The 68,835-nt window shown below is 48.2% G+C and overlaps 4 protein-coding genes and 1 long non-coding RNA gene across 40 annotated transcripts; 2 read left to right on the top strand and 3 right to left on the bottom strand.

Moving 5' to 3' along the window:
* Positions 1-5,990: 5,990 nt before the first annotated feature.
* Positions 5,991-27,810, top strand: Arhgef40 (Rho guanine nucleotide exchange factor (GEF) 40). 18 transcript variants are annotated; one of them, XM_006519041.4, is made up of 25 exons: positions 5,998-6,554; positions 8,966-9,163; positions 10,265-11,501; positions 11,611-11,778; positions 12,467-12,593; positions 13,164-13,260; positions 13,375-13,455; positions 13,577-13,693; positions 15,657-15,752; positions 15,846-15,961; positions 16,443-16,569; positions 17,629-17,751; positions 17,827-17,970; positions 18,439-19,049; positions 19,176-19,410; positions 19,707-19,793; positions 21,386-21,601; positions 22,412-22,582; positions 23,848-24,025; positions 25,217-25,321; positions 25,536-25,679; positions 26,175-26,305; positions 26,442-26,462; positions 26,552-26,598; positions 26,722-27,192. In XM_006519041.4, exons 1-24 carry the CDS (start codon positions 6,552-6,554, stop codon positions 26,591-26,593), a joined length of 4,575 nt encoding a protein of 1,524 aa, XP_006519104.1. In that variant the 5' UTR covers positions 5,998-6,551; the 3' UTR covers positions 26,594-26,598; positions 26,722-27,192. The 18 variants fall into 18 exon arrangements, 14 of the variants coding, with proteins under 14 accessions (XP_011243378.1, XP_030103689.1, XP_006519109.1 ...); XM_006519042.4 differs by having other exon boundaries at positions 26,904-27,192; XM_017316026.2 differs by adding an exon at positions 6,868-8,785 and having other exon boundaries at positions 6,438-6,554; positions 26,552-27,192.
* On the bottom strand, positions 7,952-10,392 carry Gm16617 (predicted gene, 16617). Its single transcript, NR_045728.1, has 3 exons — positions 10,253-10,392; positions 9,083-9,204; positions 7,952-8,402 (listed from the first exon to the last, which is right to left on the bottom strand). It is a non-coding gene; the product is annotated as a predicted gene, 16617 (long non-coding RNA).
* Positions 27,638-42,703, bottom strand: Zfp219 (zinc finger protein 219). 15 transcript variants are annotated; one of them, XM_017316180.1, is made up of 6 exons: positions 42,086-42,703; positions 41,754-41,937; positions 31,533-31,621; positions 29,791-31,225; positions 28,927-29,058; positions 27,643-28,710 (listed from the first exon to the last, which is right to left on the bottom strand). In XM_017316180.1, the coding sequence occupies exons 3-6, from the start codon at positions 31,536-31,538 to the stop codon at positions 28,103-28,105; spliced, it is 2,181 nt and encodes a 726-aa protein (XP_017171669.1). In that variant the 5' UTR covers positions 31,539-31,621; positions 41,754-41,937; positions 42,086-42,703; the 3' UTR covers positions 27,643-28,102. The 15 variants fall into 15 exon arrangements, with proteins under 15 accessions (NP_001240624.1, NP_081524.2, XP_017171669.1 ...); XM_006519499.4 differs by lacking the exons at positions 41,754-41,937; positions 42,086-42,703 and adding exons at positions 36,511-36,615; positions 41,311-41,625; NM_001253694.1 differs by lacking the exons at positions 41,754-41,937; positions 42,086-42,703 and adding exons at positions 36,511-36,615; positions 41,058-41,276 and having other exon boundaries at positions 27,649-28,710.
* Positions 36,415-41,350, top strand: Tmem253 (transmembrane protein 253). Of its 5 annotated transcripts, XM_017316105.2 has the most exons (9): positions 36,611-37,549; positions 38,140-38,235; positions 38,396-38,504; positions 38,619-38,760; positions 39,314-39,424; positions 39,517-39,573; positions 40,105-40,215; positions 40,295-40,441; positions 40,769-41,338. In XM_017316105.2, exons 4-9 carry the CDS (start codon positions 38,653-38,655, stop codon positions 40,847-40,849), a joined length of 615 nt encoding a protein of 204 aa, XP_017171594.1. In that variant the 5' UTR covers positions 36,611-37,549; positions 38,140-38,235; positions 38,396-38,504; positions 38,619-38,652; the 3' UTR covers positions 40,850-41,338. The 5 variants fall into 5 exon arrangements, with proteins under 5 accessions (XP_011243430.1, XP_017171594.1, XP_030103765.1 ...); XM_011245128.3 differs by lacking the exon at positions 38,140-38,235 and having other exon boundaries at positions 36,415-37,549; XM_030247905.1 differs by lacking the exons at positions 36,611-37,549; positions 40,105-40,215 and having other exon boundaries at positions 38,119-38,235; positions 40,216-40,441; positions 40,769-41,336.
* A 14,033-nt stretch (positions 42,704-56,736) lies between the features above and the next one.
* Positions 56,737-57,672, bottom strand: Olfr221 (olfactory receptor 221). The gene has a single exon (NM_001001808.2). It carries the CDS (start codon positions 57,670-57,672, stop codon positions 56,737-56,739), a length of 936 nt encoding a protein of 311 aa, NP_001001808.2.
* Positions 57,673-68,835: the final 11,163 nt, after the last annotated feature.

The following is a 68,835-nucleotide window of genomic DNA, read 5'->3' on the forward strand; positions in this document are numbered from 1 at the left end:
TGAAGGCTCAGGGATGCTGCTACCACCAGTGGTCTATTTACCTGGCCTCAAATTATGTAGATCAGGCTGGCCTTGAACTCACAGAGATTTGCCTGCCTCTGCCTCTGCCTCCCTAGTGCTGGGATTAAAGTTATTTGTCCCCATGCCTAGCCACATTTTCTACTTTAATATGTATTCCTTTAACAAAAACGTATTCTTGGGGCTGGAGAGATGGCTCAGCGGTTAAGAGCACTGACTGCTCTACCAGAGGTCCTGAGTTCAATTCCCAGCAACCACATGGTGGCTCACAACAATCTGTAATGGGATCAGATGCCCTCTTCTGGTGTGTCTGAAGATAGCGTCAGTGTACTTATAAAAAAATAAGTACACAGTGTACATTAAAATAAACAAACAGATAGACAAACAAATAAAACAGAATTTATTTTTGGAACAGAAGACTCAGACAAGAAAAATACACAGATCACAAACCTGGAAAGCTTATGATACAGTTTCTCTAAAAATTCTTTCACTGTGCTTAAAAGTGTTCATTCAGGGGAAAATACCACTTAAGGAGATACTGTGCCGTTTCTGGCATTTCTAAATGTTAATAGCTCCCTTAAATGGAACAATTCACGGATGCACTACCACTTTGGGCCACTCAGAATAAGTCTTGTACCTCGCAGCCAACTTTTTAATATTTGAAGAGTTCTCATGACTCCTGACCTCTAAATGTTGCCTTATCTGGCAGTAAGGCAGGGTTCTCTAGAAGAAGAGGCTCACTAGAATGAGTACACATATTCCAAAGGGACTTACAGGACACCATCCTCGTAGTCCAGCAATGGCTGTCCCACACTGGAGAAGATGAGAATCCCAGAGCTGCTCAGTCACAGAGGCATCAAAGTCTCAGCTTTTCCAGTCTGGCACTGAGGACCCCAGAGATTCCTGTAGAGCCACTGGTCTTTAGTCTATGTTGGAAGCTTGAAGATGGTTCTAACATGACCAAAGGGGTACCACAGCAACAGGGTGGAAGTGAAAGCAATCCATCCAGAAGTGAAAGCAAACATGCAAAAAGCAGTCTCCCTCTTCTACATCGTTTTACCTGGGCTGGCACTATGAGGTGCCACCACATCTAGAGCAGGTCTCTCTGTTTAAATAATCTGACGAAGAATAGTCCTGGCAGGAGTGTGTCTTAGTTGAACCCACATTGGGTCAAGGTGACAACCATGATGAACCGTCACCATGACCTATTAAATGATTCCTACTATTTGATCCAGTAATTCCAGTTTGTAAAATACACCACATAGGAATAGATCAAAATAAAGAGTAAATTTTTATGATTCGTGTTATACCTTCCTTTGAACAAATAAAAATTAAAATAATTCAAATTCCCTAAATTTGAAACCTTCTAAGTGCCTAAATGACAGGCATCTACTTGATGCTTTTATTGAAGACAGCATGTGTAAAAATGCTCTCTAGTTTTCTCTGAGACAGGTCTTCCTATATAGCACAGGTTGACCTTTATCTGCCATGTAGCCTAGGCTGGTCTCAGACTTAAGAGTTTTCTACCACCTGAGTGCTAAGATTCTTAGGTTTTTTTCTATCATAGCTGACTTGAAAGTTTCCCTAGTGCATGGAAATATGTATGAGCAATACTATATGAAGAAAGAGAACATAGGTCTGGAGAGATGGCTCACCACTTAAAGCATACTGGCTGTCCTTCCAGAGGGCCTAGATTCTATTCCCAGCGTACCCATGGTGGCTCACAAGCGTGCATAGCTACAGTCAACGGGATCTACCTTCTGAACTCCACAGGCACCAAGCATGCATGTAATTCACAGACTCACATGCAGGCGAGACACCTAAATACATAAAAATAAATAAATTTAAAAACTTATATTTCTAAACGGAGTACAACTATATAAAAGAGTCCATGTGCTCATATATCAATCAAGTCCATAACTAAATCTTTAGTCTTTTCAGAAGCCTTTCTTCAGCTAGGCGGTAGTGGCACATGCCTTTAATCCCAGCACTCAGGAGGCAGAGGCAAGCGGATCTCTGAGTTCAAGGCCAGCCTTCAAGCCATGCCTTCCCCAGCCCTTATAAAACAATGAACTTACATCTTGCCCGCAGGTTTACCCTTTCATTTTTAATTCTGTCCTGTTCTGTTTGAAAATAACCTCAACAGGATGACATAGTGAGGGTCAAATTCAGGAAAGTGGGAAAGACCTGCAAGGGACCCCAGCCTCCGACTCCCATTCCCAACCAGTTTCTACCTCTCCCATGTTCCTGCCTCCACTCCTGTTCCATGGGGACCTCCCCTCCTTACAGTCTGCACCTGTGTCTTTGAAGGGCTGATCCGACACTAGTTAGGAAGGATCAGTGAAAAGTCAAATAGGATTCCTAACTTCATGAAATTTATTTAGATAATACAGATGATAGGGGTGGGTCTACAGCAAGAGGTGGAGAATAAGCAGAAAAATAAATATATACTAAGTTAGATACAAATAGTGTGAATAACAAATTCAGAGTAAGAGACCACGTCAGACTGCTAGCGAGGGAAGAACTTCAAGATGGTGGCACTTTAACACAGCCCCAAAAGATGAGAGCCAACCACCAGAATTATGAAAACAAGACTAAAGGACAGGAGAGGCAAGTCATGCTTAAAGACCTGGGAAGTGACTGAGGCTGGAGGGTCACTAGTGGCTGACCACGTGGGGTTGGGGGAAGAGAAGAGGGTGTCGAGGTTTGTAAACAAGTTACCAACTACACTTGGAACCATTGGAGGGGGTTGCCAAGACCAGACTTAGATTTTTACTTAATTATTCTCTATCAAACTGGGGATAAAATTCAGGGCTTTGTGCATGCTAGGCAAGTGTTCTACCACTGAGTTACATTCTTACCCTCCTGATTAGTAGTATTATTTTTTCTTAGCTTTATTTGTGTGTGTGTGTGTGTGTGTGTGTGTGTGTGTGTACTATGCCTATGTCTGGTGCCTGCTGAAGTCAGAAGAGGGTAACATCCCCTAGAACTACAGTTACAGACAGTTGTGAGCCACTGTGTGAATTCTGGGACCATTGAGTCCAGGTCTGAGTGCCCTTAATCCTTGAGCCATCTCTCCAGCCCCACAAGTTATAAGCTTTCGTTTAACTTTATTTACTTGTAGATGAATACATTTAGCCATCTTCAAACACACCAGAATATTGCATTACAGATGGTTGTGAGCCACCATGTGGGAATTGAACTCAGGACCTTCTTCAGACGAGCAATCAATGTACTTAACTGCTGGACCATCTCTCCAGCCCCCGAGTTATAAACTTTTAAAGAAATGTTATCAATCAAAAAGTAACGTAAAACAGAAAAATCACACCAAATAGAGCCAATGCAATATTTATTTATTCTTATCCTAAAACAACTAACTTTTGATACCCAGTTTCCTTGGAAAGTGCTGCTAACAAGAACACATCCCTTCATATCTGATCCTAAAACTCCCCTTTATGGTCCTCCAATTTTCTCTTGACTGAGGTACAGAACTGAAGCAGGACCCTTACCACAGCTCCTCCTCAGGTGGCTAAGGATTGGTGGGCAGCCCAAAGCATCAACCCTCTATGCATGGCTGGTATGTTGCAGCTCATTACCTAGGCAGTACACGTTACACACACAGCTGTTTCTTCTGCCTTCCCCCCACGTTAGGGTAACTCCATGCACAGCTTCTCCATTGCAACCATACAGAACACTTCTTAGGAATTGATTTAACTATTATTCTATACCAAGTCTAGATAGAAGTGGACTTTCTTTCTCCTTTGGTCCACAGAGACACATTTACCACTTTTAGACACTCAGCACTATTACAAAAGCAACATTATATTAATGGGACAGTGAGGTGGTAGAAAAGGTGGTATAATAAAGTTCTTGTATGTACTTTGACAGCTAAACTACTATAACTTACAACTTGGTTAAGAGTGAAAATGTGGAGTCAGACAGCTGGACACAAGCCCTGGCTTTCCCAAGTACTGTACAGTATATATTCAAAGTTACATCATTTCAATAAAATGAAATGTCTTCTTCTATGAAATATGTAGGAATTTTCTAGGTTCGAAAGAACTCGAAATATATAAACCACAGAAGTAGATGCTCACAGTCATCTATAAGATGGAACACAGGGCCCCCAATGGAGGAGCTAGAGAAAGTACCCAAGGAGATGAAGGGGTCTGCAACCCTATAGGTGGAACAACAATATGAACTAACCAGTACCCCCAGAACTCGTGTCTCTAGCTGCATTTGTATCAGAAGATGGCCTAGTCGGCCATCACTGGGAAGAGAGGCCCTTGTTCTTGCAAACTTTATTTGCCCCAGTACAGGGGAACACCCGGGCCAAGAAGCAGGAGTCGGTGGGTAGGGAAGCAGGGCGGAGGGAGGGTATAGGGAACTTTCAGAATAGCATTTGAAATGTAAATAAAGAAAAAATCTAATAAAAATAAATAATAAATAAAAATATATAAACCACATTGAAAAGTATCTGTGATGCAGGAGAGGACCTGTTAGCTTGGTATCTTCTCTATCTCTGCTTTATGCTATCCCTTCACATCACCTACCAAAGAGCACACACCAACTCAGACTGCATTGTATGCACACTGGTAGGTAAGAGTTCCCTACGGAGAAAGGGCTGTTAACCACTGTAAGCACACACCATGTACTGAAACTCATGGTAAGAAGGGATAACTTATATCTCAGAACCTAAATCCAAACTCCTTCACGCCACCAGTTCAAAGCTTTTGAATGGATCTTTTTTCCCATGATATATGTTTATATCTCACTGCCTAGCTATGGGTGTCCCTGGATTCTACCAAATGATTTGAGCATAAGGAATCTTAAGTTCCAATAAGGGAAGGTTCAATCGTTCCAGACCGAGAATGGGTGAACTAGATTTGATGAGTAAGGTTTACAGAAAATCCTCTGAAAAAAAACTTCCCTAGAAGGCCTCTACAACCTGCTGCTGGGCAGTATTTACCAGGCAGACACCAGGGGGTAGTAAAATCTCACTCTCTTGGTCATTAATAACAAGGAGACTGAAGAGTCTACCTTAACTGGAAGGTTGGAGATAGCTCCACAGTTCTTGCCGGTTAATCACAGGGTTTTCCCTGCTTGAGATTCTTTTTTAACCCTATGAACCAGAGGGCTCGTGTCATCCCCATGAATTAAGTTTCTCCCTTCTCCAGACCCACAGGAAAAGGGGCAGAATGTAGCATCCTAAGATGAAAAGAGCCTGTCATGGAGGCCCTTTCTTCTCCTCCTGCTCCAAGCCTCATCGACTGTATCCACTACCACACGTCTTCTAAATAAACTTTACCCTCTAACTGCAATGCCAACACCTTCACGATCTCTCTGGGAAATGAGTACCTTTCAGATCGCCTCCCAAATGTCCACCTTTTGGACCAGTCTGTGACTCAGAGACAGGCAGGGCAACCCCTTGATGTGCTGCGGTTCCTCAAGCCTTTTTGAGAGACCCCACTCGGCCTTCACTTCCATGTAGAAGTGATACTCGAGTTTGTAGGTGAGGCAAAAAAAAAAAAAAATTAAAGGAGCCTAGCCCCTTTTGTCTGAAGTGTAAGATAATAGTCACTGCCAAAAGCCCTAGCATATGGGCCACTATCGCCCTGCAACAAGAAGGAAAGATCTGACATCAGTACTAAAGCGTGGGGTCTAATCCGGGAACTGTTGCTTCCCCTTCTCTAACCGCAGAGCAACAGGGGTCTAAGGTAGAGAAAAAGGCAAAGGCAGCGTGGAGCAACTCCGCAAACGCCCCCAGACCCTACAGAGGGATCCTGATCCCGGGGCCCTGGCCTCTCAGCCGTGACACATATCCCCCCACCCCACATGCCAAGCCTTTACTTCGTAATTCCCCTCATCCCCCGCCCTCCCCAGGCTGCACACAGGAGCCCATTGTAGTCTCATGGAGCCTTGAGACCCAAGAAGGTGGAAGGGGAAGAAGGGCGGGCAAACGCCCAAGGCTTGGGGGAATACCCTAATTTCCCGGCCTTCAGCTCTACCTAAAGGGAACTAAAGGCTGTGGATCGACCTGGGCCCCAGGACCTTGCCAAGCCTTGCCACGGACCGGAGATGTGTCATGGACCCTAGAGATGGAAGAAGGCTTTTGGCCGCCGGGCAACCTGGGACCTAGGCGGGTCCCCTGCAGGGTCCCGAGCTGAGGCTGAACTGATCCCGCAGAGCGAAGAAGACGCGGGAAACCCGGGGCGTCCTCAGCTGGGCGGTTCTCGGAGGGGGCGGGGCGGGCTGGCAGCAGACAGCCAGGGGAGCGGAGGCGAGGCTTGTGGCCAGGGTTGGGGGGGCTTCTCGGCTGGGGTCCCGGGCTGGGCGGGGCGGTGCAGGCGGCCGTCTCGGCCCTCCCTGGCGGGGCCCCCGCGGCCTGGGCTGCCGAACGAGCGGGGAGAGCCGCGGTCGCCGCGCGAGTTGTCCTGCAGCTAGACCCGGCGAGACTGAGCGCCCGGAGGGAGGCGGTGGCTCACCCGCCCCGCCCGCCCGCCGGAGAGTGGGACACCTCCCGACGCCGAGCCATGGTGAGTCCCGCGAAGCACCCCGGTGTCCCCTCGGCCTTCGCGCAGCCCGCTCCGGGCCCCCAGCCCCGTGCCTCTTGTGCCCGCTTAGCGCTCCTTGGCGCTTCGGAGACTCTCCACCCTCCCATCCCCCCTTCTTTTCTTCGATCTGCGGTCCTGCTGCCTGCTCAGTCCCTACCGAGTATTGCCATGACCCTTTCTTTCTTCTGTGCCACCTCCCCATCCTTCGATGGTCTTTGCACACATCCCACCCCCGGTCTTTTTGGTCCTACCCAGTCTTCTTTTGCTGAGTTTTCCCTCCCCCTCCCTATCTCAGTTTTTCACTCCTGGAGACCCTCTGCGAGTTGGTCTGGCGGCAGCCCTTGAAAGGGCACTGTCCTGGGTCATGAGAACTGACCTGCCTGGAACCACCATTTTCCATCCCAGTCCCCAAACCCGGTGAGATGGGCCCACCCATCCGGCCCTGAGGGACTAGCCACAGCTGTGGCTGGGCCAGGGCCAAAGGGCATGTCCAAAGGGAAATTCCCTCACAGAAAGGGGGCTGTTTGGGGGTGGGTAGGGGGTGTTCCGCAGTACCAATGGGCGTGACGTTGCCAGAGCCAAAACCATAGTTTTTGGGACAAAGTTCCCCGAGGTTCATGCAGCTGCAGGGAACTGAGCTGTTCCTGACAGTGCCTGCCTCAGAGCACTGTCGCTGCAGGGAGGGATCTGGATGGAATCCTGTAGAGCAGAGGCTCGGAGAGCAGCAGCTCAGGGTACCAGAAGCCCATGTCAACCAGAGTGAACACTAAGCCCGGAACTTTCCGGCCAGAAGTACTATGAAGTACTACGGGGAGAGCGCCCACTGCCCAGGCGGGTGCAGCCTATAATGCTCATTGCAGAGTGGAGGAGGGGGAGAGGCCCTGCCAGGGCAATGTCTACGGAGAGTCTGGGAAGCATCACCCTGCTCAGAGGGTTGGAGCAAGACAGGAACTAGGCCAGTGAGCGCTGACTCAGTCTCGCCCGTCGTTTGGTCCCAGCCGACCAGAGGCCTGGTGTCTTGGGCTCCTGCCCACCTCCGCCTGCTCCAGACCCCTCCTCCCCTCCTGCCGAGGCCGTTTCCTGTGGCTGCGACTCTTGTTCAGCCATGAGCTCACCGCCCCTAATGGGTTGCAGCTGCTTCGCTGCTCAAGCAGTAGCTCCCCGGATCCTAACTTCGGAGCTCGGGCCCACCCAACCTCACCCCTACCCTTCTTCCCACCCACGTACACAGTCCTGAGAACACTGAGGGTCTGTCTGCTCGCCCACACCTTGGAGCCAAGTTTGGGCTCTGATAACACAGAATGCTGGTCTCTGGGGTGTCTGAATACCCTAATCTTCCCAAACAGCCGGGATTAAGCAACTCTGGCTGGAGAGATTTCAGAGTAAAATAAGTAATTTTTGTCTTGGGGTGGAAGCAGAACCGTCTGCAATGGGTAGAGAGCTAGTAAATGCAAAGAGAGGTAGAGAAATAAATACTGCAAAATACTTTCCTCATTTACAGCAAAGACATCTGATAAACGGAACTTAAAAAGCCATCTTGAGAGAGATATGGACATGCAAAGAAGTAGACCCCAGAGTTGTTGTTTAGGAAGTGAGTGAAGAAACGTAGCCCAATGAATGATTCACTTAGGGAGTTGGTCAGTACGGGACACGACTTAGTCTTTGAGACAGGTTATCAGACAGAACCCTCTGGAACTAGAAAAAGAAAGAAAAAAAACTGGAATACATAGCATCAGACCACCTCCTCTCTTCTCCAAGAATTTTGGGTATGTCTTTATCTTCTTTCAAATGGCTCCACCATTTGATTCATTGTGGCCAATCCCACAGGTTCTGGGAATGAAAGAAAGGGATGCTATAAAGGCCTGAGATAGCCACAGTCTTCTCATCTTCTTTCTTCCCACCTATCAACCAACTATCTCTAGGATGCAGTAGTTTGTGAGTGGGCATACCTCCACTTACAATAAAGGTATCTGGATGGTGAGCTCGGGAGAATCCATTGGCAAAATGGCTGTGTAGAAACCCCATACCCCCCACCCATCCACCGAGAATTCTTAAGCATCAGATGGGTTCAGTGGCCCAGCCTGTCTCTTTCCTCCCGGGATGCAGTCACCTCAATTCACAAGTGCCTGGAACAATCCTGACCAGAGTCATCTATAACAAGTTCTCCCTGGATCACTAAAGCCAAAGTCTCAGAGCTTAAATGTGAAGCCATGGTAAGCCTGTGTGTGCTGACTGGCCAGGCCCCTCCTATTCCTGGGCTCATTCAGCCAGCATTTTCTGATTACTCACTGTGCACATATGATATGAGACATATCTATCTGCAAACTGGCCAACTCCCAAGGAGCCATGCTTAGAAAGTCTAGATGTCTATAGCTCGGTATTGTCTCTACCAGGAGCCTGAACCAGTGGAGGACTGTGTGCAGAGCACGCTTGCTGCCTTGTACCCGCCCTTTGAAGCCACAGCCCCAACCCTGTTGGGCCAGGTGTTCCAGGTGGTGGAGAGGACGTACCAGGAGGATGCGCTGAGGTACACGCTGGACTTCCTGGTACCTGCTAAACACCTGCTTGCCAAGGTCCAGCAGGAAGCCTGTGTGAGTGGCCATCAACCCTTTTCTGCCAGGCTAATTTCCTCCTGCTTAGAGACACAGTCTTACCAATAACCGTTCTCCCCAGGAGCCTTTAGGTCTCATTTGCCTGACCTCCCATGATTGTGACTACTCAGATACTAACAATCTGCAAGGGCATTCATTTTCCTTTAAGTTGACTCTTAACACATATTGACAACCCCTAAGAGACCCTGACTTATCCAGGACACGTTTCAAATGATGCCTCCTCGTGAGTATCTTAAAACACTCCCTCAGACCCAGACGCCACTGAGAAAAGATTCTCCATTTCTGTAGATATAAAGACTAGCGTAACTGCCTTTGATTCCTCCAAGACAGTGGCCTATGTTGTGCAGATCTCTGTGATGGCTGGGTCCTTCCCTTCCCACATAGGAAAGCTTCTTCCACCAAAGCAGCAACAGTTTGGGGAGTCTCTCTTCTGCCACATGGCCCTTTTCCCTGTCCCCTAGGGTTTGTTTTGTTCTGTTTTGTTTTAAGATTTTATTTACTGGGGCTGGTGAGATGCACAGCAGTTAAGAGTACAGACTGCTCTTCCTAAGGTCCTGAGTTCATTTCCTAGCAAACACACATGGTGGCTCAAAACCATCTATAATGAGATCTGACACCCTCTTCTGGGGTGTCTGAAGACAGCTACAGTGTACTTACGTATAATAAATAAATATGTATATGAGTACACTGTATCTGTACATGGTTGTGAGCCATCATGTGGTTGCTGGGAATTGAATCAGCCCCAGTGCTCTGGCCGCCTGGCCCAAAGATTTATTTATTATTATATCTAAGTACACTGTAGCTGTCTTCAGACACCCCAGAAGAGGGCTCCAGATCTCATTACAGATGGTTGTGAGCCACCATGTAGTTGCTGGGATTTGAACTCAGAAGAGCAGTCAGTGCTCTTAACCGCTGAGCCATCTCTACACACACACACACACACACACACACACACACACACACCGCCCAGGGATTTTAACCCATCCAACATAAGGCCAGCCCTGCCTAGTGTGGAATCGTCCCCTCCTGTTGGTTTCTTCAGCAGAGCCCTTGAGTATAGCCTCTTACTTCTCTCTCCAGGCCCAGTATAGTGGATTCCTCTTCTTCCACGAGGGCTGGCCACTCTGCTTGCATGAGCAGGTGGTAGTGCAGCTAGCGGCCCTTCCCTGGCAGCTGCTGCGCCCTGGAGACTTCTACCTGCAGGTAGTGCCTTCAGCAGCCCAGGCACCCCGGCTGGCACTGAAATGCCTGGCCCCAGGAGGTGGGCGGGTACAGGAGCTCCCAGTGCCCAGTGAAGCCTGTGCCTACCTCTTCACACCTGAGTGGCTACAAGGCATTAACAAGGACCGGCCAACAGGGCGCCTCAGCACCTGCCTTCTGTCCGCCCCCTCCGGGATCCAGCGGCTGCCCTGGGCTGAGCTCGTCTGCCCACGATTTGTGCACAAAGAGGGCCTCATGGTGGGACATCAACCAAGTACATTGCCTCCAGAACTGCCCTCTGGACCTCCAGGTCTTCCCAGCTCTCCACTCCCTGAGGAGGTACTTGGTACCCGGAGTCCTGGGGATGGACACAACGCTCCCGCAGAAGGTCCCGAGGGTGAATATGTGGAGCTGTTGGAGGTGACACTGCCTGTGAGGGGAAGCCCTGTAGATGCTGAGGCCTCGGGCCTCTCCCGGACCCGCACAGTACCCGCCCGTAAGAGCACTGGAGGGAAGGGCCGGCACCGGAGACACAGGGCGTGGATGAATCAGAAAGGCCTGGGATCTCGGGATCAGGATGGGACGCGGCCGCCTGGTGAGGGAAGTAGCACCGGGGCCTCTTCCGACTCACCTTCAGGGGCTGAGGCAGACCCAGATGCCACCGCCCTCCAGGCATCTGAGCCCCCGGCAGAGGCTCTCGGGGAAGCCCCTGAATCCTGCCTCCTGTCAGGGGAGGCTGTGGGAGGAGTGGGCCAGGGGGCTGAAGGACCACCTGGTACCCCTCGAAGAACCGGCAAAGGAAACAGAAGAAAGAAGCGAGCTGCGGGCAGAGGCGCTGGAAGCCGGGGAGGGGAGGGTACCTCACTCAGCCCCAGGGACAAAGAAGAGACCAGACAGCAGGAAGTCCTTGTCAGTCTGCCCTCACCCAGTGAACAGGAACCTGCAGAATGCAGCCTGGTTAAGGAGAAAGAGGATTCTGGGAAGCAAGAGTCTGAATCAAAAGAGGAACTCAAGCCAGCAGATGAAAAAGAGCCTGCACGCCCAGAAGACTATGAGCCTCCAGAAGAGGAGATCAGAGAGAGTGAGAAAGAGGAGTTGACCCCGCAGTGTACGGCAGGTGAGATGGCAATGGGGTCCAGGGGCAAGGGCTAAGGCAGGCTGGGCCAAGGGAGGGGACTAGAGAAGACTGGGAACACAATAGAGTAATTCTGCATCTGTCTGCACAGGATCCACAGGTCCAGAGTGGTTCCCATCTGAGCCCTCAACACAGCCCCTGGAGACTGTGCAGAATGTTAAAGGAGACAGCCTCCCAGAGGAAACTCCCCCAGTTTCTGTTTTGGATGACCCAGTTGTAGCTTGGGACTTGATGGCATCTGGATTCTTCGTTCTGACTGGTCAGTGAGCATCTCGTGAATAAAAGGGGCTGGGGAGATGGCTCAGTCGGCAAAGTGCCCGCTTCGAAAGCGTGAGGACTGAGCTTGGATCCCTAGCATCCATGTAAGAGCTGGCCTAGTATGGATGTGTAACCCCATCCATGGAAAGAAAGGGAAAGTTGAGACAGGTGGATGTCTTGGACTCTTTGGTCGGCCAGTCTAGCTGAACCAGAGCTTCTCCAGGTCCAGTGAGAGACCATGTCTACAAATAAATAAATAAATAAGTTGGTAGCCCAGCAGTAGGGGGCTGGGGGCGGGGAGTAAGCAAGCATCTTTAATCCCAACACTCAGGAAGTAGAGGCAGGCAGATCTCTGAGTTTGAGACCAGCATAGTCTACAGAGTGAGTTCCAGGACAGCCAAAGCTACACAGTAGAATCCTGTCTCAAACAAACAAACAAACAAAACAAAAAACAAAAAAGGGGGCGGGGTGATTGAGAAAAACACCTCAGACTGACCTCTGACCTCTATATATGTGCATACATGTGCACGCACGCACAAACAAGGACATGTTAGACACACACAGGGTAGGTGGGAAGGGGCTTTGGGAAAGTGAGGCAGTTGAAGTGGACTTGAGAGGGAGGGAAGGTGGCAGGGGGTTAGTCAAAGATTGACCCCAGCCAGGACAGCCTGGCCACTTTCTGTCTTCAGGAGGGGTAGATCAGACTGGGCGAGCTCTGCTGACAATCACGCCTCCACCTCCGTGCCTTCCTGAGGAGTCCTCACCCTCCCAAGAGACACTGAGCACTGCTCTCCGTTACCTCCACTCACTGCTTAGGTAAGCCTCGTAGACCTCACTACCCTGGGCATTAATGGACAGAGTCAGGGAGGACCTGCCTCCTGTCACAGGATACTACTGGCCTGCTATTTCAGCCCTCAGGTTTTCAAGCTGTTGACCTTGAACTTTCACTTCTGACATTTAGGGTGTCCTTCATGATCTTCAAAGTCAACCCTGCTGACTCTCTCTGTACTTTACGACAGCACCCAGGTTACCAGTGCACAGATCTGTTCACCCAACAAACGCTTTGTGTACACTGAGTACCTATTGACAAATGCTATAGCCTTGAATTTATACCATTATAGCACATAGGGTTCTAAGCCCTCTGACCCGATAGCCATGTCAACGTAGGCTCTTGATGGTTAGGTTGCATATGGGAGACGTGACCCAGACATTGACCGTTTGCGCATTGCTCCCCAAATAATACTAACTTGCGAAGACTGTTAGCACTAAGCCAGAAGATCTGTATTCTTCTTTGGTCTCTCTTTGTTGTCTCCCCACTATGCACAGACACTCACACACACACACACACACACACACACACACCTTTGGCTATCCTTGCCTCCACAGGCCTGATCTGCAGTTACTGGGGCTGACCATCCTCCTTGACCTTCGCAAGGCACCTCCACTGCCTCCAGCACTTCTTCCTGCCTTGAGTCAGCTTCAGGTAATCAATTACTTGAGACAGGCTTGTCCCCTTAGAGCCTCGCTTTTCCCCAGTGGCAGCCATTCCAGGTCATTCAACTGTCCAAAGTGTAGGGATATTCTTCTTTGCCCTCAGGACTCAGGCGAGCCTCCGCTCATTCAGCGGCTGGTGATCCTCATTCATGAAGACCCTCCAGCTGAACTCTGTGGATTTCAGGTTGGTTGTCTTCCACGTAGTTCCCCATTAGTAATGGAGAGGGGAGGGAAGGCTGATCTCCCAGATTGGTCTGAATCACCAGGGGCCTGTGCAGAAAACTCCCGTTTTTGTATGTCTACAGGGAGCTGAGTTGCTGTCAGAGAAGGATCTGAAAAGAGTGGCCAAGCCAGAGGAGCTACAGTGGGACTTAGGAGGTCACAGGGACCTCTCCCCCAACCACTGGGCAGAGATACATCAGGTAAACTCCTTCAGCCCCTAGGATCCAGGGAGCTGGAAAAGACCCAGCTAAGGGCAGTGAAGGAGAAAAGATAGAGACAAACATAACTGTGGGGTTGGGAAAGAAGCAATGCATTCAGTTCGGACAAAGAGTTCTGACTCGTGAACTGTGAACCACTGAGAACGTGGGAGGGAGTTGTTAAATTCTTCTTTTTTCCATTTATTTATGTGTATGCATGTTTTTCTGCGTGTATGTATGTATTTTTGTCTGTTGCTCTGGAAGTCAGAAGAGGGCAACAGATCCCCTGGAACTACAGAAGATTATAAGCCAACAACATGTGGGGCTGGGAACTGAACCCCAGTCCTCTTCAAGAGCAACAGTGCTCTTACCACCACCACCCCCCTTCTTCTTTTCAGACAGGTTTCTCTGTGTAGACCTGGCTGTCCTGGAACTCACTTTGTAGACCAGGCTGGCCTCGAACTCAGAAATCCGCCAGTCTCTGCCTCCCAAGTGCTGGGTTTAAAGGCATGCGCCCCACCACCACCCGGCACAACAAGGACTCTTAACCTGTGAAACATCTTTCCAGCTATCACCCAAATTTTTAAAATCTTTTAAAACATTTTTAAAGATTTATTTTATTTTTAAGCATGAATATACATACATACATACATGTGTCTGTGTATCTATGTGAGTAAATGTCATGTGTGTGGGTGTCCTTAGAAGCCAGAGGCATCAGAACCCCTGAATCTGGAGTTACAGTTGTGAGTGCTGGGAGTCAAATGTGGATACTCTGGTGGAGCAATACATGCTCTTAAGCACTGAGCCATCTCTCCAGCTCCCTGCCCCCCAAGTATGTCAAATTCTTAACTTGACATTAAGTAATGTATGCTTGCTAGTGGGAGATGCTAAACAAGTAGAGGTGTGTTTGTGATAGTTACATGGGTTTCTAGAAAGTTCTGAGAGTAGAAAAATTGATTCCATGTGGCCTGGCAAGTCACTTTCCCTCACTTCTGGAGATGGTGCCCCTTTCTGTACCTGCTTCCTACACCAGTATGCACAAAGTGCAGGATCTTTTACCACCAACTGATGTACCAGTTGTGCATGGTCTCTATGTAGATTCCATCGGTTACCTTCATGCTCCTATGAATCTAAGTGTTGTGAGTTTCTCAGAGAGAAGAATCAACACAATCACAGATGAATGCAAACAGGGTTTCTTGGCATGGTTGTGTATCAGAGGGAAAGCAGATGAAGGGGAGATGGGACTTAAAGACCAGAGAGAGGCAAAGGAAACTCACCCACTAAGCTGTACCGCTACAGCCATGCTTGGTGCCAGGCCAATATCATTTCCTTAAATTTTATAAAATCTACTTTTATTCTAACTTTACTATTGAGTAAAATGAGTTTGGGGATTTGTAAGGTTACTCAATATTATATAACTTGAAAGCAACAAAATCAGTAACTAAACCCAGCATTATATCCATAAAACTCTCCAGGACTCCCATCTCCATCCTGTGGCTAACTGGCTGGCTTGCTTGCTTGCTTGCTTCCATTTTCTTTCTTCTTTATTTCTTTGTTTTTAAAACAGGGTCTTGGGGCTGGTGAGATGGCTCAGTGGGTAAGAGCACCCGACTGCTCTTCCGAAGGTCCGAAGTTCAAATCCCAGCAACCACATGGTGGCTCACAACCATCCGTAACAAAATCTGACTCCCTCTTCTGGAGTGTCTGAAGACAGCGACAGTGTACCTATATATAATAAATAAAATATTTTTTTAAAAAAAGTTCTTTAAAAAAAAAAAAAACAGGGTCTTTTTTTATAGCCCTGGCTGTTCTGGACCTCACTTTGTAGACCAGGCTAGCATCAAATTCAGAGATCCACCTGCCTCTGCCTTCTGACTTCTGGGATTAAAGACCTGTGCCACCACATCCATCTTATTTCTTATCCTACACCCCATCCCTTAACTCTATCTCTGTATGTGGGTTTCAGGAAGTGGCAAGGCTATGCACCTTGTGCCAAGGCGTGTTGACCTCCGTACGGCAGGCCATTGAGGAGCTAGAGGGAACAGCAGAACCCAAAGAAGAGGTATGGAGTGACATGGAATAATGGCAGATGTGAAAAGGATAGGACTGGGGTAGGCACTCTCTAGTGGAACTCAAAATGTTTCATTGTCCCAAGGAGGCCGTGGGAATGCCTGAGCCTCTGCAAAAGGTGCTGGCAGATCCTCGGCTGACAGCACTACAGAGGAACGGAGGAGCCATCCTGATGCGCCTGCGCTCCGCCCACAGCAGCAAGTAAGAGAGGCAAGTGGGAGGGAGACAGCAGAGAGGCGTCTGAAACCTTAAGCGACAGATAATCCTTTTTCAAAAATATTATTTATTTAATATATACAAATACACTGCAGCTGTCTTCAGACACACCAGAAGAGAGCATCGGATCCTATTGTAGATGGTTGTGTTTGCTGGGATTTGAACTCAGGACCTCTGGAAGATCAGTCAGTGCTCTTAACCACTGAGCCATCTCTCCAGCCCCGCAACAGATAATTCTTACTCTATGTTTATCCACCTCCACAATATCCCCCGTGTGCTAGTTATGATTAGAAATGAGGACGTGGAGGATGAGAGATGCTAAATATCTCAGCCAGGCTAACTCAGCAAGAGAAGTTACAGTACAAGTCTGATTCCAGTGCCACAACACCTCTGATGTTTGCATCTCTGAGGGTACAAAGGTAAAACTGACCAGGGCAGAGACTCAATGTCACCTCTCTTTCCCCAGGCTAGAGGGCCCAGGCCCAGCTGAGCTATACCAGGAGGTAGATGAGGCCATTCACCAACTTGTGCGTCTGTCCAACCTACGAGTGCAGCAGCAGGAAGAACGGCAGCGCCTGCGCCAAGTCCAGCAGGTAAAGAGACCCCCATTACCCTTGCTCAGCCTGGGAGCCTAGCCTCCGCTTATTAGCATCTCTGTTAATACTAAACGGTATCCTTCCAGCTTCCCTCCTCCCGCTCCTACAGTGAGAAGAGTCATCCAAAAGTCCGTGCTAAAGGGGAGCCAGGGCTTTGTGTTCTGGAGAAACTGCCTCTCAGCTTCTGCTATTCTATGGGGCGGGGGAGGGGGGGAGAGAGAGGGTGTGGCTGTCTCTATTGATTACCTGTCTCCACCCGTTTAAAAAAAATATTTTAAGGACAGAATTTGGAGTTTAAAGTGCTTACTTAGCTTTGAGATCTCTCTGCCAGGCATGAGACGCTGCTGCTGAGTAAGTAGCCTATTGGTACACAGTTAGGACAGCACACGGGTGGACAGGAGGAGAAGTGATTTCAGCATAGACCTCGGAAGTGGCTGTCGTTGGCACCGGCCTCGAGGAACGTACTGAGGCTTCTCATTCTCCAACTGCTCCACCCCGGCTTCCAGACCTGCTTCAGAGGGAAAAAAAATTAGTCAAATGTTTCAGAGCAAGTAGGAGGTTCCATCTAGCTCTCCGTATGAAAGAAGAACTGGACACCCCACACACACACACACACACACACACACACACACACACACACACATTCAGACCACTTCCTGAGCCATCCTGCAGGCTGGGTGCCTAGGTCTCCTGCCTGCTACTCAGCAGGGCTCAGAGGCTGTGCAGTTCCTCTTGGTCCTCTGTCTGAGTAACTTGTACCCTCCTGTCTCTCATTCATATCAGTTTATCTGCCTCCTCGTCCTGGCCTTGCCCTGGCACACTAACCTGTGTCTCCTGCCAGCTCTGCTTCATACGACACTTTACCAAAGATGACGTACCCACTCTCTCGTTTAATCCTGTCGGAGCACTTATCATTCACTGTATCAATCCCACAGCACCAGTGAGACAAAAATGACGGAGGGTCTGTGCATTGGGGTGATGGCGGCTGAGTGGACCTTAGTCTGGCCACCCCACAGACCCCACACACACCTCACAGACTTCTTCTACCCTCCTCAGGTGTTGCAGTGGCTGTCTGGCCCAGGAGAAGAGCAGCTGGCAAGCTTCTCCATGCCGGGGAACTCACTGTCAGTCTTGCAAGAGACAGAACTTCGATTCAGGGCTTTTAGCACAGAAGTGCAGGTAAGGACAGAGAGGAGATGGGGTGGAGGTGTCACTGGGGAAAACTCAAGTCTGAACACACACCCCTATCTCCAGGAGCGCCTAGTCCAAGCCCGGGAAGCTTTGGCTCTGGAGGAGGACCTTACCTCCCAGAAAGTTCTAGACATCTTTGAACAACGGTTGGAGCAGGCTGAGAGCGGCCTCCACCGGGCCCTCAGGCTACAGCGCTTCTTCCAGCAGGTGAGGACAGCATCCTTCTGAGCTGATTTTTCTCTCAGCCTGGAGCGGCTGGTCAGGCCGTTGTTACAGTGGTACCTTGGGGCTGGAGAGATGGTTAAGACCACTGGCTGCTCTTCCAGAGGTCCCGAGTTCAATTCCCAACAACTACATGGTGACTCACCAACCATCTTTAATAAGATCTAGTGCCCTCTTCTGGGCTGCGGGCATACGTGCAGGCAGAACACTGTATTCATAAAAATAAATCTTTAAAAAAAAAATTAGCATGCCCAGGCAGAATGACCTGAGCCCTGAGAAAGGTCCTCTGTAGACATTACACATCTGCACACATCTGCTGTGAAAGCTAGTGAAGCGCTATGTGAAAAAGGCTTAGTTTTGCTCCCCGGGAATCCATTGGGAATGGAATTTGTGATTGGGAGTGGGTGTGTCCTCACCTTTTTTCTCTAGCTCCAACCTGTTCGGCTTTTGTAGGCACACGAATGGGTAGATGAGGGCTCTGCTCGGCTGGCAGGAGCTGGGTCTGGTCGTGAAGCTCTGCTGGCAGCCCTAGCCCTGCGGAGGGCCCCAGAACCCAGTGCAGGCACCTTCCAAGAGATGCGAGCCCTGGCCCTGGACTTGGGCAGCCCCGCAGCCCTTCGAGAGTGGGGCCGATGTCGGGCACGCTGCCAGGAGCTGGAAAGAAGGATTCAGCAGCAGCTGGGAGAGGAGGCCAGTCCTAGAAGCCACCGACGACGTCGGGCAGACAGTGCCAGCAGCGCAGGGGCCCAGCACGGAGCCCATAGCCCTTCACCCAGCCTCAGTTCCCTGCTGCTTCCCAGCAGCCCTGGGCCACGGGCAGCCCCATCACATTGCTCTCTGACCCCATGTGGGGAGGATTATGAGGAAGAAGGCCTTGAGCTAGCTCCAGAAACAGATGGAAGACCCCCAAGGGCTGTGCTAATCCGAGGACTGGAGGTCACCAGTACTGAAGTGGTAGACAGGACATGTTCGCCCCGAGAACACGTACTATTGGGCCGGGCTGGAGGGCCAGATGGACCCTGGGGAATAGGTACCCCTCGAATGGAACGCAAACGAAGCATCAGGTGAGAGTTCAGACCAATTGTGTCTAATAAGCAAGCAGAAAGGACAATATACTTTTGGGGGAGGGGACGGTAGTGACTCCTTCCCATACCAGAGTGACACCTCTGCTACTCTGGTTGTACCCACAGCGCCCAGCAGCGTCTAGTGTCTGAACTGATTGCCTGTGAGCAGGAGTACGTAACCACCCTGAATGAGCCAGTGCCGCTGCCTGGGCCTGAGCTAACGCCTGAGCTTCGATGCACCTGGGCTGCAGCCCTGAGTGTCCGAGAGAGGCTTCGCAGCTTCCACGGGACACACTTTCTACAAGAGCTTCAGGGCTGCGCCGCCCACCCCCTGCGCATTGGGGCCTGCTTCCTTCGCCATGTGAGCAGTCCACCACTTCCAAGTCTTCTTCCTTCTCGTGTTCTGCCCTATCCACCATCCCGCAACTGCTGCTGCCCCCTACCCTCTCGCACTTGAGAAGTCCCGGGGGCCCTGTACCTCACCTTGGTACTTGTTCTCAAGTGTTGTGTGGATGTCACTGTCTCTTCAAAGAGCCTTTCTAATCCTTGGCAGGTGGAGTGCCTTCTGCTTATCCTCCTGGGTTAGTGGGGATGGGCGAAGGCATTTAGAGCTCTCACCAGCCAGAGTCACTCCCTATCTCTTCCTTACCGGCACAGGGGGATCAGTTCAACCTCTATGCACAGTTCGTGAAGCACAGGCATAAACTGGAGAGTGGTCTGGCTGCGCTCACCCCCTCGGTCAAGGTAAACTTTCCTTCAACTCCTAGGAAAGTGGGTTGATGGGATAGTTTAGTAGGTAAGGACACAGCGGCCACGACCAATAAACCAGACCCATCCCAGAAGCAACCTGCTAAAATGATAGAACTGATTGTTGCCAGTGAGTCTTCTGACTCACTGCACGCGCGCGCGCACGCGCACACACACACGTGCACACATATGCATGCAAAGACATGTGCACGCATACACTCAAGCACACACACACACACACACACACACAAAATAAGTTAGAATGAGAAAATGTTTTTAGGAGAAAGGACCAGAATGACCTAAGAACTCACCCCACCGTGAACTCTCAGGGAAAACAATCTTTCATGGATGTACCCAGGAACATTCTCCAGGAATCTCCAATAACCTCCAGACTGCTGTCTGAGAACCAGGAGGGTCTCCTAGTATTGCACTGAGAGGCAGAAGAGGCTGAGCTCTTACCCAGATTCCCCCACTGGAAGGAATCTGGGCAAAACTGTTGATTCCTTGGGTCTCTTGGTTTTTGTTTTCTTGCGTTGTGGTTTTGGTTGGTTGGTTGGTTGGTTGGTTGGTTGGTTGGTTGGTTGGTTCGTTGCTTTGTTTTAAGATTTATTTGTTTTTAATTTTATGTGTGTGACTGTTCGCCTGCAGGTATGTATGTGTGTTATGACTGAGCCTAGTGCACAAGGAGGCCAGAAGAGGATATCAGATCACCTGAAACTGGAATTACAGATACTTGTGAGCCATTGTGTGGGTGCTGGGAACTGAACCAGGTCCTCTGCAAGAGCAGTAAGTGCTCTTAACTGCTGAGCTCTCTCTTCAGCCTCTAGGCCTGTTTGTGTCTACAGGTGATAAGCAAGGACAGTATGCACTGTGTCCAGCTGGGAACATAAGGAGCAGAGGATTCCGTATGAAAGGATGTGAAAATGACTGCAAAAGCCAGGGGGCTTGCACTGCTATGAGCTGGGTTCTCCTCCAGCACAGTCATGTGTGGGAACTCACAGGACAATTCACAGGAGTTGGTTCTCTTTCCATTATCTGGGTCCTAGGGATGGAACTTGATTCCCATGCTTGGTGGCAAGTTCCTTTAGGTTCTGAGCTGTCTCACTTACCTCTACTTTTCTTTCTCTTTACTCAAAAAAGAAAAGAAAAAAAAACTTTTTTTAAACAAATTTTTATTATTGGAGCATGTGCACACACCCACACACATGTACATACATACATATATGCATATGCACACACATATACACATATATACATATATGTATTCATATGTGTGATATATATGTATAGATATATATATACATAGATATACATAGATATATATATGCATATGCACTATGGTGCCCATGTGGAGATCAATTCTTTCCGAAATGTGGATCTTGGGAATGAAACTCAGGTTGTCAGGCTTACTAGAAAGCACCTTTACCCACTGAGTCTTGCAGGGCCCTTTCTTCACCTTTAAAAGTATTTGGTCCTCTGTTTCTTGAAGCCTGTACCCAGCCACCCAGCCTCTCACATTCCTGTCCCTAGACGTTGGCTCCTACCAGCCCCCACCCCTATTCTCATCCCCTGCTATGGTTTCACCCTAGGGTTCCATGGAGAGCAGCCCTTGCTTGCCCCGGGCCCTGCAGCAGCCACTGGAGCAGCTGGCTCGGTATGGACAGCTCCTGGAGGAGCTCCTGAGGGAAGCCGGGCCTGAGCTAAGCTCTGAACGCCAGGCCCTCAGGGCCGCTGTACAGTTGCTCCAGGAACAAGAGGCCCGAGGCAGAGATCTGCTTGCTGTGGAAGCTGTTCGAGGCTGTGAGGTAAGGTTCTGGGCTCCACTTCTACTTGCACAAACTGTGTAACTCTGTAGCCATAGAAAGTGTGGGCTGGTGACCATAGCACCAGAGCCGAGGTCCGTGGCCCTAGGCTCTGTCTAGCCCTTTGTTGCCTCATCTATAAATAACAAGTTCTGTCCAACATCCTCTGCTCTCCCTCCATCTGCAAGCGCTCTTCTGTTCCATCCAATTCTTCTCATTCCCTCTCTGCTCTCCTTCTCTAGCCTACCGTGGTTTTTCCTCGGCCTCATCTCTTTCCAGATTCCAAATCCAGAGCTCCCTCTAGATCAGCAGTTCTCAACCTGTAGGTCTCGACCCTTTGGGTGGTCAGAAAGGGGTTACATAAGACCATCAGAAAACACAGATATTTACATTATGATGTATATAACCATAGCAAAATTACAGATAGGAAGAAACAAAAATAATTTTAATGTTGGGGAAGGGGGAGGGGTGGTCACCACTACATGAGGAACTGTGTTAAAGGGTAGGAGCATTAGAAGGTTGAGAACCACTGCTCTAGATGGACCTCCCCATGTTCTTGGCTGGTTCTCTTCTTGCATCTGCAGTGTGCAAAGACTCCCCCATGGCCGGCTGGGTACCAACTCTGCAGTGCATCTCTTTATCTTTGTGCTGCTAGACATGTGTGTGTGAGAGACAATGGATGGGGTCCAGAGGCCCTTCCTGACTTCCTGACCATGCCAACAGCCAGGCCATTAGACCCCTTTCCCTCTAAATCCCTTCTGTCCCATAACGTCACACAAAGACCTCCTAACTGGCCTTTCCTTCTCTCTCCAGATAGATCTAAAGGAACAGGGACAGCTCTTGCATCGGGACCCTTTCACTGTCATCTGTGGCCGGAAAAAGTGCCTCCGCCACGTCTTCCTGTTTGAGGACCTGCTCTTATTCAGCAAGCTCAAGGGATCTGAAGGAGGATCCGAGACCTTCGTTTACAAGCAGGCTTTCAAGGTGTGCCACGTGGAGTGGGGGTACTGAGCTATGTTCTTCCTGAGAACTAGGAGTGCTCTAGAAGTTCAACCTCAAACCAAATTCAGAATCTTCATCACCTAAAATAGGTTTCACCTTTTAGTCATCGCTTCTAGGGTGCTAGCAGGTGAAAGAAATCCCCTGTCGTTGGTGAACCCCTTTGGGTTCTTCATGCAGAAGACTAAGGAGGCATTTTAAAACTGAATGGAGGCCGGGGGCGGTGGTGGCGCATGCCTTTAATCCCAGCACTCAGGAGGCAGAGGCAGGAGGATTTCTGAGTTCAAGGCCAGCCTGGTCTACAAAGTGAGTTCCAGGACAGCCAGGGCTATACAGAGAAACCCTGTCTCGAAAAACCAAAAAAAAAAAAAAAAAAAAACTGAATGGAAAAAGACCTTTGGTGGCTGGGTGGCAGTGGTGCATACCTTTAATCCCAGATTAAAGGCAGATCTGAGTCTGAGGCCAGCCTAGTCTACAGAGTGAGTTCCAGGACAGCCAGGGCTACACAGAGAAACTCTGTGGGGGAGGGGGGGGAGGAATATATATATATATGCACATCTTTTGAGTTGGTCCCTGCTATATGAAGAAAAAGGATAACACACCTCTTTTTTTTTTTAAATATTTATTTATTTATTATACATAAGTACACTGTAGCTGTCCTCAGACACTCCAGAAGAGGGAGTCAGATCTCGTTACGGATGGTTGTGAGCCACCATGTGGTTGCTGGGATTTGAACTCCGGACCTTTGGAAGAGCAGTCGGGTGCTCTTACCCACTGAGCCATCTCACCAGCCCGATAACACACCTCTTAATTTCACTGAACTAAATAGAACTCAAGAGGCAGGTGCTGCTTCAGGCATCTAGCCAAATATAAATATCCATAGCAACCCAAGGTCCTGGATCAGGCCAGATGGAATGATAAAAGGAGATGGAATGATAAAAGGTTCCCAAAGATCCTTGTATTAGTTCCACCTCTTAAGCAGTAGGCCAGAGACAAAGGTCTGTGTTTGGAACAGCACAGACATGCTAATACTACACTCTGGAAAATGTTGCTTCCCGTCTCTGAGTGAGCCTTACTTTCCCTTCTGTATATTACGCCTGCTAAGCAATGTAGCATGCCTGGTACCCGACAACTGTTGAGCAAACGTGTACTGAATATCGACCAAGCTAAACATAGCACTTGCCAGTGTGGTGCCACCTAATGAGGGACACCTCCATCCTCACAACCCAGTCTCTTCTGCCCTTCCTCAGACCGCTGACATGGGGCTGACAGAAAACATCGGGGACAGTGGACTCTGTTTCGAACTATGGTTTCGACGACGGCGTGCAAGAGAAGCATACACGTTGCAGGCTACTTCGCCAGAGACCAAACTCAAGTGGACAAGTTCTATTGCCCAGCTGCTGTGGAGACAGGCAGCCCACAACAAGGGTAACGGGCAGGCCACAGGGATGTTCTGCTTGGAATCAGTTACAGAAGTTTTCCTGGAGAGTGTGGAGACGGCTTGGGAAACTGTATAGGAGGTAGAAAAGATGCCTTAAGAAAAGATTGAGCCAGGTGGTGGTAATCCCAACACCCGGGAGGCAGAGGCAGGAGGATTTCTGAGTTAGAGGCCAGCCTGCTCTACAGAATGAGTTCCAGGACAGCCTGAGCTACACAAAGAAACTCTGTCTTTAAAACCCAAAGAGAGAGGGAGCAGATTCAAAGCTTGGTTTAAAAGATATTACTAAGACAGAAATTAGCTATGAGGAAAGAGAAAGCTAGAAATTTCCAAGGAACAAGAGGTGCAGAACTGCACAGTAGACTGAGGCCTAAGAACTGCTGTTCCTTGCTTGCTGTGTGACCTGGACTAATTATCGTTTCTTTGTTGTTGGTTAGTACTGGGTTTCAATTTGGGTTTGTTGTTGTTGTTGTTGTTGTTGTTGTTGTTGTTGTTGTGATTCTCTGAATCATTCTATTCATCTGAAAAATGCATAGCACTTTCATCAGCTTAAAGTGATAAGAAGGACCGAGCAGGTTGATACACATGGAAGCACTTTATAAACCACAAAGGTGTGCAAGACCACAACTGCTCTTACTGTCCGTGATAAAGGGAAGCCGAGGGTTACTTACAAAGTCGGGGGCCAGGAAGAGGGCTCACTGGGTAAAAGTACTTGTCATGCAAGTGTGAAGACCTGTGTTCAAATCCCCAGAGCTCACATAAAAGTCAGTGCTGTAAATGTAGTAAGTAACAGGGACATCTGAAATCTCATCCTTCCTGCAGAGACGGGTGGCTACGGCAGGGATTACCTCCAGAAGCTTGCTAGACAGCCAGCCTGGCACGCACTACCAAAATGACTGAGAGGGTCAGCCATGAAACACACACACACACACACACACATCAGGTGGCTAGGAGGCCAAATGAGCAGGATGAAACATACGGGAGAGAGCAGATGTATATCTAAAAGAGGTGAAAGGTTACTATCACAGTCCATGCCTTGATAGCCGGGAAAGGGGAGACAGCAAAAGAAAGAAGCGAGGTGTGGTGAGAGTTGGGAAAGAGACCGGAGGGTGAAGAGGGTTGTGCTAACAGTGAGGCAGGAGAGGCAAGAGAAAGTAACAAACAGGGTCTCTGTTCCCTAGAACTCCGAGTGCAGCAGATGGTTTCCATGGGCATTGGGAATAAACCTTTCCTGGACATTAAAGCCCTTGGGGAACGGACACTGAGTGCCCTGCTCACTGGAAGAGGTGAGGTCCAGGGAGCTGGGGACGGGGTGTTCCCAGAGTCAGACCTTGATACAAAAACAATGGGGAGCTGTCAGGAAGGATACTGAGGTGCTGAATCGGCATCTCTTCCCAAAACGTGGGGTTCCCTGGGAAGCCCTCTGTGAGCTGTTCCATGGAGCCAGGAGGACTTTTCCACACCAGCACCCCACCACCCCAACTCCCCCACTCTCTGCAGCCGCCCGCACCCGGGCCTCCGTAGCGGTGTCATCCTTTGAACATGCTGGCCCGTCCCTTCCCGGCCTCTCACCGGGAGCCTGCTCCCTGCCTGCCCGCGTCGAGGAGGAGGCCTGGGATCTGGACGTCAAGCAGATTTCCCTGGGTGAGGCACCTCTCAAGGGGTGGCCCCCAACCGCTGGGTCATGGTGATGTTCAGGCTGCCTATTGCTGAGCAATTCCTTTTTCTAGCCAAGTAGCCCGGTTGCCATGACAACTACATACAGCTTCCCCATTGCTAAAAGAGCCTTCCATCTGGTTGCTAGGGAGATGCTTACAGCAGCCTTTTGCTAAGAAGCACTTCTTCTGTACCTTTCTCTCTAGCGCTCCTTGAGTTTCTATGGAAACTGCCTCAGCTTCCTGTTGTAGCCTCCTGGTTCACCGCGGCAATTCTTAGTTTCCTGTCGCTTCTTCCCTGGTTGCTCTAATGATGCTGCTGACAATTTCCTGCCTCTTGTTAGGGGGGTTCTCTTGCAACTGGATTGCTATGGTGACTCACAGCTTCCTGTTGCTATGGAGCTTTTTCTTCCTTGCCAGAAGAGCTTGGTTAAGGTAATACGGAAGGGTTTTATACCTATTCTCACCCTAGCTTCCCCTCCAGCCTCAGAAACACTTGATTCTTCTGGAGATGTGTCCCCAGGACCACGAAACAGCCCCAGCCTGCAGCCCCCCAGCCCTGGGAGCAGTACTCCCGCTCTGACCAGTGGAGGGATCTTAGGGCTCTCTCGGCAGGTGAGTCCCTGGGAACAGGCGGTCTCTGTTTGGATGGGCGTTTTCTCATCACTTGAGTAGAGGAAGCAGATATTAAACTCACAGCTGATGCTCAGATTGGATTTGTTATCCGGTCTGCCTTTCTCCTCTCCCCTAGGCCTGGCTGAGAGGCATCAAGGTCAGAGATCAAAAACAATCTTGAGGAGCGGGGAGAGACACATACAATAGAGACCATATCTAAACACACTGCAATTTCTGTGTCCTCAGAGTCATTCCCGAGCCCTGAGTGACCCCACCACGCCTCTGTGAGCTAGGTGAGTCAACACCCTTTTCTCCCACATCCCCTATTCTAAGGACCTTCCTTCCTGACCTCGGGTGCTTGGAAGCCAGCTTCTTGCTTCTCCCAACCCATCTCCCTCTTCTCTCCTGGCTTCCAGAGAAGATCCAGATCTGCAGCCCCTTCTCAGCACATTTTTGGCTGGGATGCCAATGGGACATAATGGAGGACCTAAGCTCTCGATTCCCTCCCTCTGCTTCCTGGACAGAGAGGTGGGCGGGGACCAGAGCTTCCCCTGCCACCACTGTCTAGCTCTCCCCTGCTTGGTGCCTTTTGCTGCAGGAACCGGAGTGGCCCTGTTCAATTGCCTTTATGCTCCGAGGGCAGGGAAATGTCCCCTTGCTGTGCTACTGCACACCCCCGGGACACTGCTCTGCGGACACCCACTACTCTTCTCATCCCAACTCTCCCAGAAGATTCATCTCTGCCAGGTCGAATGGAATTCCATTCTGGGAGATCATGAGAAATATGTTGTAAGCCACTGAAGGAGACGGGGTGGGCACTGCAGACTTTATATGTAATTACTGTTATTATACTATTGTTACATTAAATATATTTACTCTCACTGTGACTCTGAGGAGCTCGCGCAGGCCTCTGGATTAAGGTGGTTGAACTGACTTCATTACTTCCCTATAACCACTAAGTAGGACTCAGAAGATAAAACCAAGGTCAGAAAGTAGCTGTTCCTTCCTCCCCTTGCTGGCCCCAACACTGCAGGTCTGGGTCTGAGTGTGGGAGAATGCCTCCCCCTCAGGCTCTGGGAAGCTCAATGAACTCTGAAGTCCCTCCTCCATTCTGCACCCACTTCTTGAGGCCTGAGATGGTCGGATGGGTCCAGCACAATGCAGCACTTATCTATGATGTCCTCGGGCCTCAGTGCAAGAGAGGCCACGGCTATTTATTACAAACGCTAGCTTTAGGGCCTCATCCAGAGTTACTGAATCAAAGATTTGCATCCTTATCGACCTCGTTGATAACGAAGTGCCCAGGAGGAGTGAAACACAGGCAGACACACACAGGGCCTTGTGCCTCAAGACACCTGTTTATTGGGGACATGACTCTTCAACAGGGATGACAGGAATCGTACCAAAAATAGCAACGTCTACAAGGGCCCCTGATAGGGCTAGAAGGGTACAGTGCCCCCCACCCCCACCCCTTATACAAAAATAAACTCTCATGCCTATGGACCAGCAGGAACTGGCAGAGCGGCTCCTTAACAGGAACACATCCTCTACCAGCCCGAGGACCCCGTTCTTTGACCCTCACCTCTGCCACTTCTAAGGCACTGTGACTCCTCTGGGCTGGGTGGGTGCTGCTAGCCCACTCTCCTCCACCCACTGCCCACTTTACCTCTTGGTCCACCTTGGGCTGGGATACGGGTCCCACACTGCTCCCTGCTGGCTGCTCTACCCAACTACCTCTAGCACTTCCCCGCTCCTGCGGGGTAAGCTTACTAAGCTAATCACTCCTAAGAGGGCTCCCTACCGTTCTTGCCCCCCAAGACCTGCCTCTCCGGATCTAGACAGCCCTGGGCTGCCCTCCTCTTCTAGTGGAGGACTGGGAGGGGTCTCTCCTGATGGTGCCCGGACATAGGTTGGAGACGTGTCGGCTCGGGGCTGCCGGCGGCCCCGAGCACGACGGCTATGGTGTACTTGCAGATGCAAGGCCATGAGCTCAGGAGCTCCAGTGGCAAAGGGGCAGAAGAGGCAGCGGTGAAGGGCACCCCCTGCCCCGGCCTCACCTCCCGGGCCCGCCCGTAGGGACAGGTCCAGGGGTTCGGCTTCACCACCTCGCCCGTTTCGCAGGGTCCTCCCAGGGCTAGCAGGCTTCCTACGGGACCCTGGTCCGGTGCTGCTCGAAGGAGGCCGGGTACTTGCAGTGCCCTCTACCCAGGTGGCTGAGGCCTGAGTTGGCTTGGCTCCTGACTGCGGCTGCAGTGAGCCCCGCTGGGAAGGTGGCGGGGGTTCTGGGGGAGGCCCAGGACCCGCACTGCTCCTCTGCTCTCGGTGGTGACGCTGAAGGTGATACTTGAGCGAGCCCGACTGGGTACCTGCATAGTCGCAGTGTGGACACTTGTAGGGACGCTCACCTGGGAAGAGTAGGTCACGGGATCACTACCACTCGCACACCCACATGTATTTTGCTCAATTTACAAACTTCATCCCAAGGAGCAAACGCTGACTCCCCGCGAGGTGATTTAGATGATCTTTCCAACCTGAAGGGTGGCCAGCAGAACCTCCAGCCTTCTGGCTGCTCTTACCTTTCTTCCTCCTAGACCCTCCCCTATGCAGAAAGCCTCCCTCACCTGTGTGCACACGGAGATGCACTTTTAAGTGATGCGCCGAGCGGAAAGATTTTCCACAGAAGGGGCAGTCCTTGCCAGTGGCCCCACGGCCCGCTTCAGATCGTGTCCCTCCAACCAGCAGCCCGTTTTCTTCTGCAACACGTTAAAAGGAAGATATAGGGTCTCGCTGCCTTGTCCCAATCAGGTACCCATTATACCCACCATCCCTTTGGGCTCAAAAGGAAAGAGGTTTGGGGGAACATAGATTTGTTAAAGAGTTAATACCCTTAGGAAACCACAAAACTTCCAGTAAGAAAAAGGGAGCCGGGCGTGGTGGCGCACACCTTTAATCACAGCACTTGGGAGGCAGAGGCAGGTGAATTTCTGAGTTCAAGGCCAGCCTGGTCTACAGAGTGAGTTCCAGGACAGCCAGGGCTACACAGAGAAACCCTGTCTCAAAAAAAAAAAAAAAAAAGAAAGAAAGAAAGAAAGAAAGAAAGAAAGAAAGAAAGAAAGAAAGAAAGAAAGAAAGAAAGAAAGAAAGAAAGAAAGAAAAAGGGAGTACGGGGACAGAAGCCCAGGAGAAAGAAAGAAAGAAAGAAAGAAAGAAAGAAAGAAAGAAAGAAAGAAAGAAAGAAAGAAAGAAAGAAAGAAAGGAAGGAAGGAAGGAAGGAAGGAAGGAAGGAAGGAAGAAAGAAAGAAAGAAAGAAAGAAAGAAAGAAAGAAAGAAAGAAAGAAAGAAAGAAAGAAAGAAAGAAAGAAAGAAAGAGGGAGTACGGGGACAGAAGCCCAGGAGAAATCGAAGCAAGTCTTCTGAAAAGGCGTGTGGGACAAAGTTTCGAGGACCAAATGCCACAACCCCCCAAGAAAATAGTGTGTACATACCTTGGGTGGCCGTGGATCTCGCCTGGGTCCCCGCGGCAGGTGCAGGCTGTCCTGACCCCTCACCTGGGTTGGGGTGCAGGGAAGTCAGAGAGCCCAGCGACCTGCCTCGGGCCCAGCTCTCCTCTTCAGCCTCCACCACTTCTTCTTCCTCTTCTGGTTCCTCTGTACGGTGTCGCCGAGCCCGGTTGGGAAGAGCTGAAGGCAGTGGGCGGAACCCTCCATAGCTTCGGCCACCTCCAGGGTCAGCACCCTCACCATTGGGTCGTACTTCCCCAGCTCGTACACTCAGGTAGCCTAAGAGGCTTGGGGGCTCTCGGCGCTCAGCCGGAGCGGGTGCTGGGGCCAGGAGGAGTGCAGGGCCCAGTGGCTCATATGCCAGTAGGCTCAGGTCGGGAGGCTGAGGGGCCCTGGCAGGTGCAGAGCCAGGGCCTGGAGCACGCAAAGGACCCAGCTTGCTGGTGTGCACCTTCATGTGGTTCTTAAGGAACCAGGGCTCCTTGAAGCAGCGACCACATACGGGGCACGCATGATCAAAGGAGGCCTTGTGCTTGCGCATGTGACCCTTGAGAAACCAGGACTGTGTAAAGCTCTGGCCGCACACCTGGCAACGGAATTCAGGTGGCGCAGGGGGCTCCTCCGGAGGTGCAGGAGTTGGGGCAGGGTTTGCCTCCCGGTCAGGCTCTGGCCTAGGTTCAGGCTCAGGCTCAGGCTCAAGGGCAGATCTGGGTTCTTGCTGGGGTGGAGGCGGGGGTTCAGGCGTAGATGTAGCCGCCAGGGGGCGCTCGGAAGCCCCGTGGGCCGTCAGACTGTGGTGCAGCAACTCCTCCTCCTGGCTGGAGCCAAAACTGCACAAGCTGCACTTCCAGGGCCTGTGCAGGATATGCAGGTGGCGTTCCCGCTCCGCTGAGGTGCGAAACTTGCCTTTGCAGAAAGGGCAACGGAAGGCAGATGAGGAAGGGACCTGAGGGCGAGCCAGGCCCTCTGCGGCAGGGCTGGACTGCATGCCGCCTGAGCTTCTGGCTCTCCCGAGTCGGGCTTCGCGAAGCAGGGCGCGTTCCTCCAACTCCAGCAACAGCCGTGCAGCAGGGCTGCGTGGACGCTCCGGCTGGTGCGTTCGGAGGTGTGAGCGCAGCAGAGCCCGCTGCGCTGCGCGGTGGCCGCAATGTGGGCACTGGAAGGCTTGGGCGCCCGGGTGGGCTCTCAGGTGCAAAGCCAAGATGGAATTGAATCGGAAGCGCTTTCCGCACACAGGACAAGGGAAGCGCCGTTCGCCTGCACGAGTCTCAGACCAACCCACTGCTCCCATCCCAGGCGAGCCGGGTCCTGGAGTCCCACTGACACCTGGTCCGTTGGAGTAGCGCTGCAGATCCAGCTCGCCGTCGAAGGCTGGTGGGGAAGGCTCTAGGTGGCCGACCAGGATGCGGGGACGTGAGCCCTGTGGGGAAAGATGCACGTAGAGGACAGGGTGGAAAAGACCACCCTGTAGAATGTAGAAAAATGCAAAGGCACGAAGAACAGTAAGAAGAGTGTGTATGGAGGTTGGGAGATTGGGACCTAACCTAGGTACCTTGATACCTCTCACCTCCAGAAACTGTGGGATGAGTGGAAGTTGGACACCGGGGCCAAGTTAATAACGTATGCTACTATAATACGAAGTTTAAAAAACAAAGAAACAAAAAAGGAGGCAGGAGAGGGTGTCCCGCTGAAGGCACTTTGCAGGTCAAGGACAGAACTTCACTCACCTCCATGGACCCCCTTCACATTCTTTGGTTCTGAGGATTGGAAGGAGGAAGAAGAAAAGCTGCTAATGAAGGCAACAGGTGCGGAGGTGCTAAAACAAGACAGAGCGATTGGAGGAAAGATGAGCCCTGGCTTTTGGCAGTAGAGTCACCCCACTTAGCAGCCTGTATCCTTGAAACCCATCCCTTCTTCCTATTGTGATCTTGGGGTATTCCAGCCTTCTTATTTGCTGTCCTCAAAACTTGCATCCCTTCATCTGCCAACTTGTATGATAAATACAGACTTCCTCCCCCAAATGATGTTTTAAACACCTAGTCCAGAACCGCCGCCGCCACCACACACACACACACACACACACACACACACACACAATGTGGGAGGCCATCATAGTATACCCCTCTTCCACTCGCGTTGGGCTGTGCCCCTGGATAAACAAATGTGGAGGGCTAGCCATACTCCTGTTATCCAAATGGTACTAGCTCCTCTCAGACCAGGGCCAGCCAGCCAGAAGCCCTCCAGGTTCCTCCTCCTAGCTTCTGCCGGCACCCAGTCTTCTGGTCTTCCTCCTCCCCCTCCCCCTTCCTGGATTCCTGATCCATTCATTTCCATTCATTACAGAGACTCATTCATGCATGGGAGAGAAACACCTCCCAGCAGCAGAGTCTGGAGACAGAGGGGGAGGGGCGTGAAGGGAGAGCCAGCTACAGAGGGAATGAAGAGAGTTGGGGGGAGGCCTGGAAGTTAAGGGGCACTACCAGTCTAGGGAAGGGGTTAAAAACTGCAAATCCCATTTAGGTTTCACCCCGTTTCAAACCTTGGAGCCTGTGGTTTGACGGGGCATCTCAGCCCCTTTGTCCAGAGCTGCTCCGAAGCGGGCTTTCCTCCTCTCTGCAGGGGAGAGGCTTCCTCACACAAGAGGAGGATTACACTGGCTCTGAGCTCAAGAGGCTGGAGTGAGGGATGGGGGGCGGGGCCTTGCCATCTGCACAGATAGGGGATCCACACAAGCTCGGAGCAGGAAGGGGTTAAAATTCTCCATCTAAAATTCCCTACCCGTGACAAGTGTAGCACAGGGCTGGGAAGGACAGAGTTGAGGAAGAGGAAGGCAATGGGAGGTTTCCCTGCTATTTAACTGCTGACAAGGTCATGGAATTTAGGCTTCAGTGGATGACCAGAAGTCATCTAATCTACCTTCCTCCTTCCATAGAGAATTGTATCTTGCTCAGGCTAGATGAACTTGGGCCTAGCTTCTTTTTTTAAACCTCAAACATAATAAATACTCAATAAAAAACTTCCTTACAATGAGACTCATGAAACTGAAATGGGTTACTAAGAAAAATTAAGAGGACCCAAGCATTACTTTACTTACAGATTTGAAGAGTACTGGGCCAGGAGTCAGCCCTACCTATCAGCAAAGAAAACACTGGGGGTCCAAAGCTTTTTTAATTTTCAACATTTAGTGGAGGGGGGCAAGGCTTTATGAAGGGGCAAACCCTTGTCACATGCGGAATCTGACTTTTGAGAGTCAAAATAAGCAAGATGTCCTGCTCAAACATCAGTAGAAAACCAATGCCGCTTAATGTGTGTGCTTCTATGGGTCCAAATTCAGGCATCCTTTCCTGGCCTATGAGTCCTCCAAATGAGGCTGTTACTGGGACCAACAGCCTTAGCAGGCTCACTGACAATTGCATAAAGGAGTTAGAATAGAACTAAGGAGTAGAGGCTACTGCAAGCCTAGGCCTTACAGCCTCCAGTAATCAGTTATCCTGTGGGTTCACCTTCTGTGAAACGAGTTGTACTGAATTTACATTTGTAGTCCCTGCCAACTTGAAAGTTGTGTGGTTTTAAGTCTCAGGACTCTTCTGGCCCCCAAGAGATGCTAAAACAAATGGCCACTCCTTCAGTACCATGGAGAGTGCAGTGGGCTACTAGAGATGGCCCTCTGGCTACCTCAGTACCACAGATAGAGCTAGGAAGTGCTAGAGAGGCCACATTGGCCATTTTAGAACCAGAAAGAGGACACAGAAACTAGTGGAGATTATATATATATATATTCATATTCACATCTGGAACCTATGCAGGGGTTTCAGAGAAACTATGGAGGGGTATCTACCAGAAGGATTACTGTGGCCTTTTTGATGTCATTGAAAATAGAAAATACGCACACCTAGAAAAATTTTAATTAGCTATACAGAATGTCATAACAGTTACAGTTTGTACATCCTGGAATGAGTTACTGAGGCATCGTATTGGAGTCCATCACATTCTGTTGCTTTCCTGGGGATTCCCGGAACATCCTGGTGTACAGCCAATCTGGTATATTCAGAGGAAGCAGATGGCTGGGAGGGGTGTGTGTGTGAATACTGCATGGTCATAGCTGACTAACCTATGGGCACATATTCTGATTCTGAGAAGATTCTCGGGTCTCTAAAATTGCCTGTAAAACACTAAGCAAAATGTGTCCTAGAAAAATGGCCTAATATCTGAGGCAAAAAGAGGAGAAAAAAGGCAGGTCTTCCTCACCAGAACAAGGACCCCCACACTTCTGCATGTAGCAGTTTCCAGGGTGGAAAGCAGAGACGCATTAGAAGGTACAAATGGATTTCTCCTCAGGGGAAGTTCCCCAGAAGGCGGCCTAAAATCAGTAAAAATCCACCGAGACCTCCTAGGCCCAGTCAAGATGGCTTCCGTCATTTCTACATCAAACCAGGTCTCGGGCACCAGAGCTCATAAATTGCTCTCAATAAGGGAGTTCCAACAGAGACGGAGTCTGTGACCTGGTTTGGAACCTAAGTCAGACATGTATTGTCTGTGGACAATCCTCACATTTTTCTATACTCAAGGCTTAAAACACCACCTCTGAGCCTTGGCCAGAGAGTGGTACTGACCTACTTTCCACACACAGTGGGAATCAAGGGTTACCTTGTTCCTGTTTGTATTTTTGCAGGGATGCAGGACCAGTGTTACAAATTAGAAATATTTCCAAAGCAACAGGCCAATTACTTTCACAGACTAGGAGAGCCGATGCAGAAGTGGTAAGTGCAAATCCTACTGAGAATGAATGGATGGTGAAAAGACGTACGTACGGAAGAATCCATCAAATAAAGGACTGAGAAAGCTGCCCCTCCCACCCCAAATCTTGTGATTCGAAGATTTTTAAGGTCAAGTATTCAGTAAAAAAGATCAGAGTCTCTGGGGCCTAGCAGTAATTAGGCCTCTGTCTCTGGCCATCCCCAACATATGATTTCTTTCCCCCTCTCGTCGGCAATCTCCCCTCTCCTAAATCAGCTAACAAATACGAACCCCAGTGCTAGATGAGAGTAAATGGAAAGGGGGCTTATTAGATAGTCCAGAGTCAAGACCACCTGGAGAACACACACAAGAGAACAACTCACTTGTAAGGTCTCTCCATGGCTCTCTGAACCTGGATGCTCTGAGAGCTGTTTCAAATCCACATTACACTGAACCTGGACACCTTTTAAAATGAGTTCTTGGGGAAAGGACTGGGGGGGGAGGGGTGCGGGGGGGAACAGCATGAAATTTCAGTTATTGGCTCCCATAGTAACTATGAAGAGGTGAGAGGGAGGTACAATACACACACACACACACACACACACACACACACACACACAATCTTATCCTAGACCCATGTTCTAGCATGTCCTAACTTGACCCCATTCTGAAAGTTCTGAGGAGCCTGGGATTGGGGAGTAAGGAGGACATGTATACAGCCTTAAGTCTCTTTAACTAGAGCTGGCCCTAAAAAGTCAGTGTTAGTGCCTGTATGAGCCTCAGTTCTCAGGCTGAGAGGTGGGTAGGAGATGATCTGGGAAAATACCCCTCTCAAAAACTGGTACGCAAGCAGAGCAGGACCTGTGATCTCACACGAGAGACTCCACCAGCACACCTCACACTCCACCCGTGGAAAATAAACCAGGAGGAGAATGGGGGCAGGGTTGGGAGATAGGGAGGCCAGAGCTCAGCTACCCCGGGCCAGGAGAACAAAAGCGGAGTTACAGCCGCCTCCGCGGCTGCCGCCGGCCGAGCTCTTTGTGACACTTTGTTTGGGACACAGAGAGAAGCACCCCCATCCTCTCCCCTCCCCCGCCCCGTGCCCTGCCGGTCCCCGAGAGTTAGGGCTCCTTCCCCCCACCCCCACCCGCTGCACCTGGGCTGGGGCGCACCTCCACTGTGCTCACGGCTCTCCCACCGCGCACCCCCAGGCCCCCTGCACCCCAGGCCGCGGCGCCCGGCCTCACGGTCCCTACAAAGCCGCGCGCCCCCGCCCCGCGCCGCGGCCCTCCCCTCCGTGCGGGGCTCCCGGCTCCCCCACCTGGCCCCCTCCTCGGACCCCCCACCCCAACTCTCACGCCGGCCCCGCCGCCCCCACCCCGCCCCCCGAAGCGGCGGGCGAAGTTTGCCGGGGCCGCGCGGCGCCCCTCCCCCGCCCCCGCCCCCTGCACCTGCTCCGCGCGCGCCCCCTCCGGGAGGGGCGGGGAGGGCGGCGGCGGGGGGGCGCGGGGGGAGCGGCTACTCACGAGCCCCGGCGGGCGGGCGGCGGCGCGGGCGGCGGCGGCGGCGGGCCGGCGGCGCGGGCGTCAGCGTTACGTGGGGCCGGGGGAGATGCGCCGGGCCCCGGCCCCCCCGCCCCCGGCCCGGCCCCCGCCCCTCCCCGGCCCTCCGCCCCCGGCCCGGCCCGCATTGTGTGCGGCGGGAGGCGGCCGGGCCATTAGCATGCGGGGGGCGGCGCGGCCGGCAGCGCGCTCGGGCTCCGGGGCCGGGGGACCCCCGGAGCGGCAAGAGGCGGCCGCCAGGGGGTGCGGGCCTTGGGGGGGCCCGGGGCGTCGCGCGAGGAGGAGGGGGCGGGGGTGGGGCGCGCAGACCGTTCCTCGAGGGGACTGGAGGAGATTGTGAAAGGTCATCTTGTCCTTCCCCCAGCCTCCAAGCAGGCTGCCCCTCCCACCCTAGACCCGGACATACCAGGGAAGGAGTTGGCTCTGCCGCTGCTTCTGCCCCAACATGCACAGGCTCGGGAAGTTCTTCCTGGGGTTTTATCTCAAAGCCTCTCCCTTACAATTTGTCTCTCTTTTGGGAGAGGAGGAGGGGCGATTATAGAGATAGTTAATGTCTGCCGTACAAGAAACATTATTAAAGTTACTCTTCCGCCTTTGCCGGTCTTGATAAACACTTCTCGCTCCTGCTTCACGAATTCTATTTTCCGTTCTTTAAGACACTTTAATGGCTCTTCAATGCAACAATATTTACTGAGTGCTTACCAAGCACCCGGCGCTGTGCTCGACACTGGGGGTATGCAGAGAGAAGGGGATGTGTTACTTTCTCTCGGCACGATTATAGCCCAAACAGTAGTTGCACACTCCTAAGTGGCATACTCAGATTTAGTCAATATTTACTCGATGATTGTTCACGTATTTAGCAGCATGAGATCTTTCCAGTAATCCTCTCTCATATAACCTCCATTTACAGAAAAAGTAGGTTCTCTCCTTCCACTGACCTGCAAATTCAGGGACATCGTAAGGCCTCTATCTCAACCTTGCCATTAAATAAAATCGACTCTCTTGGTGATTGAAAAGACAGGAACTAGGCACAATTTGTCTGGTTCCCTTTAAACTTGGGTCCCCAGTGCCCAGGAAATCAGCATGGATACAGTGCTCCAGTGGTGTTGGCTGGGCAGTAGGGCAGAAGTGGCTCATGAGGAAAGCTAGTTTTCTCCCCCTTCCTCCTGGGCCTCCGCTCCCTGGGATCTTCTGGCTCAGTTTCTTTTATTTATGGTGGTTATAAATAATAGCCACCTCCTTCTGTGGTGTGTACCGGGCTAAGCTAATTCCTATGCATTTTCTCTTCATGCTCAAGGCAACCCCTTGAGATTGGTATTGTTCATTTCCTTTTTACAGATAAGGAAACAGATTAAGCAACTTGACTGAGGTCAGCCAGATAGACCAGGGACCCAGGCACAGGGAGTATCATCTCGAGACCTCAGGCTCTTTCCTGTACTAGCTCGGTAAGGTATACATTCAGGCCAGCTGGCTCTCTTTCTTAAATGTGGAAATAAATGTTCTCACCTTAGCTTCTGGGCAAGCCCTGTGGTAATATGTACAGCAATCACATACAGCAATCACATCTGTACATGACCTTCTCAGCACCATTAATGGCGCCCTACCCACCCAGGAATCAACTTCCCTTTGGGGGAGGGGGAGATTGTAGTTAGTTCTGATTATCAGGGAATGAAGTGGAGTTCAATTAGGTAAAATAATGTAGCCAAGGTCACGGTCCTGAAAGGGTGACAGAACTGCGATTCTAGCCCAGGCCTTTGGAGACCTTTGTAATGCAAAAATATTGTTGGTATAGATCTTTTCCAAACCAGCACCTAGGTACCGGGTCTTCACTGGGTCAGAAACAATCCCCAGTGTACAAGGCTTTCCCTCCCTTTAATCAACTAGTCAAAACCCTGGGATGGATCCTTAGTGTCACCCTTAGAAAAAAGTGAGGAAAAGAAACTGCCCAGAGAAACCAGGGGAGCGGGGATGAAAACTGGTCTGGGAACAGGGTTCCCAGTGGAGCAATCCAGACAGTAACACAGACTCTCACTAGGGCAGAATGAGTAACTTGAGGAGGAAGCCAAAGAACAAAGACTGAATGGAAATAAGGGAGACTGAGGTCTAGGACGATTTTGTCCAGAGCGATGAAGTAAGTGAACCCTGAGGAAGGGCAGAAAGAGGGCAATAAAGGGGGACTACTGAGGCAGGCTGGGTGGCCGGCCAGTGGAGTGAGCTGAGGCTCCTGTCTAGGAAGGCCACTCCCTGAATCTTTAGGCCCTCATAGTGACCTTTGCCCCACCACACCTCAGCTCTCTGACAGACTATGTGCCAGGAAAAGACTGTCTGCTCTGAGCTACCAGGCCCCTAAGGAGTACTGTGACCCAGCGGAGTTGCAACCCATTGGAGTGACCGCTTCAGGTAGGTGTAAGGTTTCTGGGCCTCAACCCTGAATTAGGAGTGGGCAGAGGGGTCAATGAAAGAGATGTTGTGTGTTCCCATTTCCTGAAAAGCCCCATAATGAATTTTTTGCAGCCTAGGAAATACCACTCTTACAGTCAAGCGAGCAATGGATCAAAATGCTAATCAGCCAAGACAGGAGAGACCCAGCGTTCGCCTGGAAAAGCTACAGCACTGGGCAAGACACAAGCAAAGTGGACGCCTACTGGTGCTGGCGGTGAGGCCAGGTTGCCCCGCTTCAGGTTTTCGCTGACTGTACACAGTTCAATTCCACTCATGTTCAGTGAGCACAAACCATGCACCAGAAACTGTGCTGGGGACTGGGGGTGGGGGGAAGAAAGAAATGTACAAATTAACAAAGCAAAACCCTTCATTTCCAAGTAGCTTGCCTTTACCTTTGGGGAAAACATGAAGGTAAGCGAACTATAAAATGAGACAGAAAGAACAAAGGGGCATCTCATTTCTGATCTCACTTTTTAGCTGGGTGTGGTGGCGCACGCCTTTAATCCCAGCACTCAGGAGACAGAGGCAGGCGGATTTCTGAGTTCGAGGCCAGCCTGGTCTACAAAGTGAATTCCAGGACAGCCAGGGTTACACAGAGAAACCCTGTCTCGAAAAACCAAAAAAAAAAAAATCTCAATTTTTAGTCTGCCTTCGCACAGGTACTTTACTAAGCATTTATCCTAACTAATGATATCTAAACGAGGAAAATACTGTGCAGAGGGAAAAGTCCCCAGTAGTCCCCTCTAACTGCCCTGTCTGGCTTCCAGGTGAGCCAAGTGTGGCTGGCAATAGCTATGGTCCCCTTTACTATCTCAGTTTCCTGCTTGACCTCTGCCTGTCACCTGGTCACAGCACTGCCACTTTGGCCCGGAGCCTCGGTAAGACCCACCATAGGGAGGGTGAGAGAAAGGTTGGGGGGGGGCCTCTCTAACAAAGCTAGAGTTCACAGTTTGCCCTTCTAACCATTTAGGGCCTCCTCACTGGCATTATCACCCTTGAACTCCGAAGAGCACCTTGCATCTGGAAGGTGAGACAAGAGAATAGAGGCCTCCTCCCATTCTCCCAGTGCACACACACACACACACACACACACACACCTCAACCAAAAAAGGGATTTATCCTCTCAGGTGTCTGTCCCTGACTGAAGCAATTAAGTAAGAATGTCAGAAAGCTAACCATCCTGTTTGAAAGTAGGGAAATAGGAGCAGACATTTGTTAGTTGCTTGTTTGGTGTGTGTGTGTGTGTGTGTGTGTGTGTGTGTGTGTGTGTGTGTGTGTGAGACTGAACCCAGAAACACATGCGCAGTAGGCAAACACTAGCCCTGGGCTAAAGCCTCAGCCCCCACCCCCATAAGTTACTCAGGATGGTCTTGAACATATCCTGTAGCTCAATCAGGTCTTGACCTTTTGATCCTCCTGCCTCAGCCTCCCAAGTGTCGGGGATTACAGGCCTCCACTAGTCCTGTGCCTGAGTTTTGTTTTCAGCTAGGTCGTAGGTGGAGTTTGAGTTTGCAGTGAGTCTCCCAAGCTGGTCAGGGCTGAGCTGGCTCACTGGTAGGTGCGGGCCATGATGATATCCAACACCTTCAACCTGATCTTGGGCTTCGTTGCGGTGGTGATAGAGGTGATGAAGACAGCCTTGGGAACTGCCTCTATGGACTCCTCCCAGGTACTGGTAAATGAAGGCGGAAGGGCAGAAGAAAACAGGGGCTATACCCACAAAAGCATCCTCACCCTACGACCTGCAGTCGACAGGGTTGCTGGTGCTGGAGCTGAGCGCGGAGGCCTTCACCCTAGCGGGAGTGCTGGTCTCCACATATGCCCTGTTCTTGCTGAGCCAGAGGAAGCCTGGATACTTCAAGAGGTCAAGGCTGCAGTACCGGGAGCTACAGGAGGTAGGGGGTACAGGGAGGAAAGCATGAAGCAGCCAGCTTCCAGCTAACTTTTAATCTGGCTGTCCTTGTCTGTAGGCTTAAGAGCACATAGTAGGGCCGTAGGGAAGTGAAGGGCTGAAACTGATTGGCTTTCTGGCATTGGACGTTAGTTCCCTAATGATGTTTGTGAAAGAATTGGGTATTTAATGACTGGAGCTACACGCGTGCATAAACGTTAGGAAGCTGCCATAATGTACTATTGGAAAGACTGGAAAAACTGGAAGGGGGTTGCTTCTACCCGGGGTTTCCCCTTGGTTGACCCCAAAATTTGCTCGCATCTGTTTTCAGGGCCTCTCTGAGATGGAGGAGGTTTCTGGTTTGGAGAATGGTCCCGTGGTGGCTAGCACAGGAAATAGGACGGATGAGTGAGTGGGCAAGACAGGTGCCACTGTCCCCCTACGCCAAGGGGGACATCTCCAGGCACTTCTGCGTCTTGCACCTCCCTTGGACTATAACTGGACTTCCCCCAGAATGTGCCTGAAGCCCAGAGTGCCCTCAATTTCCCCTCAACCCAGGCCCATTTCTCTTCTCTTCCCCACTAGAGGGAGATAATTTCTGGACTAGAGACCTCCCTCACCTCACGCCTCGTCAAGCAGCTTCCTCCCTTGCATTCTTCGACTTCTTCCTCCCTGCCTCTCCATCCAGCTTCATTTCACATCTGCCTCCTCTCACTGTTCACCTTTCACAATCCCATCCACTCCAAGCCGGGTTGCTGCACCAGCCAACCCAGAATCCGCGTCGGTTGTGCTCCAGGTCTCCCTTGGATCCGGGTCCTGCCTAATTCACCCGAGACTACAAATCCCAGGATGCCCCGCTACCCCGTGACCTACTGCAAAATAAAGAGCCTTCCCTCGGCGGCGGGGGCGCTGTGCATCTGCTGAGTGACGCCAGGCGCTGGGAGCAAGGCCTAGCCGAGTTTTCCTCGGACGCGACCACTGGCCCCGCGTGCGGGGAGGCGCCGGGAGGGCCGTCGCGCACAGAGGCGCCGCCACCGCGGCCAGGTCACCGCCACCGGCTGCGGGTCTCTAGCCCTCGTGCCCGCAGCTGCCGGTACTGACAAAGGCTGGGGGTCGGCGCCGGGCCAAGCCGCGCTTCCCCTGGTGCTGCCGCCGCGCCCCTCGCGCGAGTGCCCAGGTTCAAAGTCCTGAGACTTGGAGCGCGCGCGAGAAGGGGGTTGGAGATGATGAGTCAGAGGCGCCGGCCCTCCTCGCCCCCTCCCCCCCGGGCCGGGAGCTGGAGAGGACAGGCTGGCTGGGCAGGCGGGGGTACCGACCTAAGACTTTCCCGCCTCTAGCGAGCACGCTGGTGGACCGAGCCCGCGTGGCCGCCACCCTTTCCAAGGCGGGAGCAGGACTGCGCAGGCTCAGCCTTTCGGCCGCCCCCGGCGGGCCTTTGATCCCTGCAGCGGTACGGTCGCTGAAGCTCTTTTTGTACTGTGCCCACACCACTTATGACCTCTGCAAGTGTACAAAGATGATAGACTCGGTTGGTTTGGGGGAGCGGAGAAAGCCCAGGAAAACGGTGGATCCCAATAGCACCGGGGAGAGGGGGGACAGCTTAGTAGCTGCTAAAAAGTAGAGATTGACTAGGCCTAAGAGAACTCACCCCAAATTCACATAGTGCCCGGGATGGGTGTTCGCCTCACATTCATTTTTGTTCCCACTTGAGAAGGCTTCTTTTCCCTAGAGAATGCTGCTTCTCCGGGCTCAGGCAAGCCCAGGTACCAGTGAGGCTAGAGCGCAGCCTGGCTGGCTTGCCTTGACATTGCAGTGGCGCCAGCTGCAGATCCTTTCTGTTTGTGACACCTTGGGAGTGGTAATAGTCGCCCTATGACAAAGTTACGTGTGAGTATTAGTGGGTGGAGACAGATCTGGGATCAGGCTCTGGAATGGAGAGAACGCAATCCGGGCCTCCTCCATGTTTTCTCTTCCCCCAATCAAACTGCAGGGATAGTGAAGGGCTCTGAGAAAAGAATATTTTTCTTCAAAGTCAGGACGTAGTGGCCAAAGAAACTATAAAGAGAAAACAGCAATTAGCTGTCTTCCAGCTTTTACCGCGGTAATCGGAAACCTGGATATTGCATTCTGCATCTTAAGAGAAACTCAAGGACCGTATAAATGGGTCTCTTAACAATGCTGAACACTCAGGGCCAAAACCTCTGGTTTTATTTCTCATTACTTTGTGTCCAGAATAACCGACAAGGGCCTTTGTTCATTGTAAATTATTAAGATCCTAAGATGCTGGAGGCTCAATTTTTTTTCCTTTTCTTTTCTTTCCTTTTCTTTTCTTTTCTTTTCTTTTCTTTTCTTTTCTTTTCTTTTCTAAAAGGCAGGGTCTCACATGTATCTTTGCCTGCCTGGAACTTGCCATGTAGACCTTGATCCACATGCCTGTAAGTGCTGGAGTTAAAGGCACGTGCCACTCACCATGCTTGACTGAGCCTTACTGTATGAAGACCCTACTGTGTCACCATAAGTTTGCCTCCCCCACTACATCGTGAACTAAGTGTGAAGAATTGTTTATGAATTCTGCAGTGCTGCTCGCCAAATGGATACATGTTAACTTCCATCACAATTGGTTGGCCAAATTAAGTCGTAAAGCCTCACTCAGTTTCCTGGGGAAGATACTATAGAATATGAGGGGGAGCAAACAATTTAAGGAAAAGGTTGGAAATTTGTGGTGAAGCTTGAATGGCTCCGCAGTTGGGATTTGTCTACTAGCAACCATGCCTATTTCTCCTTGTTTAGTTCAGTGAGCTTCCGTGTGAAATTCTTAGTGGGAGAAAAACAAGACCAGGCGTCAGGAGACCTAGATTCTGGCTCTGTTGCTTGAGCGCATAAGATCTGTCTGAACTACACTTCATTTGCATGGCCATTACACCATGCTTCTTCTGCTTATCTTACTGAATCATATGGCGAAAATAGAGTCATGCACAAGACCTCTAAAATGATGAGGCCCTTGAGAGGTGGAAAATAAATTGTCTAAGAAGGCAGATAATGGTGTAAGTGAGTGAACTAGATTGCCTGTGAAGTGAGAACTGCTGGGAACTCAGCAGTACACACTGCTAAATGGATGTCTGTCCTCAACTCCACCAGCTACTGCCGTGGGCAGCTCTGGCTCCGGTAGTGCCATGGTTTCCGGATTTGAATAGAAGTCAGAAATTTAGAACACTCTTATTTTAAGTATTAATAATAAAAAAAATGTTTTTTTTAATTCAAGGGTCAGATTCAGCCTATAGTTCAGTAGACTGAAGTGTCAAGTTCTGCATTATGCAAATAGATGGCAAAAATTTGGGTTGAATCCTGGCTCTCAGAAGGCAGAGGCAGGAGGATCACTCTGAGTTCAAGGCCAGCCTGGTCTACAGAGCTAACTCTAGGACCTCTGGGGCTACACAGGAAAACTCAATTGTTTTGAAAAACCAGAAAACAACTAGAAGAATTGGGGGGTTGGGATGTACAGTGCGGTTTCTGTAGCTCTGGTGAAACACACCTGTGTTGGAGGGGTTAAACATGAAACTACCCCTCTAGACATTGCTTTCCAGGAAAAGGTCAGTTTGCCTGCGGGGGGGTGGGGGTGGGGGGGGATATTTTGCAATACTGGAAGAGAGTTTTGATGGTCAGCTGGGAGTGGGGTTGGTAAGGGAATGTGGAAAGGCAGGTACATTAGCATATAAATCAGGAGATTGCTTCAGGCTCCTCCTCTGTCTGTTACCTTTTGCATGCTACAAGCCAAAAGGGAGTCTTCTCTGTTTCTCATGACTACCCTCGCCACCCTGACTGGGCCAGAGTCCCTGGCTACTCTAGAATTCTGCATGGCTACCATGCTCCTAGTGACCACGCCATCTGACCCATTCTGCACCGATCTGGCAGCCTCTATGGAGGTCACCCATTTTATTTCAATTAGAACTTAACAAAAAGAGATTGTGACAAGGCTCCTGCTGACGTCACTTTTTAAAGGTCACGACCCCTTCTATTCTCTTAGAAGAGACAGTTCAAGTTGGACGACTTCCTTTGCAACTTAAGCCTGTGAGAGTTGGGGCGGGGAAACCCCATTCTGATGAATATTACTCTCGTTTCTTTGAAATTCAGTCATTTATTCTGACTTTGACTACAACTGACGATATCTCCCAAGTGAGTTCTCTTCCGTTTCTCGACCTGCTTTTTTGGCTCGGGGGTTTAAGTTTCAGGCTGAGTCCTCTGCTGCCACCTCGTGGCCTCTTGTCCGGGTTGAGGTATCACAAAAGTCTTCCTTCTAGAAATGGCACTAGAAAGTAGCTTGGTTAGAGCAAAGAATCTCCTCTCCACTTTGTGAAGTCTCACCAGACTTCCCCAACCCCGCCCCCCATCGCATGCGTCATTGAACATCCGGGAAACCTGACCTGGACGGAGGGCGGTACAGGAGGCATCAGACTCCACTAGGCCTCCAGTCTGTTATACATTCCTGGCCTGGAGCCCAGCAACAACGGGAGGTGGACCTGCCTGCTTGGCCTAGTTAATTCGCCTAGAAGTACGATTCTCCTCATCTTAGTGAGAGATAATCCGTGTGGTGTCTGGACGCCATGGGCCTGCCGTGTAGTGTCTGGTGCCATTTTCTTGTCTAAGGCCTGCTTACTGTTGCTCTATACCATGACCTCTATCTGGACTGGCCCAACTACTGCAGATTCCATATCCAGTTGATGCACTGAGCAGGATGGCAGTGGTGTGGTCCGTAGTGCCAGTTAATACAAAGGGGTCTGCAAACGCGTGATTAAGGTCTCCAAGGACTAGGAGACTGCCCTAAACTGGACTGCAGGGTGATTGTTTCTGAAGGTGGGAAAGCATTTTTGGTTGGTGCTATTTTTCGTTATCACAATATTCGTATAACATCTGTAGTTTAAAAAGCCAGTGGCTGGCCCAAAACTTAATCTGAAGACCAGGTTATCCTCAAGTTTACAGTGATCATCCCGTCTCTGTCTCCTGAGTGCTGGAATTACAAGTGTGCATCATCACATGTAGTGAGTTGTTTTTTTCAAGATGTGGTCCTACTGTGTAATACTGGCTGACCTAGAAGTCTGTATATAGGTCAAGCTGGCCTCAAACTCACAGAAATCCACCTGTCTGTCTCAGATCTTCTGTAAGAACAGCAAGTACTTTTAACCTCTCCAGCCTCTTGTAGTATATACATATATAATACATATGTACATCAATACATGTATATTATAGGTGATATTTTTTTTCATTTTAAAATTTATTTTATGTGACTGTTTTGCCTGTGAGTATGTATGTGTGCCTGGTGCCTGAGGTCAGAAGAATCCTTCAGATCCCTTGGAACTGGAATTATGGATGTTTGTGAACTGCTATGTGGATGATTGTGGGAATAGAACTGAAGCCAGCTCCTCTGAGAGAGCAACAACTGCTCTTAGCTGCTGAGTCATCTCTCCAGTTCGATAATTTTTAGTTGATACACCCATGCTCTCTAATCTGAATGACTGAGCCCAGGCAAGACTATAATGTAAGATGACTGGTATTCCAAAAACAGAGTTTCTTCTCATTCGTTAGGGTTTCATTGCTGTGAAGAAACATCATAACCAAGACAACTTTTATAAAAGAAAACATGTAATTGGGGCTGGTTTGTGGATGCAGAGGTTTAATCCATTATCATCATGGTGGGAAGCATGGCAGCATCCAGATAAACATGGTACTGGAGAAAGAGCTGAGAGTTCTACATCTGGATCTGAAGGCAGCAGAAGGAGACTAGATTTTTGTATTTCACACTGGGCATAGCTTGAGCATTTAAGACCACAAAGCCCCACATCCACAGTGACAAACTTCCTCTAACAAGGTTACACCTCCTCCAATAAGGGAGCACCTCCAAATAGTGCCACTTCCTATGCCTGAGCCTTCACACACATGTATCTATGGGTGCCAGACCTATTCAACCGACCACACTCATTTTGACATTTTTGGTATTTGGATCATACCAGTTTTTGTTGTGGAAGACTGCTCTGTCCTGCCCTTCATTACTGACCAATATCTACTTGACCTCCCTACTACTATGACAACCAGATATGTTTTCCAAACTTTGCTGGCTAGCCCCCAAAGGATCAAAATCACTCCTCCCTGCCTTGAAATGCAATGCCCTAGATGGACATAAGGAAGATGTGAACATTGTCAAGATTCTTGTATTTAAGAGACCAACAGGAGACCTAGGACAGCAAAGGCTCGTCCAAATGTCTGCACTTCTCCCCTTGCGTTGTTGCTGTCTCTCCTTTGCCTCTTCCAAGGCTTTTTTTTTTAATTACTATTTAAATTTTTTACTTATTTTTATGTGTATGAACGTTTTGTGTGCATGCTTGAAAGTACACCTCATGACTGAAATGCGCATAGAGGGCAGGAAAGAGAATGGGGTTCCCTGGGACTGGAGTTACAGACAGTACAGAGCTACCATTCGGGTGCTGGGAATTGAACCTGGGTCCTCTAGAAGAGCAGCTAGTGAAAAACCACTCTCCAGCTCTCCTGCCCCCTCCTGCCGCTCTTTAAGATTTATATGTGTGGGTGGGTTTTGTCTACATATATGTATCTCTACTGCAAGCCCACCTGCTGCACTTAGAGGCTGGAAGATGGCACTGCTTTCCTGAAACTGGAGTTACCAACCATTCAGTCCTCCATGTAGGTGCTGGGAATCAAACCCAGCTCCGCTGCAAGAGCAGCAAGTGCTCTTAACGCTGAGCCATCCCTCCAGCCCCTCCTCCTAAGTTTTTTTTTTTTTCCCTTATAAGATGAGTGGCAACTTAGTTGCACAGCTCAGTGTTACACCCTGTGCTTTCGTTTACAATAGCCGAGCACAACCATATTTTGTAGCGTTTTCCTCTTGCTGTTGAAGCTGTCCTTTTCTCTCCAGCGGTCTTACAAATTCTGAACCAGTTTCTATGCTTTTGTGTCACCAAATAAGTGTGACCATGCTTAAAAGCCCCTTAGTCCCCTCTCTCATCCAAAAGATCAAGTTCAACCCTTTAAAATGGGGCACTGCCTTATGTGATCTGGCTCCCACCTAACTTCCGTTGTTGTCTCTCATGTCCCTTTCCTTGCACGTCACAATCTGGTGACTTGAAGAAGGTAGCATTAATGTAGAACCTTAAATCATTTTTTTTTAATTGATTTGAGTGCTAGAGAGATAACTCAGTGGTTAAAAGCATGTAATTCCCTTACACCCCTGTTCAGCTCCCAACACCCACATAGTAGCTCACTGCTACTGCCTATATCTCCAGCTCCAAGGGATCTAGCAATCTCTTGTGGTTTCTGTAGGCTCCTGCCCTTACCACTCACACAAACACACAAATGGACACAAAATTAAAAATAAAATTAAAATGTTAAAAAATTATACACACACACCAAGTACCCCTAACTCAGCCCCCTCTCTTGATTAGCCCAGTGATGATGAGGAGGAGGATGGCAATGACTTTGCCAACGGGCTGAGGGAGGGTCAGGACTGTTTGTTGCATATGTTACTGAGATGTTAAAACAAATTACTGGTGGGAAGTCAAATCATGTCAAAATAGCTGACTCAAAAATTCTCACTTTGCATATATGTTTACTTTTAAATCTTACTCAAGCTGTTGTATCCAGTTCTAGCCAGTTAGCAGTTGCTGTTTTCTAGCCTTCAACGTTCCATCTGTTCAGCCCTCATTCTCTTTGGGAAGCTCCCTTGGCCTCTTGTACCACCATGATTATGTTACTCAAGTCTCCTTGTTGTTCGATATATAGCTCTAAACCTACATTTTATGAAAATTAGTGCTTATGTACTGACCGAAAGAAAGAACTGTGTGCTTATTTTGAGACAGGAACTTTGTGAATAGCTCACACTGGCTTGATGGTACTATCTTTACCTTTTATTTTTATTTTTTATTTAGTTTCAGTTTTATGGGAGACACAGTTTCTCTGCATAGCACTGGCTATCCTAGAACCCTCTCTGTAGACCAGGCTAGGTCAGAGATCTACCTGCTTCTGCCTCCTGACTTCTGGGATTAAAGGCGTGAACCTTGAAGAGTTCAAGGCCAGAAGGAATGAAGAGATGGTTGAGTGACTCAGAAGACCTGACGCCCTTCCAGAGAACCTAGGTTTGATCCCAGCACCTACATAGTGGTACTGTACGAAAGGCATGCACCACCATGCCTGGCTTACCTTGCACTTCTTATTTTCATTAGTTCTTTGAGAGTGCCACACCTGTTTTGATGACATTCATCCCACTTCCCCAACCCACCCACTTCACTATCCACCTACATTTGTATCCTCTTTCTTTCTTTACCCATCAAGACCAATTTGGGCAGGCCAAATATTCTTGCATGTGTGGTCTTTTACTGGACAGTGATCAACTTACCAGAGGCTATATGCTTAGAAGAAACTCTCCCTCTCCCAGCAGCTAATAATTGCTAATAGCCCCCACTAGCTAAAGTGGTATATGTGCCCAACTACCTCTTTTCATACTGGGATTTGTTTTAGTTTGCACAGGCTTTGTGCACACTGTTGAACCCACTGAGTGTTTATGTGTACGGCTGCCCCACTAGATTGAGAAGATAATGTTCCCTTGTAATTGTATACCAACTCTGGCTCTTACACACCCTCTGCCCTCTCTTCTGCAATGATCTCTGCACCTTGAGAGGAGGCAGTGAGGTATGCATGTTCCATTTAGGGCTGAGGAGACTGCAGTCTCTCCGTTCTGCACCTTGACCACTGTGCATCTCCGCGTTGATCACTGGATACTGAAAGTAGAAGCTTCTCAGATGAGAGATGCATTCATCTACAGGGGCAATGATAGGTCATTAGGAGTCAGTTAAACACTTTGTATAATAATAGTAGGTTCTCCACTAAGGCCTAAGGCCTATCATCTATCTAGCCATGGGTTCTTGGCCCTTATAGTGGTGCCACATATGGGTTTCATCTTATGGAGTAGGTAAATCTGATCAGAAAGTGGATGGTTACTCTCCTGATGTTCATGCCACTATGACATCAGTGAGTATGTTTTGCCAGGCCAGACTTTACTGTATAAGGCTCATGTCTGGGTATGACTGAGGATTGCTTTCCTCCTCCAGTAGGTGATGGCACCTTCTGATGCTGTGAAAGCTACCCCGGAGCAATAAAGCTTCAAGTACCAGCTTAATTTCTCTGCAAGGACTCCAGTATGTGGTACTTTCAGCAATAGGGTCTGACTGTCACATTCTGGAGGATAACTAAGAATGACGATAATGCTGTGCTTATATGAATGCTCTGTGTGTGTGTGTGTGTGTGTGTGTGTGTGTGTGTGTGTGTGTGTGTGTACATGTATGTGCCTGCTGCCCAAAGAGGCCAGAAGAGGGCATCTGATTCCCTGGAACAATTTACAAAGGGTATCAGAGGGGCTCCATGTGCATGCTTAACCCCTGAGCTGTCTCTGCAGCCATATGTACCTTCTCTTTGCTTCTGCCTTGTGAGGACAGTGTCTGTCCTCTCTGGAGGACACTCTAAAAAGATGTCGTTTTGGAAGCAGAGTGCAAAGCCACACCGGACACCCAGTCTGCCAGCTGCTTGATCTTGGGTCCTTCAGCTTCCAGAACAATGAGAAATGAATCTCTGTTATATATAAGTTACTCGGCATTGGGTATTTTATTATAGTAAAACAAACTCAGAATCGTAGAAGACATATAGCTTAGGTGGTCAGGCATAGTGGTGCACTCCTTTAATGCCAGACTTGGGAGAAAGAGGCAATAGACGTCTGTGAGTTTGAGGCCAGCCTGGTCTATATATAGTGAGTTCAAGGACAGCCAGGAAGGAAGGAAGAGACTCTGTCTTACAAAAGAAAACAAATAAAAACTCTTGTGTAAAATTCCATTATGAAGAATATACCTAAGCATCGGTAATAGTGACACCAGGGGAGAAAGAACCTTCAAGCAGCAGCTGGCTGCATCAGAACAGGAGAGCCTCGCTAGAGTGGATGTTACCAGCTCTCAGTTTCCTAACAGTACCTTCTTCTCAACAGTTAGTCAGTCGAACACAAATGAGTCAAACAAAGCAACCCTATAAGAGTGTCTTGGAAAGCAAGTTAGGGCAGGAACTCAAGGCAGGAACCTGGAACTTGGAGGCAGGAACTGAAGCAGAGCTCATGGAAGAATGCTGCTCCCAGGCTTGCTCCCCGTGCCTTCCTCTGCCTGCTTTCTTACGTAACCCAGGACTGCCTTTCTAGGGGTGGCTCCATCCACCACCATCTAGACCCTCCTACATAATTGTTCATCAAGACGATGCCCCCAGTTTTGCCTACAGACTGATCTTATTTGGACATTTTCTCAATTGAGGTCTCCTCTCAAATGACTCTCTAGTTCACCAAAATCAAACAAAATATATCTATCTATATGAGCAAGTTCCAGGATCAGCAGGCCTATACAAAGAGAGATCTCTTAACTCTTAAGACCAGTATGGTCTATATAGCAAGTTCTAGACCAAACAAAGTTACAGAGTGAGACCCTGTCTCAAAAACTGAAAAAGAAAGAAAGAGACAGAGACAGAGACAGAGAGACAGAGAGGAAGGAAGGAAAGCAGGCAGGCAGGCAGGTAGGAAGGAAGGAAGGAGGGAAGGAAGGAAGGAAGGAAGGAAGGAAGGTAGGAAGGAAGGAAGGAAGGAAGGGGAGAAAGAGAGTGAGAGAAAGAAAGAAAGAAAGAAAGAAAGAAAGAAAGAAAGAAAGAAAGAAAGAAAGAAAGAGAGAGAGAAAGGAAGAAAGAAGAGAGAAAGAGAAAGAAAAAGAAAGAAAGAAAGAAAGAAAGAAAGAAAGAAAGAAAGAAAGAAAGAAAGAAAGAAAGAAAGAAAGAAAGAAAGGAAGGAAGGAAGAAGAGAGAAAAAGAGAAAGAGAGAAAGAGAGAAAGAAAGAGAAAGGAAGGAAGGAAGGAAGAAAGAAAGAGAGAGAGAGAGAAAGAAAGAGAAGAAAGAGGCCAGACTCCAACAGGGAGCTCTGGTACAGTTAATGGAACTATTTCCTACTAGTTAATGATAGGTTCATTTTTAAAAAGTAATAAATAATGTGGGAATAGCCAGATAACTAGGTATAAATCAAATAAGCTGTGACTCTCATGAAAATCCTGCACTAAAAAGTTCTAGATATTTAAATTTTAAAAATCAAAACCACAAGATACAAGAGGTATTGATAAACTATGAAATCTGGGCGTGGATGAGGGCTTTCTAAGGATAGCGGTGGTGGTGAACATTGGAGATTCCACACTAAAATCTTCATGCTGTCACAGGCTGTAATCCAGGCTCTGGGGAGGCTAATATAAGAGGCTCTCGAGTTAGTTCATGGCCAGTCTGCCAACATAATGAGTCTGTGTCTCAAAATAAGCAAGCAAATCGTTTTCATTTGATCCCCTGCACCAAAAGAATTAAAATTCACCAAGATGAAATGCAAATAAAAATTTCAATAAGGAGGCTTCAGTGGTTAATAAGGATGGTTCAGTGGTTAAGAGCACTGACTGCTCTTCCAGAGATCCTAAGTTCAAATCCCAGCAACCACATGGTGGCTCACAACCATCTGTAATGGGATCTGATGCCCTCTTCTGGTTTGTCTGAAGACAGCAACAGTGTACTCACATAGATAGATAAATAGATAGGTAGATAGATAGATAGATAGATAGATAGATAGATAGATAGATAGATAGATAGATAGATAGATAGATAGATAAAATCCTCACCACCGAAGGGTCTTTGGACTCTGTTTTTCAAACCTTTAAACCATGACTTAGAGCCTGCAGAAGAGGCTGTGCAGTGGACCTCAGCACATTCATCAATCTCCTATGCAAGCACACAAAGGCATACACAGACACACGCACGCATACACAAGCACTGCACACACACGCATGTGCACACACACGGGCATGCACACACACACACACAGAAGGAAGAAAGAGATGAGATGAATGAGTAGATAACACACTGATTCTACCAATCCTGAATAAAATGTTAAGAACAGATTGACTTTATCAAAGTATTAATAGTTCAGAGAGAACACTAACGCTGCAGAAACCGAAAAGAAAAAAAGCAATAATTTGTAAGCCGGAGATGTTTATAGTTTAGGCTTACAGTTAAAACTGAGATCTGTTAATAACTGCTTTTACATTATGGGGTGTGTAAATCAAAGAATTTATTATTATTATTATTATTATTATTATTATTATTATTATTATTATTTGAAATGGGGTCTTATTATGTAACCTAGACTGGCCAGGAACTCACAATTCTCCAGACGCTGGAGTCCTGGGATTGCAGGCATAAATCAACCCAAAATGAATTACTTTGATAACTTTGTGTAAAATTATGAGTCTACATATTTGGGGGGCTGTTTCTGGGCTCTGTTCTGTTGATTTGCATATGCATATATGAATTTATTTTTTTAAAGATCTGAGGCAGGCAGATCTCTATGAGATCAAAACCAGTGTAGTCTACATAATTACTCCCAGGCCAGCCAGGCATTCATAGGCCTTGTTTTAAGAAGAGGGGGAAGATAAAGAGGAGCGGGGAGGAAGGAAAAAAAGAGAAAAAAAGTATATACCACCAAGTCTGGTTTATTTTACAGTCTTTACAGTGATAGGACATTAACTCAGTTACTGTGTCTTTACAGTAAATTTTGAAATCATGTAATGTTGGACCTAAAATTTTATTTTCCATAGTTCCTTGAAATATTCTAGGTCCTTAGATTTTTTCCCCATACAAAAAAAAAGATTTATTTATTTTATGTGTATGAACACTTTGCTCAAATGTATGTCTGTGAACCACATGTGTGCCTGGTGCCCAACAAGACCAGAAAAAGGTGTCAGACCCCCAGGAACTATAATTACAAATGGTTGTGAGCCACCATGTGGGTGCTGTAACTCAAACAAACTCTTCAGTCCACTTTCTTTTCATTTGCATAATGGAACCCACTACTTTGTAGGCTAACTTAAAAAATTAATTAGAAAGAAAAGGCATTTAGAGAGGATCTAGGAGGAGTTGGGAGAGGGGTAAATATGGCCAAAGTAGGTATGAAGTTCTCAAGGAATAAATAAAAGCATTTTTAAAGGAAAGAAAAGGAATTTTATTTAAAAGTCAGCATCAGGCGCCAGGCATGGTGGGGCACGCACACCTTTAATCCCAGCACTCAGGAGGCAGAGGCAGGTGGATTTCTGAGTTTGAGGCCAGCCTGGTCTACAGAGTGAGTTCCAGGACAGCCAGGGCTATACAGAGAAACCCTGTCTTGAAAAAAAAAAAAATCAGCATCAGGTCCAATAAGAACAGCATGTTACCAAGAATTTGCTGCCGGGACTTGGCCTAAGTGCCTTGCCCATGTTAGCTGACTTAACTCTCTATATAGTGACAGGGCCTTACTAGACAGCCTGGACATCCTGGAACTCACTATGTAGACCAGAGTTGGACTCAAACTCATAGTGGGTTCATCTACCTCTGCCTCCCAAGTGCTGGGATTAAAGGTGTGTGCCACCAAGTTGGCCAACCTTGGTTTGTTCTCCAGAACCCACGTGGTGAAAAGAAAGAACCAACTTCTGCAGGTTATCCTCTACCTCCACGTGCACACCAAGGCATGTGTGCCCAACCCACCATACATAAATAAATAAAAGTAATACATCCCTAGAGATAGATAATAAACCTATAAAGCTGGAATCCCTCTGACTCAGAAGGATTCCAAGTCATACAGGTTAACAATAACCGAGTGACTTTTAAAAAAAAGATTTATTTATTTTATGTATATGAGTACACTGTAGCTGTCTTCAGACACACCAGACACCATTACAGATGGTTGTGAGCCACCATGCGGTTGCTGGAAATTGAACGCAGGATCTCTGGAAGAAGAGTCAGTGCTCTTAACCTCTGAGCCATCTCTCTAGCCCTGGAAATGACTTTTAAACTCAGAATCTAACAAATGTTCTAGCTGTACTTCTACAATCCAAATCACAAACTGTGTAGTAACTGAATCTGCAGGTAGCGTGTTTAAATTCAAAAGGGCTAAATTGAGGAAGTGGGGAGGGGAAGGCCTCAGATCCAATTAGGAGAATCTGACTCCAGAACTAGTCCTGGTGGATGTGTGATCCTACACTTGGTATGCTGAGTCAAGGGGATTATGATTTTAAGGTTAGTTGGGGATATGTAATAGGACCTTGACCCAAAAACAAGATGGGGCTGGAGAGCTGGCTCATCAGGGAAGAGCACTTGCTCTTCCTGGACTCGGGTTTATTCCCAGCACCCATATGATGGCTCATAACCACCTGCAACTCTGGTTCCAAGAGATCTGACGTTTGCTTCTGACATCAGGAGCTCATACCCATAAAAGAAACCTGAAATGCACACAACACACACACAACACACACACACACACAAACACACACAGCCTGGGGGTAGGAGGAAGGCAGTGAAATGGTTCAGCAGATAAGAGTATGAACCCTGGGCCTACATGGTAGAAGAATAAACTTTCATACAAGGGTGCTATGGCACACAAGGTCCCATGCATGTGCACACACGTGCATACGTGCGAACACACACACACATACTGCGCAGCTGAACTGTGGCTGCACCATCGCAGTGTCTGACAGTTATAAGCCAGCTGGTGTTTGAACGATGGCACAGTGCAGCACCCTGCACACCAGCTTCCTTCTCTCCAGTAAGGTCATTTTATTTCAAGGGATTCTGTAAATCTCAGGAGACCACCCCCATGCTCTTGGTGGCAGTATCCATCGTGCATGCCATTCAAGCAAACCTTTGATGTGCACATAGTTTGCAGTCAGAGAAACTTTTAAAAAAATGTCACTTGCTAAAATTTCATGCATTGCTGGGTCACATTTTATTTTAAGAAAAGCCCCAGCTGCCCTTAAGCTGCTTATGTAGGTGAGGTGAACTTTGAACTCCTATTCGTCTTCCTCCACCTCTCAATTGAGAAAACTTGTATGTGCACCACCACACCCACTGAATTACCTTTTGAAATATTGCTTCAGGGCATCTGTTAGAGTGAACTGGTGACATAGCAATGTCCTTAAAACATCGATTCCCAAACCTTCCAACTGGATGGTCAAGCTCCTTCGATCATCTTCAAACATTTCTTCATTAGAACTCTGCAGCCTAATTGAAGGCATGATACTCAATCTCAAGAGAGCCTGAGGTTGATGGGGGGACAGAGTTCACATAAGAAGACAGGAGCCGAAGACGTGGCTACTCAAGGACTTCTGAATATTTTACATAGATTTTATTTGCTTATACTCATTGTAGTAAGTGATATACATATAATTTTGTTACAAGTATATAATGTGTTTTGACCATATTCATTCTCCACCCTCTTTGTTTCCCCTTCTTCTGTTCCTGTTCATTTCCCAACATCTTGCTTCTATCTTCATGTCCTCCTCCCGTGTGTGTGTGTGTGTGTGTGTGTATGTGTTTATGATTTGACATATCTACATAAAATCTGTGATCTATGAATGAAAGAAGGCATGTAACATTTGTTTTTCTTTGTTTCACTTATTTTGCTTAATTTAATAACGACCACATTGCATCAGGGTCTCACCGTGTAGCTGAGGCTGCCTTTGAACTTGATCCACCTTCCAAGTGAAGGGATTAAAAGTATGAGTCACTATGGCTCCCAGGAAACAACCTTAATAAAACTGTCTGTTTCTGATAGGAAAATAAATTATTCACAAATTTCAAATTGTGGATAAAGTGTTAGATCAAAGCCATGATTAGTCTTGACCAGTGAATGCAATTAAGCAAGAGCAGAAGATCTTTCTGGACTCGTGGTCTCTGTGAAACCAACAGTTCTTCTTGTGGATGGTTACAAAAGCGCCTCCAGACCAGAGGGTGTGATTCACAGGCTGAGCTTGAGAGCACGCTTGGGGACAGCACCCCAGAAGGTGCAGCTCTCTTTCCTTCCTAAAGACACGAGTCTCAAGAAGACCATCTGTGGTGGTTTGAATATCTTTGGCCCAGGAAGTGTCACTATTAAGAGGTCTGACCTTGTTGGAGTAGGTGTCGGTTTTTTGGAGGAAGTATGTCACTTTAAGACCTTTTTCCTAGCTGCCTGGAAGCCTTTCCTGCTTGCTTTCAAAACAAGATATAGAACTCTCAGCTCTGCCCGAACCTTGTCTGCCTAGACGCTGCCATACTTCCACCTTGATAAAAATGGACTGAACCTCTGAACCTGTAAGCCAGCCCCAGTTAAATGTTGTCCCTTATAAGAGCTGCCTTAGTCATGGTGTCTCTTCACAGCAATGGAAACTGTAACTAAGATGTCATCCCATTGCTTTCCAGCCCCAAACCCTCCTTAGAGCCTCCTTCACATCCTTGTTTCTCAAAGAGTAGATTAAGGGGTTCAGCATTGGGATCACCGCTGTGTAGATCACGGCAACTGTGCGGTCCTGGGTCAAGGAGTAGCTGGACTTAGGGCGCAGGTACATAAAAAGTGTTGTGCCAAAAAAGAAGCACACAGCAGTGAGGTGGGAGGAGCAGGTGGAGAACGCCTTGAACCTGCCCTGGTTTGAACGCATTTGTAGGATGGCGATGAAAATTAGTAAGTAGGAGATCAAGATGGTGAGAGTACAGCTCAAAAGGTTGAAGCCGGCAAAAATGAAGAGCAAGATCTCACACAGCGAAGTGTCCACGCAGGACAGGGACAGAATGGGCGGTCCGTCGCAGAAGAAATGAGTGACCACGTGAGCACCACAGAAGTTCAGACTGAAGATGCAGCTTGTATGGATAAGAGAATTGAGAAACCCTGCTCCATAGGAGCCCCCAATCAGAGAGGCACAGACATTGGGAGACACTATGGTCGGATAGAGGAGAGGACTGCAAACAGCAACATAGCGATCATAGGCCATTGCAGCAATGAGATAGCACTCGCTGGTGGCGAAGCCCGCAAAAAAGAACATCTGAGCCATGCAGCCAAAGTAAGAGATTACTTTTCTCTCAACCAAGAAGTTCAACAGTGTTTGGGGAACCACCGTAGAAGAGTAGCAGAAATCCAGGAGCGAAAGGCTCTTGAGGAGAGAGTACATAGGCGTGTGCAGGGTGGTACTCACATGGATGAGAAAGAACATGACCAGGTTCCCCAGCACAGTGATGGCGTACATGACCAGGAACACCACAAAGAGCAGCTTCTGGAGCTGGGGGTCACTGGTGAGGCCCAAGAGTTCAAACTCCATCTCGTGGCTCAGGTTAGTTCTTTCCATGTTTGTTCAGCTCTGGGGCGCAGACAGACTACAGACGGGACTACACTTGAGGACTCAAGTGTTTGTTTGCTCAATCATTCCTGAGACTAGAGTCTTTTGAACAGCTTTGTAGGTTAGGACTGTCATGGGAGTTAACCTTCTCTTCTTGATTGGTCGGTTGATCAGTAAGCAGTACTTGAGAAGCAATGGGAACTATAACATCTCTATGAAATCTCTTTGAGGTCGTCAAGATTCCAAGTGATGAGACTCTTGGAATCCACAGTTAGTTTTCTGTCTACATGACTCTGTGTTCCCTGCCTAAGCAAGTGTGGAGTGCCTGGTGGCAGGAAGGGAGCTCATATGCTATGTGCAATATGTTCTGTGTAGGCACAAAATGAGCAGGGCTTCGTCGCTAACCAAGTGTGTCGCCTGTGGGATGGACACCTAACGTCTCTGGATTTCAGTTTTCTTATCTGTAGAGTAAGAACAGCAGTTAACTTAAAATATCATGACGACTCAGTAAGTGAGACACAAATCACTTGAACACAGAGAGGCACACTGAGAAGATTCAAGGGATGCTTGCGATGGCCGTTCTCACAGGGCAGACAGACCTACTAGAAACACATGGAGAAGGTGAGATAAAACAATAACAAAATGTAACACAAAACCTACCACCCAGTGGTATAGCTAGGAACCGCCTAGCAGCAGTGAACTAAACAGGCTTCCAGGGAAGCTGAAGGAGATTCATTTGCTCAGGTTGAAATGCAGCCCTGGACCATTGGACTTGCAAACTTTATATGCCCCAGTACAGGGGAACGCCAGGGCCAAAAAGGGGGAGTGGGTGGGTAGGGGATTGGGAAGGTGGGTATGGGGGACCTTTGGGATAGCACTGCAAATGTAAATGAGGAAAATACCTAATATAAAAAAAAAATAACTACTAGTCAGGGGAGGTTATAGGGGACTTGTGGGATAGCATTTGAAATGTAAATGAAGAAAATATCTAATAAAAAAATAAATAAAATAAAAAAAAAGAAATGCAGCCCTATGTGAACAGCATAATCTGACTCTAGTTACTGCTGTTTGTAAAGACCATGGTAGCTGAGGATATAGAGGGATGGGAGTGGTGTAATGAGCAAACTGGCATTGTGGACTAGGGGCGTCATTCAACAAGGGAACATACCCACCCATGTTTATGAAAGTATCCATCATTTTCAGTAGACAAGACTATCCTGAGTCAGGGAGCTATTGGTAAACAAGACCAGGCCTCCTCTAAGGCTGAAGTCTGTAAAAATGTCTTTCCTATTTAGAGAGTGTGTCTTGTAAACATCACCCCATTGCTGCTCTATCGGCTCCTCTGCCCTCACGGTCTGGAATTACCTCTGCATCCTAGAGTGGTTTCAGTACCCAGTGCTTTGTTAAGGACTCAGTTTTACAGACTCAAGCCAGCAGGCATGGCTAGATAGGACAAAAACAGCCAGTATGAGCTCTTCTCCTTGTCTCTCAGGGAGTAAGGAATGCAACTCTGACAGGCGTTGGGTGATTCGGTCCAGAGTTGTACTGATGATACCAAGATGTTGGCTAATCCCACTCACAAAATTTCCAGGATCTTGAATCTACTCAGGCAGAATATTCTAGCCAAATAGGTAACTGAACTCAGCTATGGGTAAGTAAGAAAAAGACCATGTTTACCAAGGAAGGGCTGCACATGATAATAAGAGAAGCATTTTGGGGGCCTGGAAAGATGGCTCAGCGTTTAAGAGTGCTGAGTTCCAGGGGATGTGGGTTTGGTTCTGAGAACCCATTTCAGACAGATCACAACCACCTGTAACTCTAGATTCAGGGGATTCAATGCCCTTGCTGACTTCCAGGTACAAAAATGACATGCAGTCAGATAGAAACACATGCTGCATCATCATCATCACCACCATCTTCATCATCCTACTAGACCTTTTTGGGTAATGCCCAAAGATAACATTCACTAAAATTAGAGAGCAGATCTGGACACATCTGGAGCAGGTGAAGCTCAGTGTGTCTTGACTCACTTCAAGTCACTGGGAAGTAGCACTAAGCCCAGGGGTGGCTGCTTTATAATGAACTCTGCAGAAGACTAAAGAGCGTGGGGTTCTAGAGTTGAGCCGCTAATGGTGCCAACCCTATCGGGGTCAAAAGTCATCTTAACTCGAAGACAAATCACAGGACTTCAGAGAAAGAGTTGTGGAATTCCAGGCTGGAAATAACTTACAGGAACTGCAGCAAAGTCCACATTGGGTGACTAGGAGCAGAGTAGGTTTGCTTGACTTCCAGCTGGGCATCTTCTTTCCTCAGAAACCTGTTTTAGTTCAAGTAACAGACCTGTAGCATTCCTCTGATTAGAAAAATAGACAGAACCAGAAAACAAAACAAATCAAAACTAGGAACGTGCCCAATGCCTGGGATAGTGCAGATAAAGAGGACCCTCCACTGTGGCAGGTGTTCTCCTCCCCCTTCCCCTCTTTTTCTCCATCTCCTCTTTTATTGCGTACCACTTTTCTCCACTCTGCACTAAATTTAAAATCCTCCAGAATACAACGAATTAGGCAAAAAAAAAAAAAAAAAAAAAAAAAAACAGATTATAGAGAGGTTGAAATCTGACATGTTTTTGAAATATCCTGTAGAAGACAGTTTGCACCTAGGAAGAAGAAAACCGAAAGTGAATTTTATTTTTTAATGTTTATTTTCATTTTATGTGCATTGATATATATATATTTGTGAGGGTGTTATTGGATCATCTGGAACTGGAGTTGCAGGCAGGTGTGAGCTGCCATGCAAGAGCTGGGAATTGAACCTTGGTCCTTTGGAAGAGCAGCCAGTGCTCTTAATCACTGAGTCATTTCTCCAGCCCCCAAGTTTTATTTTTTTAAAAGAAGGAGGAGGGACTCGAGAGATGGCTCTGTGGCAAGAGCTGCTCTTCCAGAGGACACAGGCTCAATTTCCAGAGTCTATACAGTAGCTTACAACCATCTGTAACTCTAGTTCTAGGGGATCCAGTGCCCTTTTCTGGCTTTCCTGGACACAAAAGTGGTGCGTAGATATACAGTGGGGCAAAACATCCATCCACATAAAACAAACAGAGGAAAGGAAAGGGTAGAGGTGGAGTACCTAGTAGATGAAGGAATTGGAAGGAACCTTTTCCACACCTGATTTCTCAACTTTCCCCTGAGGACCAAAGAGTGAAAGGATATATGAAGGACATTGCAGCCAGTGACCTTTAAGTTCCTTAAGCAATGGTGACCCTCCACAAAGGGTCAGTAGATAGCCTTACTATATGTCAGATACCAGGTTTCAACTGCAGGGAATCTGAAACAATAGGTCTACAGATGAACCAGAAAGTCTGATGATTTTACAACAGGTGACCTTTGAACTTTATGTAGCACTGAGCCATGAGCTGTTTACATGAGGACACAGACCTTCCTAACCACACATCCTTTCGTAACCTGCTAGAATTCTCCGGGTCCTGATAGCAGTAGAATGGCTCTCCTGAACGGTCTCTTCCCTCCTGAAGATACGCCAGTAGCTAACCATTCTCAGACAGCTGGTCTACCTCGTGATCATCAAACACCAGATGAGATGTTCTGTAAGCCAAGTCCTACCTAGCACATGACTTGATGGCACTGCTTTTGCTCTGGAACTCTGAGCACAAGCCTTCCCAGAAAGAACAATGAAAACAGAGGCAGACTCTGTGTCCATTGACTAAATCTGGGGACCTCATGGGGTAAGGAGTGAGGCAGCCCCCCTCCCTGTGAACCCTCACCACCAGTCTTTCATGGGCAGGAGACTCCCCAGAGCCATCTTTCCCTCTGGGCAGCTCACAATGGGGAAGAAGTGTTCATGATGTGATTTTAGGAGGCAAGTGAGAAAGGGGAATAATTGGTCCCACAAAGACCCATTAAAGTGTTTGTTATCTATCAGAGTCTCTGCCCCCAAGGAGTCAGGGGTCTGAGAAACTGGGGTTGAGGGAATGAACCCCACCAGATCCCTGGAAACTTGTGGATCATTACTTCAAAGAAAAACTTTACCTATCTAAAGGTAGAGCTACAGGTGACTATCTGTGTTTACTTTGTAACAGAAAAATGGATTTTCCTTCTAGGTCAAATAACCAGTATACACCCTGCTTTAAATTAAATCAACACAAACTTTCTGTCCTTCATGGTTGTATGAATAGTCCAAGTAAGAGCCAGCTACTTAGTTTCTACATGTTTGGGGATTTTCTAGAGACCTTTGGTTATTGTTTTCCAATTTAGTAGGACCTGGTCAGGGAAAATACTTTATATGGCTTGAATGTTTCTGAATTCATTGAGTAAAAGACAACCTATGATAGTGGCTGTCTCATGTCCATTTGAGAAGAATATATTCCCCTTTGTTGTGAAGTACTTTATAACTGTCAATTAGCTCAAGTTGGTTGATGACATGGTTTAAAGAGAACACATCCACTTAGTCTTCACACTCTCCTTCTTCTATTGGTCATTGAAAGGTAGCATGTTGAGATTTCTATAATAATGGATGTTTTTCTTCTGCTATAGTGCCTCACTGTGTAGTCCTGGCTGGTCCGGAATGCACTATGTAGACCAGGCTAATCTCAAATTCACAGACATCAGCTTGACTTTCCCTCCTAAATGTTAGCATTAAAGACATGTGTCACCAGCCCTGGCAATCATGGATTTATTTCAGTTTTTATCTACTGTATTCTGAAGTTTCATTACTACAGTGTGATCATCTTCCCTCTGGATAAACTAAGAACTCTAGAGCCAAAGTGCCTGCTGGGCCCATAGAGACATTTCAGAGGTTAAAAATACATGGTTCTCTTGCAGAGGACCAAAGTAGCCAGCTCCAGGGGCACCTGACACCTCTGGCCCCCATGGATACCTGCACTCATAGTCATGAACATATACATAATTAAAATTAAAATATTTGTAAAGTGCTTTCTGTTTGTTTGTTTGTTTGTTTGTTTGTTTGTTTGTTTGTTTAAGACAGGGTTTCTCTATACAGCCCTGGCTGTCTTGGAATTTTCTCTGTAGACCAGGCTGAGATCTGCCTGCCTCTGCCTCCCGAGCCCTGGGATTAAAGGCCTGTGCCACCATCACCCAATGCTGATAATTTTTGTTTTGAACAGTATTTTGTCAGATACTAAAGTCACAATAGGTTTAGTTTTGGCTAGTGTTAATGCTCCATGACTTTTTAAATCCACTCACTGTTTGTTGGACTGTTTCATATTTATAACGAAACTGTATTACTGGTGGAAAATAAACCTCTGGCTCTTCTGGCAATGAGATATTCTGAAAGTATCTCTGACATCTTAAGACACTGAAACTTTTGCTGGACCTCACAGCCACCTTGAAGTCACTTGAGATGTGTACCCTACTGAGTACTTGAACTGTCTAATCTGGTTTAAAGAGAACAGTGTAATGACCAACCTTACTTGCCTTGGCTTTCCTGTGTGGTCTCTACAATCTGAGCTGATGCATAGCTGCAATTGTAAGTGATGTCCTTGCCCATGCCCTGACCCAGAACACTGCATGTGCATCATTTGCTGAGAGCAGCAAACTCAGAGACTGAAAGTAACTTCCTAAAATCTACCATACAGGCTGAAAACATCCATTTATGGATACTGGTTGATAAACAAAGATCTTTGTTATCTGGTCAAGTGGAATCCATTGGAGGCAGTGACTCAATCCCTTGTCAAACTCTGTTAAGGATTTCTGTAAGGGTTTCCTTCCCCACGTGGTGCTTTTTGTGCTATTCAATACATACAGATCAAAGCCTTTTGTGAGGGACAGGCAGTCGCATCACTCACAGACAGACACATGGACACACACAACTCATACCACACACAGATTGTATGTGTGTCTGTACACACACAGTCACACAGGTGCAGACACAAAGTCATGCAACAGACAGACAGGACATAAGACATGGGAAGCATGAAGTGCAGAATTTACATCTAGGCTCATTCTCGATTAAACTACTCCAAGCAGAAGTGCTTTTTTTTTCTTTCCTTAATGTGACACTGGTGCGTTATCAGTGACTCAGAGTCATTCACTAATGGAAATAATCCACACAGGATCTTTTTATGTGTGTGGGTGTTTTATCTGCATGTATGTCTGTGCACAACATGTGTGCCTGGTGTCTGAGGAGTTCAGAAGAGAAAGCAGTTTTGAGGCACTATGTGGGTGCTGGGAACTAAACCTGGGACTTCTGGGAGAGTAACTAGTGCTCTTAACTACTGGACTATGTCGTCCCTCCTTCCCCCAGCCCATACAGCCCGTTCTTACTTGACATACTTGGATTTGAGTTTGTGGTCATGCTGTGTTTCCTGTTTAACCTCCTCTCCCTCCTCTTCCTCCTCTTCCTCCTTTGTCTCTTCCTTCTTCTTTTCTTCTTTGTCTCGCTGTTTTTGTTCTTCTTCTCCTCTTCCTCTTCCTCTTCCTCTTCCTCCTCTTCTTCTTCTTCTTCTTCTTCTTCTTCTTCTTCTTCTTCTTCTTCTTCTTCTTCTTCTTCTGCTTCTGCTTCTGCTTCTGCTTCTGCTTCTGCTTCTGCTTCTGCTTCTGCTTCTGCTTCTGCTTCTGCTTCTGCTTCTGCTTCTCCTCCTCCTTTGTCTCCTCCTTCTTCTTTTCTTCTTTGTCTCTCTGTTCTTGTTCCTCTTCTCCTGTTCTTCTTGTTCCTTCTCTTCCTCTTCCTCTTCTTCTTGTTCTTCTTCTTCTCATCCTCCTCTTCTTCTTGTTCCTCCTCTTCCTCTTCCTCTTGTTCTTCTTGTTCTTCTTGTTCTTCCTCTTCCTCTTCTCCTTCTCCTCCTCCTTCTTGTTCTGTTGTTGTTGTTGTTGTTGTTGTTGTTGTTGTTGTTCTTCTTCTTCTTCTTCTTCTTCTTCTTCTTCTTCTTCTTCTTCTCCTTCTCCTCCTCTTCCTCCTCCTCCTCCTCCTCCTTCTTCTCCTTCTTCTTCTTTTTTTGGATTGTTGCTTCTTGTTAAATTTTATATTCTCTTCTGGCTTTGTGTCTGTAGCTTTGTGTCTTTTGTTACTTTATTTGCAGTTCAGAGTGTGCATCTGTACCATCCCAGTCCAACCTCATTGACACATCCTTCCTATAGCTTAGGGTTCTCCAGCAGTGGGCTTTTGCCTCTTTGCTTCCAGTCTACGTTGTTGTTACAGATATATTTTTCCCTGTGCCCTAATTTCCACAATACATTGCTATTATTTCTAAAGTACAATTTTAAATCAATTTGCTTTAAAGAGATTTTTAAATCTAGGAGAATAACCTTTTACAATGACCCAGACTACTAACATTTTAGTATTTTTAATCCCTTCAATGTTTTCATTTCCTCTCTGAATGACTTCTTTAACATTTGCTTTAGGGGCAATCTACTAGTGGCGAATTATCTCCATACTGAATGTCAGAAAACACCATGTTATATTTTTGAAAGGTGTTATCAAGTTAAGTTTAGAATTTTGGGGGCAGCTTTTCGCCTTCGGTGTGTGTGGCTCCATTGTCTTCTTGCTGGCTCTGCTCCCAGAGAGAAGTCGGCTATTGTTTTTGTCTCTCCGTTATGTAACAAGCTACTTTCTCTAGCTGCTTTGCAGTGGCTTGTTTTGAACAGTTTGATATGACCTGTGTGGATCTCTTCAGGTTTCTTGCACTTGGGGTTTGTTATACTTATTTAATCGGTGGGTGTATTATGTTAATATGTTTGAAATGCTGAAGTTACACCTCATTTAAACACACTTTCATGCTTTTCTCTGTGTGTCTTAGGAATCATAGTTACCTGTACATTGAGCTGTCTGAACACCAAAGAAAATAATGTTCCATTTAACAAGTTATTTCTCTGCCAGTGAAATGAGCCAATTCAAGTATATATATGCAAGTTTATTGGGAAACTGATCTTGGGCGGGTGAATTCACTGGCCCCAAAGAAGGACAGGAAAGTCACCATGGAAAGAGAGACAGAGGGGAGGGGGAAGAGAAAGAGAGAAAATGCGTGCAGAGAGAGAAAGAAAAAGGGGGCAGAGAAATCAAAAAAGTCTGAATTATGCAGGGAGGAGCCTCTGGGGAAAGCAGCTCAGCCCTTGGGTTGGAAAGTTCAGGGTTGGGGTCTGGATGTGCCAAGTAGGGACTGGGGGATGCTGGGAGAACCTGGAGACCAGGTCAGCTTCAGTAAGTAAAATAAGGACCTCAGGCCCTTGCCCCAGTCTGAAACCAACACCATTTTTCCCTATCTACTTGTTTAGATCTTTGGGGGTTTCTCTGCGGGTACATTTTATTGCTACGCTTCCAAGTGCACTGATCTTTTCTTTTGCAGTATCTAGTCTGCAACTGTTTAATGCATATTTTCACTTGGACCTGTCATTTTCATATCTAGATTTTGATTGCATCGTCCTCTGGTTTCCATTTCTTTGCTCAGTTTTTGTACCTTTCCTTTACTGAGAACAGCTGCTTTCATGTGCTTCTGAGCTAACTTGAACGTGTCTGTTCTGGCTTGCCTCATGCTTCACTAACCTCTTTATGGGTCATATTTTCCTGTCTCTTTACATGCCTAATAATTTGTTGGGATATGAGATATTGTGCATTGTCACCTCGTAGGGGCTAGATGGTTTTGTTTCTTTTTTGTTGTTGTTGTGTTTTCTAAAAGGCCAAGGATTTTTTTGTAGAATGAGATATGGTGCAGTGGGAGGGGTGTCTTGGCAGGCTCATGCTGAGGCATCCCTTCCCCTGAGGTAACAGCCTCAGGAGAAGGGATGCCTAGTATAGCATATACTATATACTATATAGAATAGCGTTTATTTAGGACATGGAGAGGGGAGTTTAGAAGGGAGTAGAGACAGAGAGACACACACAGAGAGAGAGAAAGAGAGACAGACAGACAGACAGACAGACAGACAGAGATGCAAAGAGAGACAGAGACAGAGAGAGATATCAGAGGCTCCAAACAGTCCCTTTTATAGCAAGCCATGTCTACTTAGCTGTTGCCAGGTAACTGTTGGGCAGAGCCTAGAAGGAATGCCAACAATGAGTCTTGTATCTCCTTGAGTCTTTCACAGTTTCTTAGGCAATGCAATCCTCCAACCAGGGGTGAGTATTCGCCATCACTGAAGACCATTTCCTGACCCCTTTACCCACTGCCCTCTGACTGAGTTTTCCCAGTTACAGTTGCAGCAATTACAACGCCACAGCATTACTCTTATCTCCCCGTGTGCATTAAACACTCCTTCCTCTGGTTTTTGTCTGTTTGGTTTCTGTTTGCTTTACAGTAACAAGAGCCATATGCACGACTAAAGTCATGGGACTCACAGAATGCACAGAAAACCTGCTCCTCGTTCTTTAGTTCCATCTCAGACATCCCACTGTGCACCAGGAGAGGGAGCCCACTTCAAAGACAGTGTTGTTTGAACTCTCAGGGGCGAGCCATCCTCCCTGTGTCTACTCTGTTCACATGCTATTGTAGGGGCTGCTCCCACGGCACTTCAGGGTTCCACCGTGTGTGTTGGAGGGGTGGAGTGAGGGAGCTGGGGGTGGGGGGCTAGGGGGTGGAAGGTAGATCTATGAGAGCTTCTTGGGTTGTGCTCCCTGGGCCCTGACAACAGCCAGGGAAAAGAAAAAGGGCAGCATTTTAGGTAATTAGCAAATTAAAGTCTTAAGTCTACCCCAAACAACTCACCAACTGAAACAGCAAGTTGGGAAATGTTTGTTGAAAAGCCACGCATGTTTTTGTCAACTGTGCACACATAATGCTTTAAAGGTTTTACCTATGTATATATGTTTATATACGCATATGTAAAAACAGACTCAGGCAATCCCTCCCAACTATTTCCCCCAAATGACTGAGGTTGCCAGAAAAGAAATAAAAAAAATAAAGCAAAGAGGCACAAATCAATGGTCCTCTCAGAATTCTTAGACTGGGAAGCCGTTTATCTGCCTTAAACTGTGGTAAAGAAACAGCCAGGGATGGCCCAGACTCCGCCAAGGGCTGGTTTCCCTGTAGGCACAAGCTGATTGTCAACAAAGGAAAGAGTGGAAGTTTCTTACCAAACCCTTACCTAGGGTTTCTTACCAAAGCAGCTGCTCCACAGTCACCATAGCAACACAACTTGGCAACATGGGTGGATGATAGTGTGTGTGTTTGAAAACATACACACTGGCAAAACATACTGAATGAAAATTAAAAATTCATGAGGCGACAGGCCACTTATCGGGAAGAGGACTGTCCCACACACCAAGAATGCATAATCTGATCTGTCCTTGTGACAATAGCTGTGTCGGTGTCAGCGTAACATACCCATAAGGCTCAGATCTTAGCCTAGCCCCCCACCCCTCCAACACACACGGTGGAACCCTGAAGTGCCGTGGGAGCAGCCCCTACAAAGAGTCAAAAATAGCATGTTTGTGAAACGTCCACAACATGCAATTATTGACAACTTTTAGGTGAAATCTTCAGGATATTCCAGGAAAAGATTTTATAGTACAAAATGGTAATACGTCACACCAAAATTCTTGGCCTTTCAACTGGACCATAGAACAACATTGGTTGAAACCTGAAAACTGAGGTTAAATACAGATTATGGGGAGTAGCCAAGCTGTAACTGCTCCAGTTTTCGTCAAAGTCACTGGATCAGAATTTCTCGAGGCCCAAGACGAGGTGATATGTTCCAGGGCAGCCCATGGGTGTTCTACATCAGGGAGATGCCCAAGCTCTGCCTGCCCTCCAGCCCGGGCTTCTGAGGAGAATGGGTGTCTGTCTCTCATCTTGTCTTCCAGATCAGGGAATGATGGAGGTTGTCCTGAGAGAGGTGGATGGTGTTTAAGAGAGTCAAAATCCTGTGTGGTAGGCCAGCAAATAGTTCATGGAGAAGACTTGCTGCCAAGCCTGCAGACCTGAGGCAGCGTGGGGCAGTCCCTGGGGCCCTAAACTGTGGAAGGAGACAACTGATTCTCATGTGTTGTCCTTGAGCCTTATGTATGTAGTGTGACACAACCACACAGCACACTAAATAAATGAAAAACAACAACAACAACAAATGCTTTAAACACTGACGCTATTGAGACCCAACAGTGACCATGGTGATGGAGTTGAAGTTGAATTTGAGCTTCATCAGAATCTAGGTACCCGCTGGGCATGGTGCTTTAATCCCAGCACTCTGGAGGAGGCAGAGGCAGGAGGAT

Source organism: Mus musculus, chromosome 14 (assembly GCF_000001635.26).
Source record: "Mus musculus strain C57BL/6J chromosome 14, GRCm38.p6 C57BL/6J".
NCBI lineage: Eukaryota > Metazoa > Chordata > Mammalia > Rodentia > Muridae > Mus > Mus musculus.

What these genes read in the sequence shown, in the direction of transcription:
- Olfr221 (NM_001001808.2), bottom strand. Translation starts at nt 57,672, where the DNA reads ATGGAAAGAACTAACCTGAGCCACGAGATGGAGTTTGAACTCTTGGGC.
- Arhgef40 (XM_006519045.3), top strand. An exon ending in TACCTCCACTCACTGCTTAG is followed by an intron (nt 12,594 to 13,163) that starts GTAAGCCTCGTA and finishes TTGCCTCCACAG; the next exon opens with GCCTGATCTGCAGTTACTGG. An exon ending in CTGCCTTGAGTCAGCTTCAG is followed by an intron (nt 13,261 to 13,374) that starts GTAATCAATTAC and finishes CTTTGCCCTCAG; the next exon opens with GACTCAGGCGAGCCTCCGCT.
- Tmem253 (XM_011245128.3), top strand. Translation starts at nt 38,653, where the DNA reads ATGGATCAAAATGCTAATCAGCCAAGACAGGAGAGACCCAGCGTTCGC. An exon ending in CACTTTGGCCCGGAGCCTCG is followed by an intron (nt 39,425 to 39,516) that starts GTAAGACCCACC and finishes CTAACCATTTAG; the next exon opens with GGCCTCCTCACTGGCATTAT. An exon ending in GAGCACCTTGCATCTGGAAG is followed by an intron (nt 39,574 to 40,104) that starts GTGAGACAAGAG and finishes GCTCACTGGTAG; the next exon opens with GTGCGGGCCATGATGATATC.
- Zfp219 (NM_001253695.1), bottom strand. An exon ending in GAGATCCACGGCCACCCAAG is followed by an intron (nt 29,059 to 29,790) that starts GTATGTACACAC and finishes AACGTGTTGCAG; the next exon opens with AAGAAAACGGGCTGCTGGTT. An exon ending in GCATCTCCGTGTGCACACAG is followed by an intron (nt 28,711 to 28,926) that starts GTGAGGGAGGCT and finishes TACTCTTCCCAG; the next exon opens with GTGAGCGTCCCTACAAGTGT.